The sequence below is a fragment of the Camarhynchus parvulus genome, chromosome 1, assembly GCF_901933205.1.
Source record: "Camarhynchus parvulus chromosome 1, STF_HiC, whole genome shotgun sequence".
NCBI classification, from domain to species: Eukaryota; Metazoa; Chordata; class Aves; order Passeriformes; family Thraupidae; genus Camarhynchus; species Camarhynchus parvulus.
The window spans coordinates 88,034,791-88,086,272 of record NC_044571.1 but is presented as its reverse complement, the minus strand read 5'-3'; the positions used below and the strand labels follow the sequence as shown (position 1 = coordinate 88,086,272).

At 43.3% G+C, this 51,482-nt stretch overlaps 2 protein-coding genes across 2 annotated transcripts; both read left to right on the top strand.

Annotated features, from left to right (window-relative positions):
• Nucleotides 1–13,428: 13,428 nt before the first annotated feature.
• Nucleotides 13,429–14,424, top strand: LOC115903198 (olfactory receptor 10AC1-like). Its single transcript, XM_030947484.1, has one exon. The coding sequence runs from the start codon at nt 13,429–13,431 to the stop codon at nt 14,422–14,424; it is 996 nt and encodes a 331-aa protein (XP_030803344.1).
• Nucleotides 14,425–31,350: 16,926 nt separating this feature from the next.
• Nucleotides 31,351–50,530, top strand: EPHA1 (EPH receptor A1). The gene is made up of 16 exons (XM_030971295.1): nt 31,351–31,621; nt 33,272–33,662; nt 38,418–38,573; nt 39,483–39,815; nt 41,014–41,138; nt 41,241–41,400; nt 43,888–43,984; nt 44,758–44,813; nt 45,086–45,208; nt 45,312–45,497; nt 45,944–46,005; nt 46,392–46,601; nt 47,184–47,333; nt 47,980–48,173; nt 48,491–48,646; nt 49,506–50,530. Exons 1-16 carry the CDS (start codon nt 31,364–31,366, stop codon nt 49,582–49,584), a joined length of 2,736 nt encoding a protein of 911 aa, XP_030827155.1. The 5' UTR covers nt 31,351–31,363; the 3' UTR covers nt 49,585–50,530.
• The last annotated feature ends 952 nt before the right edge of the window (nt 50,531–51,482 follow it).

Here is a 51,482-nt window from a genome sequence, read left to right as displayed (position 1 = left end):
TTTTGACTCATAGTCCTTGCAAGAGAAGTTAAAATGTAAACCAAACACATCAAGAATATAGTTATATGCATGGCTGATGTAATTAATCCTTAGCTGGACTATTACTTGCAGAATACAGTGGCCATTATGAGATGATTGTGGTCACTATAGCCTGAATATCTGTTTCCTAGAAAAATAAATTATAGCAATCACTAACATCATTATTTTGGTGGGGTTTTTTTGGTTTTTTTTTTTTTTACTGTGCTCCTGGATAGCCTAAAAAGAATAGGAACGAGAAGGAATGGTATGGCCTTTATCAGTTGGATTTTTTTTTATCCATCCTTGCAGTATTTGAAGAAAAACTCCTATACTTGCCTGGAATTTAATCAGAACACTCTATTGCACTGTCATTACAATTAACAAGTTGTCAGGGACTGAGACTAAGCAAAGATGACATGGTCTGAACTTCAATCTACCATTGGACAGGGCTCTCACCTGACAGTGAATGAATATGACAGGAATAGAAAGGATTTGTGATGGAAATAACTCCCAGTCAAACTGGGAAGGGAAGCACATTAAGATACCCTCTGTGTGAGAGCTGTAAACACAAGTGTTCATTCATTATTTTTCGGTTGTTCATGGATATCTATGTCATCAACATCCGCATTGCTCAGAAATTCTGCTTCAAGTGGAACTGTCTTCAACACCACATCAGGTCACTGTGACTTTATCTGGCCAAGTGCTGAAAATATTGATGTGGAAGTCACCATCTCACACCTGGTCTGATGCTGCACTGACTCCTAGTGAAAAAGTTCCTCTCAATGCCATGTCCAAACCTCCCAAATCACAGTTTGTGTCAGGACAGTTATGAAGATGGATGAAAATGTGCAAACACCAAAAGGGTGAGATTGCTGAGTGACGCTGAGTATTTACGGAGATTATGGTGAGCACATTGGTGGAAGCCTGTGTGTAAACACTGGCTTTGTGTCAGTGGATTATCCACATCCCAGTAATGCATTATTTTAGTTAAGGACTTCCTACAGTACTAATGACTAAGTAGATGTAGCTTTTTGGCTCCTCCTAAGAGAGGTACAAAGTGTAAAAAAGCTATCTCCTTCAGCAACTCAGGGAGACAGGAGTCCCCTGAGTTTTTTCATGTTCCTAACTGATGTAACTGTGCTCTAAACACAAGGGGATGAGATCAGGAAAGTCAAGGCCCAGCTGGAACTTAATTTAGAAAGAATAATAATAAGGACTTTCATAAGTATGTTGACCAGAAAAGGAAGATTAAACAAAATGTCATATCCCCCCCCCCCCAACCCCCAAATAAATTAGACGGGAGAAATCATGGCAACTGATATGGAGAAGGCTGAGGTACTCAACAATTTTTTTTTTTGCCTCAGTTCCCTCTTCCCACATCTCCAAAGCCTCTGAAAGTCAAGACAGGTACTGGGGGAATGAAGTCTTTCCCATCATCAGAAAAGATCAGGGTAAAGACCAACTGAGGGACCTGAAAGTGGCATGGATGAGAAAGAATTGGGAATACTGGTGGATGAAAGGCTGGTCATGAGTTGACAATGAGCACTTGCAGCCCAGAAAGCCAACTGTGTCCTGAGCTGCATCCAAAGCAGTGAGGCCAGCAGGTCATGGGGGTGACTCTGCCCCTTTACTTGGCTCAAGAGAGACTTCATGTGGAGTTCTGTGTCCAGCTCTGGAGTCCACACAGGAAAAATATGGACCTGTTGCAACAAGTCCAGAGGAGGGCCACAAAAATAGTCAGAGGTCTGGAACATTTCTGCTATGAAGAAAATCTGAGGGACTTGTGGTGGTTCTGCCTGGAGGAGCAAAGACTCTGGAGAGATTTTATTGGGACATTTCAATGTATAAAAAGGGTTTATAAGAAAGATAGAAAGAGACATTTTTACCATGACCGGTAGTGTCAGGATAAAGGGCAGTGGTTTTACACAGACAGAGAATACATTTAGATGGGATATACAGAAGATATACGATATCTTTTACAGTGGAGGTAGTGAAGCATGGGACCATGTTGCACAGAGAAGTTGTGGATGCCACATCCCTGGAAGTGCTCAAGCCCGTGTTGGACAGAGCTTTGAGCAACCTGCTCTAGTGGAAGATGTCCCTGCCTATGGCAGAGGGTTGGAACTAGATGCTTTTCAAACCTCTTGTTTTTTGCACCTTTAAACTGTGCAAAAGGTAAAAAATCATCTCATAGAAGACAAAGTAAGGAAAGAACTACTGTGTTTTTTGGGAAACACAAGATTGTGGCTGGGCTGGAAACGGGGGTTCTCATGGTCATCTTTTTGGCGGCAAGGGGTTTATTGTTTTAATTTGTTAGGTCTTTGTTTAATAAACAGCTTTTTCAAGTATTTTTGACTAGTTGTGGGGCGGTAGCTCAGGATTGAGCAAATTTTGCTCTAAACCAAACATCTTTAAACCTCCTTTCCAACCCAAACTAAAAGGTAAAAATATATCATAGAAGAAGAACAGAAAGTAAGAGGAAAGAACAGTAAAATTACACAAGCTCTTTTTTTTCTGTGGGAAAACACCTCACAGAGTTCTGTTTTGGCAAGTCACTTTTTGAGTGCCATGTGTAGGGATTGCCCAGGGTGAGCAGAGTTCAGCCCCAGGAGCTCCTCCTGCTCAGCTGCTGCAGCCCAGGCTGCAGGCTCTCTGTCCAGGGCTGCATTTCCCAGTGCCCACTGGCCAGGCTGCAGGGGCAGCCCGTGCTGGGCTTGGCTGTGTGACCCAGGGACAGGCACCTGGGCACGGAAAGGACACGGACACGGACATGGACACGGACACGGCAGCAGGCCGGCACACACCAGGGGCTGCCCTCAGCCACGCCACAGCTGACACCACCAGCACTCCCATAAAAAAGGAGAGACAGCCAAGTTCCTCATCTGAATGCAATGTCATTACAGCACTGCAGGGACATCAAGGACAATGTATATGTATTCTGCAGTGGTGGCTGAGATACTTTCCAGTTCTGTTGCCATCCTCAGTTAGTCTTTAAGTTTTACTGAGGATAAAAGTTGGTGTTTTCAGTTTTAAGTAAGATATTCTTTCAAAACCATTCCTGGACTGAAGGGAATCTGAAAAAACTTCAGCACAACAGAGGAGACTGTTAGTGGGTAGAGATGTAAATGCTGGCCTAATGTTGTCAGTACATCAAACGTCACAGATACAGTTGACTACAAGGAAGTAATTCTGGTTTTGTCTTATTATCTGAATTTTCAGACTTATGTTTTCTTCCTCAGTGTAGTGGAAAGTGCTTTTATCCCATTTATCTCTCTAGATATCAGCACACTCTCCAAACTACTGACCTTCCACTGCAACAGGGTTGTCAAAATTAATGTTTTTCCACAATTTTTCTCCTCTAAAGAAATACTCCATGAGACAAGTAGCAGGCTTGTTCTGCTCCCACTTTTGACTAGGGCCTAATGTTGTGGGACGATGAAAAATCTCTACTACCAGTGACTTCACTCTTTTCAGGGTAGCCTTGTGCCCTTTTTACTTTCCTGGCATGTGCAACTAATTGACAAGCAGAGCTATATTTTCCATCTTGCATTCCACCTGCCATACAGGCATTTCCATTGCTCCTCAGTCTTCAATTTCTGTGCACAAAAATTATATTATTATGTCTAATATGAATGCCTGAAAAGAAAAATCTGTAGGAAGGTTGTTGTCTGGGAAAGCAACTGTGCTTCTGGGAATAGTCTTAGGGCTTCCAAAATGAGATTTGTGGTTCTCCAAGCCATAGTAATGATTTCAGAAAATATGGATATTTTTTCTCCATCTTGTGTAAAAGCTGGGTAAAACCTTAGTTTGGAGCATCTTGCAAAAAAAGTTTAATTGTTAGACACAACAGTATGCATTACTTAATTCCAATTAAGTTGTTCTTCTTATTTTAGTGTCCAGTGGTATTGTTGAGAAACACATATCAAGATTCCTATCTCAGTGACCTACCTTATGCAACATTAATATTGTTCCAAATTTTGGGTGGCAAAAGGCTCCTCTTTGTGATCAATGTCTAGAACAAATAAAATCAGTTTTTCAGAACATGCAAATATTGAAGAGTTTCATCAGATTTTTCCAGCTGGCATTTAAAACATTGATGATTTTTATATCTGCAGCCCATTTGAACTGTCTGCTCTGGTACTCTGAAGATGTAACCTCTGTGAAGTTACATCTAGTAACCTCTGTGAAGCTAGTCTATCTTTATGCTGTGCTAAGAGGCTTTTTCCAACATTCTCTTGATGCACTGATCTTGTTTTTCCTCCTTTCAGTCCTGTTTCCCTTTGCCACCCTACTTCCAGTCCCAAATACAGGAGGTTTATTACAGCTCCATTAAACCAACAGTAATGGTCAGTAGCTGTAAATCACATCTCAGGGGATTCTGGTTGGAAATTCAGAAAATTTTTCACCAACAGGCAGCCCAGCAGTGGAACTGACATGCAGAGGGGTGAAGGAGTCTCCAGCCTTGGAGGCTCCCAGTAAGAAAAATCCATCATGATGGGATGCAGTGTTAGTGATACTCTGGCTCTGAGCAGGACGTTGGGTGTTCCAGGCTGGTTTCTTATGCTTCTGTGACGCAGTGAAGACCTTTTGTAGCACTGGAGAATGTTATGGAATCACATCCACTTGATGCAGTTTCATCATTACATTTCCCATTCATCAGCCTGAAAGAACTGCAGAGTACTTAGCTTGGTTTGTTGCTCAGGCTGTCACAGGGTCTTCAGCCTGTGTTCCCTAATCAGGGAAAATTAGGTTTTGCTAATAAAAGAAAGTTGCTAAAACTGAATATGGAGGAAGCTCTTCTCAGTGTCTGAATATAAAGGAAAAGGCATAAATATGCAGATCAGCTAGCATGTGCTTTAACAAGCAGCTTATTTCAGAATAAAAGCCTTTGCACCAAATAGATCCATGAGATTGGAAATCATTAGGGGCATCAGAGGTATCAGGCTTTAGATCCCCCATCCAAGACCTAGATCTGCTGCACTGGTCAAACAACATGTAAATACGAGTGTGGTCTCTTGATAACTCTTGGTGTGCCCACAGTTCCCCAGCCCAGGACAGGGTTCAGGACAGCTGAAGGGCATTTGCCAGCAGTAAAAGCAAGGTGCCTTACAACAGAATAGAATAGAATAGAATAGAATAGAATAGAATAGAATAGAATAGAATAGAATAGAATAGAATAGAATAGAATAGAACATCCTGAGCTGGAAGGGATCCCACAAGCATCAAGTGCAACTCATGGGATTTCCAGAGACCTCAGCCAAGTATGAGTCCTCTCTTACTGCCACATCTTCACTGAGAAGTAGATAAGGGCCTAAGCTTTTTGTCCTTTGTGACCTACTGTCCTCCTCCTTCTCCTGTTCCTCCAAGCAGCTCGTGATTCTGTTGTGCCATGTGATGTGTCCTTTCAGATAAGAGCTGTGGTCACCCAAGAAGCACAATGAAAAAATAAAATATATTACATATCTATGGACAGGGATCCCTGCAGGCTGTTAAGTCTCTCCCCTATCTCTAGCAGGTCCTCATGCAGAAAAGCTGTTTAAAGTCTTTCTCTCTTGCATCCACTTGTCTTGAAACTATTTCCTGTAATTCTGTGTTCCTGGACATCTGGACTAGTAACATTTTACTGCATCTCATCCTGTATTCTGCAGTGGTGATGCAATGCTGGGCTTTGTACCAAGAATAGTTGCTGAATTCCCACTGAGTTGTTTCAGCGTTTGCTTTTATGTTATGTAAGAATTTAGAGATGTTGTGAACACAAGGGAAAAAAAACAATAGAAGTAGATAATATGTGCATCATTGTGTGAGACAATAAGTGGAAATGATGCTAAAGAATGCTGAAGGCAACAGCTGGATGGCTCTTTGACTGAGCACCTGCTCCCCTGCCATCCAGTCCACAAGCTGCTGTATATATGTTTTCTAAAACATAGATTCTTTCCACGGTTAGGGACAGATTGCTTTTTTCTTTCACCTCCACTGACTTTCTTAAAACACAGCTTGAAACAAACTCGAGAGTTCAGTGCTAGAATGGGTCCTACATCCCATCTGCAGTCTCTGACCACACATATTGACTGTCTACCACAGTTCTTCTGTCTAAACAAGCTCCAGTTCACCTGGAGTTTGTATATTCAGTCTGGGATGCTGGTTTCCAGAGTTTATTTTCTGAAATAAGCTTCTTCAGAAAAGCATGTTGACCCAATAACTATTGACCTCACTATTCTGCAAATGAGCTATGGGCTTCTAAGTGACACAGATGAAAAACGTTATTCTAGATGACAAAACATGAGATGGGAGGAGGAAGATGAAATGAGTAGTAGCTGAGTACATTGGGGATGAAGTGTGTGCAGCATCGGCTTGGGATGGTGTCTCCTGTGGAGAACTTCATAAGAAAATGAGTTTTTCTGGCTTTTCTCCCAATGGCTGTAGTTGCATCAGAACAAATTAAGCAAAAACAAATGATGTCCCCAGGTGGAGTGTCTCAGTCACTGCCACCCCGAGGAAGAGCTCAGGTGAGACAATGCCTCATTTACCACTGCACAGGGAACAATAAAGACATGATTTTTGGAAGTCAACACCAGTGATTCTCAGCAAGGCCCCAGAGTGCTATCATCCCTGCCCCAAGAAGGGCTGAACACTGCTGAGCTCCTTCAGAGACCAAGGGAGATGCAGCTACTTTGTTTCTTTCCAGATGAGCCCTTCAGGCTGAAGGTAGTTAAAACCCAAACTTTTAATTGGATCCACAGAGACGTCCACAAAGTTGTCCAAATGAATCTGAAAATAACTTCAGATACAAGAAGAAAACTTAGACCTGTCTCCAGAATGTCAGTCTTTCTTACTACCTTCACCATCTTTCTTGTCTTAACTACTAGAGTTCTTGTTAATCATTTCCAGGGCCTGTAGCCCTCATTTTCAGTCTGTCTTTTTCATTTTCACTTGCTGTTCTCAGGTAAAATATTTTCATCCTTTTATTAATGAATTCCTATTTTAGATTTGTCCTTTCTCTCTCTAGTTCTAAATGAGCTTTCTTCTAGTAACTCCATTTTATTCCAAATGAGAAAAGCTTGCATGTTTATGATACTATCAACTGATCTGTACAAACTTTTTTTAGCAGAGACAAAGGACAATGCCTTTGGCTGGGTTAGACTATGAGTAAGTACAACCAGGTGAAAGAAATGCCCCACCCTTAACAAATCATGAGGAGCAGTTAGCTGCCAGGTTGCCTGCCCTTTTTTTGCAAAACTCTGTTTTGCTTGGTTTATGGTTCAGCATCTTTCCCAGACTGAGTTCCCAGGCACGGTTTATCAAGCCAAACAACAGAAACTCGAGGAGGGCAGTGTGATGATTTTCTCACCAAGGCAAACTGATGCCAGCCATCCTGCTGTTACCACCCCAGACAGTTTCAGTTCCTGGTTTCCAGAAAGCTCTGAACACAGAGCTCCTCCTAAAGGCTATGCCCAGTTGTTTCAGTGTCTTGCCGCTGTGGGAGACAACATTTCTTGACTCCTGTTTACTACAGAATAGGGATCCCATACCTGTTAGAAAGTCTCTGTCAAGATGCTGTAATTTTCAGCCCTTGGCCCTGCTATGTTATGATCATAATCAGCCATACTGGATCCAAAAATGCACTTTCTCAAAAGATATTGGCATTTATTTTTAATTGCCACTATTAACATTTTCATTTGAGTGAATCTTATATTTCATCAACCACCAAAACCAATTCAAGCAATCCACCTTAAAACTGCCTTAAGTTCTCTAATCAGATAAGTCACTGTTATGTTTTTGAATAACACAGTAGCTTCTGCTACTGAACATTCCTGCAGCAGAACATCAGTTGTGAAAAATCAGTGCAGCTATGACAGCCAAAATCTTTGCTTTCTACAGCACTAAAATTCCCCCAGAGGATCAATATCAGCATGCTTTTGCATGCAAAGATCTGCAATATTTCTTATCCTCTTTATTCTCCTTTACCACTGGCTAGGTAGTTCATGTTGCTTGAACATTGCTTTCAGCCTGCTGCAGAGCTTTGTGTCCTCAAGGCTGAGAACCCCATTTCCCTGGCCATTGCTGGGACTGGTTGTCCCTCTTCTCCAGGTTTCCTGGTACCTCTCTGAGTTGTTTCCATTTTGCCCAGATTGCTCCACGTTACACTGAGCTTCCCAGTTTCTCTTGCCTTCTTTGGAGAAGGCCAGCGATTCAGGGGTGTGGAGAGGCAAGCCCAGCACTGGCCCTTTTTCTGAAGACCAAGGGGAATATCCTCTGAAGTATGTTGCAATTGCTGATAGAAGCTGATACCATGTGATTCACTAACCGTAGCTGGATTCCAAGAAGCTCTTTATACAAATTCGGGCTAAGGCAGGCCAGTCCCAAAGCCTTGCAGGCACGTACTGAAAAAAAATCACACAGTCAAGAGTGCGGGGGAGGAGAGCAGGGCTGAACTCTGCAGCAAGGCAGAAAGTACAGCTCTGTAACATGCTGCAGACTCAAGACATGCAAACACTAATGCCAACGTGCAGCTTTTAATAATCTGTTATGAATTTGGCTGTATGCTGATGCAATGGAAGTGCTGGGAACCTGAAAGGTGTGGGCTAGAGGAGGAAGTACAGAGTCACTTTGACATGCATATTCTCATCCTCTGCTGCTTGTTGTTTGTCTGGTTGCTGTGTGTTCTGGCACTGGGCTGCACTGCTCACTCCAGCTAGCACTCCCCACTTGGGGAGCCGTGTTTTGGAGGTAAGGTGTGGGAGTGTGTTGAAACGTTGCGGGGAGGCGTAAGCTGCATGTTAATAAACGACGGCTTATCTGCACACACACAGACTGAAACAGTAATTTGCCTGATTTATTTCAGTGTAAGGCTGGGCACTATGGTGAAAAAAAATTAGTGCATATAACTGCTGACTATGTGGTATTGGTTACTGGGTACGTGCTGACTCACCTCAGTTCATCTCCAGTCCAGCAGGAGGAAAGGACCATCTGAAGATGAGAAAGCTGGAATAGACTTGTCAAAGTAGTTCCTGATAATTATTTTTGCATTGTTACTGAGGCAGCAGATTTTCTCCTGCAGTTTGGGTCACAGGAGAGGACAAAGTAAGAAATAGCACCAGAGCCCCTGAATTTTATTTTGTAACACAACGATAAACTCTACATGAGTTATTCAGCTGGCGTCCTGAAATTCTGACAGAGTTTACTAGAGGGAGCAGTCTTACTCTGCAAAGCATTTGACTAAAATAGACTTCACTGTAAAGATTTCCTTCCATTTATAATCCCCCCAACTTGCTAGGTGTAATTAGAAAATAACCAGCACCTCAATTCTGCTCCTGTTACAGCTGCACAGACAACGTGCCACCGAGAGAGGATTCAGCATTGTTGTTTTGTTCAGTATTGTACAGCAGTACCTAGAATTCAAGACAAATTCAGAATTCAGTTTTGTAAATGCTCTAAAAACATTCTGTGCCCTGGATTATTTGCAGAACCTTAAACAATAAGAAGTGTAAGGAAAAGAGTTGAAATGAAAAAAAAAAAAAGAAAGTTAAGGAAGTGACTCAAGAAACTAAAGAGGATAGACTTCACAGTCATAGCTGTAATTCCAAGAAGCTAAATGAAAGGTTTAAAATAGAGTAAAAATACTTAAATACAACTTTGCCAATGTTCCAGATGTGGCTACACGTGTGACAGATAAAGGGGCATAATCACTTTCCTTCACCTGTTGGACACATTCTAACTATTGCAGCCCAATAAGTGGTTGGTCTTTGTTGCCTTTTCCTGGCTCCTGTTTCTTGCTGTCCACTGGAAGCCCAGGTTCTTTTCCCAGCACAATTAGTCACAGACTGGACTGATGCATGAAGCAGTTTTGTTCCAAAATTATTATGCCACGTAGATAAAATATGAGACAAGAACATTTTGAAAGGATTCCTTCTAAACCATGTCCTGGGAAAAATCTTGAGGTACCATATTTACATGTTTCTGCCAAGCAGGTCAATTTTAGCAGTCAAAAATCTTGACTTTGCTTCTCTTTTCTACTCACATAAGGCTACAGATCTCTTTCATTATCTCAGTGTAAGTGGCCAGAAATGAATGTAACAATGGCAATAAAAATAAATTGGGCTCAAATAATCTCAGTCCTACCAACTGCTGAATGGTGATTTCATCTGAGCCAGTAAGAAATAATGGGTCACCTGAACTGGCGAAAACTCCACACACAGATGCGTTTAAAGTCTTTATATCTGTTTTGCTTTGCCTCTAAGTGTTAGTTTGGTTTAAACTTACTTAAAAACCCATAGCTTTATCTTTATTTAAGAAGAGCAGCAATGCATTTTTTTACTTAAAATGCTGCCATGCCAGGTACCAAGCAGCCCCATCAATAATCAGCTACTTTCAATGGCTTCAGTGAAGAGAACAAGAGAGGAGGGTGCTGCAGCTCTGCCATCCTCTGAAGACGCAATTACATCTTACTGCTCATTTACAGAAAACCTGCAACCCCCCCTTTCTCGGGAGGAATGGAATTGCCTGCCCTTGGTGCAGGAAGGAGGCAGCAGGGAACAGGACAGGGTTCTGTGTCATGTGTCATATAAAGAGCCGGGTCCTGCAGAGGAGGAGAGAGCATGGCCATGAGATGCTGAAAGAAAACGTTGGCTCTAGGGACACCCACAGCCAGAGGGAGCCCAGACTGGGCAAGAAACAGAATCTCAGCCCAGACTGAACAGCACACATCATCAAGAGAAAGAAGTCTCTATTTGCTTACCTTTTAACCCAGAGAAGGTATGTTGCCACTGAAGCAAACTGCTCCAAACTAAAGGAAGGGAATCCTCTGTTTCTTCCCCTCTTCTTAGCCCTGTTGTGTTTAGCAGAATCCTCTTAAAGTCTCAGCACTTGGAGTGAGGGGAGCCCCAGCTGGTCCTCAGTGACTCAGTCCACAACCATGTACCAGCCCATTACTTCTGTTTTTAGTGAAAACCTTCTACTTGCATAGAATGTGAAAGATTTACAGCCAGATTGCTTAGAACTGCTGTTGGGGAGGTCTTGCAGCAGCAAAACGTAGATGTAGGAGTTAGCCATGGCTTTATAACTGCTGGAAACTGTGTCCAGCAGTAGGATTTTTACTTGCTTTTGCAGGATTGCTGCTCTCTCTATGTTCTCTAATGAGCTTCTTCTTGGTCTTCACTGACTGTCCATTATGTTTTAGTCTTGGAGTTTATGGTAGTTTCTTCCTAGCTTGTTAATTTTGCTGACTTGTGCTCTGAGGCAGACTCATTAAATTCCTAGTTTTGCACCTGAGGTAATATAATTGTCGGTATTTTCATATTTACCTGATTCCCCAGATGTTTTGAATGCTGCTGAGATACTGAATCACAAGGAAACCTTGGGGCAAAAAAAATAAAAAGGCAAAGGTCTGTAGGCTTTAAGCAGACTCACCTCCTCAATTGTACTGATTATTTTTTCTGGAGTTTTTTTGAAACATCTTTTTCCAGGAAAATCCCCATCTCCACTAATAGCTTTTTCACCAAATTCACATTCCTTCTATTAGTCTTTGATGACATTTAATGTAATTTTCCAGTTTGTTTCACACCTAAATATTGCTGGGATTTTAATATAAGCAGAAGTCTTCAAGGAATCTCTGATTTTATTTCTGTTTTACGGCAAAGTGTAGAAAGAGTTGCAATTATTCCTTGTAGTTAATACTGTATTGATGAACATGTGAGCAATGAACTCTGTTCAACCATGACCAATATATATTATTTATTTTTGCATGTCTCTCTCCATTCTTATCTGTCCTAGATTTTCCAGCTTAAATAGCTTTGTATCACACCACTTTCCTAGGAAATTTCTGTTCCTCCTGGGAAAAGCAAGATCTCAGTCTCCAAGTCCAGGATATTAGCATTGTGTTTTCCTTAAAAAACTGTTACAGAGTATGTATGTTGCTATGGACATCTGTGGTTTGGAGAGTGGAAGTTTGTTTACTTTAACTCTGATGCCACAGGGCTGAGCCAGACATAAAGACGTGAGCAGCCAAAATGTCAGCCCTAACTTCGGAATCCTCATGTCTAATCATGAAACCCTCTTTCTGTATGAACCGTATGGCAGACCCACTGTGGAGAAGGGAAAAGCCAGTCAGAGAACACTTCAAATTCCCACTAATGGGAGTCAGGCTGTAGCACAGAAGCTCCAGCTCACTGTCTGGTTGTCCTTCCACATCTCTGACACAGACATAGGGGATGGCAGAAGTGCTGTGAATAGAGAATTAACAGGTCTGCCTGGGAGTAGAAGCACAAGGAACAGCAGCAGCTTCTGTGAGACCTAGGAGCTGATGGCTGTCAAGACTCAAACACCTTTGTCTGCAGCTTCTTAGGACAGGCAGATCAGGAGGGAGAGTCCAATGAAGACTCAAAAGCAGGACAGCTCAGTCAGACTAATCAGTGCCAACTCCTAAAGGGCACCTAATGCATGTTCAAAACCTGCACATGGTCACAAATCTCAGAACAACTCAGAAGAAGTGATGAAGACCCAACAATTGACAGTCTTTGTCACCAATGTCATGACAAAGAATCCTAGGCAGATTGTTTGAGTGCAAGAACCTTGGTGGTTGTGAGAATATGGGTCTGAGATTGTGCTGAATGTGGCTGAGTGAAATCAGGTTTGAAGTTTGGGGATTTTATTTTTAAATGAAATTGCCTTCCTCCCTACCCAATAAGCTTTACTATTGTGAAAAACGCCAATCACTTGTTTTTAAAATTTTAAAAGTTTAATAGTAATAAAATGGTTATAAAAATAGTAATACAATTAGAGTAATAATAATTTGGACAATTTTAATTAGAACAATATGAGACAATAGAAACAAAGAACTACAGACATCTGGGTACCTTTTTCTGGGCAGCATAAGCCCGAAAAAGGACCCCTGTTAACAGAGGATTAACCCTTAAAAACAACAGCCTCTTGAATATTCATACATCTCATACATGATGCATAAATTCCATTCAAATACAGGATTCTGTCTGGTCATCCTCAATTACTTTTTCATAATCCTAATGGTGCCTCCAAGCCTGAGTGAGGCAGGAAGAAGTTATTTTCTTCTGATAAGTGAGCAATAAATTCTTTTTGTCTGAAAGATTTAGGTGTCCTGTGGCTGCTATCTTGCTGTGAGTACTTTCTTTACAAAAAGTATCTTACATAGCATAGTTTCTATTTTAACATTTTGTTATAACCTAAAACTATATTTACTACACAACTTAATAAAATTAATACAGCATAACTTTCTAACACAGCACATATAATATTCATTTTAATATTTGCAAAAAGCCAATCATAAAATATGCATTTTTCACACTACACTGGTTCTACAGTAATGCAGCATTATTTCCTATCTGGAATTGATAGCCAGGCATCGAATTCAGCTGTTTCCCTTCTGTTTCTCTCCTGCAGATGCCATGTGAAGGCTGCATGGAGAGGGACAATGTGAGCACTGGCGCAACCATGGAGTTCATCCTGCTTGGCTTCTCCGAGCTTCTCCATCTGCGGGTCCTGCTCTTCTTTATCTTTCTCATTGTTCATTTGGTCACACTGGCAGGGAATACGATGATCTTCATGGCCGTGGTGATGGAGCCCTCACGTCCCCCCATGCTTTTCTTCCTCGGCCAACTCTCTGCCGTGGAGCTCTGCTACACTTTGGTCATTGTGCCCAAGGCACTGCTCAGCCTGGCAGTGGGCAGCAGCCCCATCTCCGTGATGGGCTGTGCCACCCAGATGCACTTCTTTGTGGCCCTTGGTGGCACCGAGTGCCTCCTGCTGGCAGCCATGGCCTACGACCGCTACGTGGCCGTCTGCCAGCCCCTGCGCTACGCGGCCCTCATGGGCGAGGGGCTGTGCCTCCGCCTGGCTCTGGCCTGTGCCCTGGGAGCCTTCGCTGTGGCCCTGGGCCTGACGGTGGCTGTGTTCCACCTGCCCTTCTGTCAGCCTCGCTGCATCGACCACTTCTTCTGCGACGTGCCCGCCGTGCTGCGCCTGGCCTGCACACAGGGCTATGCCGCAGAGCTGGCCCTGCTGGCGGCCTGCGTTCTCCTTCTGCTGCTCCCCTTCCTCCTAATCCTGGCCTCGTACCTCTGCATTGCTGTGGCTCTGTTAGGTGTCACCTCCCCTGCGGGAAGGGGCAAGGCTTTTTCCACCTGCATTTCGCACCTGGCCATCACCTTACTGCACTACGGCTGTGCCACCTTCATCTACATTCGTCCCAAGGGCAGTTACTTACCAGCTCAGGACAAGGTGGTGTCTCTGGTCTACACCAACATTACTCCTTTAATGTATCCCCTCATTTATAGCCTGAGGAACAAGGAAATCAGAGGGATCCTCAGAAAAATGCTGAGGAGGAAGAAAATAGGTGAACTGGGATACTATCAGAGTTGTGATGTGTGTGTGTGGTAAATTTTAGTAGAGCAAACACATGTTTGTTGGAAAACAGCCCCATAACCAGATCACCCTAGGCTTCACTAAGGCAAATATCCAGGCAGAATTCTACATGCATCACTATCTGCTAAAAAAAAAAAAAATCCCCAAAATAACACTTGAGCTAAAGGAAAATGCTTCAGGTGAGTTGTGAGGATGAAGAGCTTTGATCAATCACTGGTCTCGCTTTTCTGATCACATACATATTCAGGCTTACATTCATAGTCATCCCAGCACAATCAGAAGATCAGCACAAAAATTTTTAAAGCTAATAAACCAATATTAAAGTATTGGTTTTGTTATTTTTCTATCAAGATGACAGTAGAAATTGGATAGTCAGTAAAAATTTTAGACTGGTAAGTTTAGCAGCACAATAAATCTGTACAGACTTACTTAAAGGGAGGTTAGAAGAAGAAAGGCCATGGCTAGAAAGAAGGGTAAAATAGCTGTGGTTTTCTCCAAATTTAGTAGAAGGCTGCACTCTGGCATCCCATGACAAATGGAAAGATTGTTAGTGTAAACTCATCTAACCTTGAATTATTCTACATATTGAAAGTTCAAATGCCAACAGTCTAACAAGAGTATGACTTTGCTGTGCCTGTTTTGCAGGAAGCAAAACATGTTTCCTTTTATAGGGAGATGCTTTAGGTTTGGATTGTTCCTATGGCAACACAAAGGCTAAGATACTTGTTTTATCATGTGACTTTCACCAGCAAAGACTGCATCATATAAATATGAACGCCCAGCGGGTGTTGAGATCTGTAATTGTAAAAGTAATAATACTGCTGCCACTGTTACTGCAATTTCTTCAGCAAAACCAGTGAGAGTTACAGCACAGGCTGGATACTGCAGCAGACATAAGAATCTGAAGCTTGCAAAGCAGTGCTATTTTATGAGTTTCCTATGTGTAGGAGGAACAGGATGATTCAGACAAATTAGAGAAGATCAATTTTGGCCAGAAAGGGAGGGGGAAGAACCAACTTAATTATTTTATTTAATACTTCCCTCCCCCATGTCTCTTTAAAGGCCATAGAGACCCCATGATTCAGAACCCACCGCTTACGTAGAAAATAGTTGAGAAAAAATTAAAATCTTTTCTTCTGTTCCTCTGTCTAATCCAAAGGAATTTCAGCACCCCAGCTGCTCTCAACTCTCTCGCTGGGCAGATTGAGAGAGCAGAGTGGTATTTGTTTTCTCTGAGCTACAATCATTAAAAATTATGGTAAGTGGATTTGACAAATGTAAGAAATTGGCACTGTAACTAAGGAAGTTAACTTGGAGCCTTCTGACAAAAGAGAAATGTGGAATTTAAAACTGACATTAAAAGCTGTCTTCCAGTTCAAAGTCTAGCCTGCCTAAAACATTAACACAGAATATTGGGTCTCAAGTCAATGAATACCTAATTACTCTGTGGGCAAACACTTAGCTGCATTATTTAAAATTATCAAAGTTGCAGTGAACATTTTAATCACCTGCCAGCTCTTCCAAAAGTGAGAAGGGGAGGGTCTCAATGAGAGAACACTGTGTACTAATAGAGAAGTACTTCAGAATTACATTAGAGAAGTACTTTCAATCAAATACTATTAAGTAACTGTAATGAGCACAAGCAGAATAGGAAGCATCAATTCTAAATCCTGTCAAGTCAAATCAATCTTTGAAGTCAATTCTGCTGCAAGCAGTTGGCTGGACTTGAGGTGGCCAGAGGTCCTTCCTGAGATTAGCAGGACTTTGCATCAGAGGTTTCTAACCTGCCTTCTAGGAGGTATTGATATGTCCAAAAGCCGGCAATCAAACTGAAGGACAGAAAGACACTGAGGTTTATAACACTGTTCAAAGCCTTGGTAGAGGCCCTCACATATTTCTGGCAGCTGTGGATGTGGGATAGCAGAGAGGTAAATGTGACCTGCTGTGGGAAGATAGCAGGGCTGTCCCCTGAAGCAGGATGCTCCTCACGAACCATTGCAGAACAGAGGCACCTGGGCAGAGCTCTCCTCACCCCAAGGATACAGATGATGCCTTTGGAAGGGATAAAATGACCTAAACAGCAGCCAGGTTAGACTCCCAGCCTGAGATACACGTGGGAAGTGTGACAAGCAGTGGAGGCTTTCTGAGAAGACACATTCTCTACCCAATGCTCTTGCAGATGAACAGAGTGAGGAGATACCCCAGAGCCCAAGACCATCCTCACCAGTATTCCCACATCCACTAGTCCAAGACTAGCCCCATCAGTATTCCCACACCCATTCACAGCACCCTTTCCCCCCACCCCATGCCAGCCATGTTGGGCACTGTATAGATACATGGAGAGTATGAGGTAAGAGCAGCAGCAATGTATCAGAGATATCACACCCATTTCCTTTCTAAAATGTTATCTTTTAATTGACTGGACCTGCCTGATGTCCCTTTTCCACTCAACAAGTGGCTGTTTCAGTCCTGTTGACTCAGCACACTGTGTGCTGAGAGCTGGAGAGTGCTCAAGTGAAGTAAGGCAGCACCATCCCTGATATAGATATGAGCAGAGAATAATAATTTTAAAAAGGTAATTTCTAAGTTATTTTCAGAACTTCATAGGGAACAGCAGAATCCAGTCAGGCAGTGCAGATTTTGACAAATGCACATTCCACCTCCAACCAAAGATGGGTATGGAAAAGATTTTCCGTGGGTGTTGTAGTTTTTTGGGTTGGGTAGAGATTCAAGACTCTCCAGTGAATGAGTATAGCTGGGTACCTGCATTTCACAAATGGTCTTGTCCTTTCTTGGAAGAGGAATGCTTGCATTCCCAAATTTGCAGAGATCTGAGATCTGGCAAACATAGATGTCATGAAGTTTTCCAGCGAAACCAATTAGGACATCACTAAGAATCACTTCATGGTTTACACAGCCATACAAACAGAGTATTCACCCTTGCAATTAATTTCGTAAAGGCGGCCCTGAGCAAGCACTGTGTGAGAACACAGATCTTATCAATGGTGGACCAGAGCCCAGCCTGTAAGAGTTCAACCTGTAAGATCACATCAGTGATCAGCTGTCCACATTCTCAAAAATGAAGAGAATTTGGAGGATGATGGCCCAGATTTGGGCAGCATTCAGGATACTCAAGGTCCAGCACCTTGAATGGTATATGCCACTGAAAGTTCCTCCACATAAGGGGATACTTCAAGGTGGTTCCTTAAGAGCTACTACCAGTACCAGTGATACTGGGAGGATACAAGTGAAACCTCCCTTTCAGTATAGAGAGAAACCAGAGAAAAATGCTTTGGTGTGTTTGTTTGTTTGTTTTTGTTTGTTTTGTTTTTGTTTGATTGGGGTTTTTTTTGTTTTGTTTTGGGTTTTTTTGCACACCATTATGCTTTGCTGGCAAGCCAGGTAAGATATTTCCTAAAAGTTGTTCCTATAAATAATCAATCTCCTAAAAGAAATAAGTGCACTTGCATTAAGAGAAAATCCTTATTTTCCTAGGAGTATAAATACAAAAAGTTTATTTAGGGTATTTGTTTCTGTTATGGGTAAGGAGGGATTTGCTTCTATTAAGGGTAAGGAAAGTTGAAAAATTGGCAAAAGTCCAGTTTTAAGAGCTAGAAAGAACTTTCAGTGTATTTATCTTCCCTTGACAAAGTCATGTTTTCACATTCTGTCTGTTTTGCCTTACATGGAAAGTGTGTCCAACAGCCTTTCTTTCTTTCACATTCCTTAAAAGCTTAGAAAACTTGCAAATAATCCTATGTTTACCCAAATAGATGTTTTGTATCCTTTGATCTGAAGCAGGAAGGTGAAATTAATACAGCTATTTAAAATAATGGAGTTGTAAAATGAAATGGATGTGGGCTTAGTAGTAAATCTAGAAAATAGATGTTAATATCATGAGGGTGAAAAGTTGTCAGAGATTTTCTTTATCAAGAAAAGGCCTCTGTTTTTGATGTTTATTATGAACATGCCAAAGGAACAATATTTACTGTTATTACTTTACTATTTACATATTTTACTATTATAAAGGCTAGAATGCTATAGGAGTTTCTCTTGCAGATATTTATAGATAGAAGATTTACAAAAGAAGAGAGATGAGTCCTTCCTGAGATTGTTTTTTACTATTATATGAAATTATGTATTCAACATATAAAATCTGATAGGTTCCTATATGATATAAAACAAATATAGTCCACACCCCCATAAATAAGCTAATGGGAAAGAAATACACTTAAATAATCTGCCATTTCTCCACAGAATTAAACATTTCTACAAGCTTTTATTTATCATCTCGGCTGTTGCACGGGCCTTAAATTTCCTTTAATGGATTGTTTCAGGAAGCAACCAGGAACATAGGACAAAAACTAATCAGAAGACCAAAGTGGAGCTGAAGAATGAGGTGAAGCTCCTGCCAGCTGGTTGGTTTCAGAATTAGTTTCACCTTGCCCTACAAGTACCTCCACATCAAAAAGCTGACTGAAGGTGTTATTAATAATTCCAGCACTGTATCCCTAACCTAAAGCTCTTGGCTCTAAACATCCTATTGTGCTCAGTTGTCTTCCAAGCAAGTCCAGGAAAAAGTGAGAACGGGAAGGTCGATACCCACCCAGTGTGTACCTTTGGCTTTACCTGCATAAGTGCAAGAATCTGAGACAGTCTGGTTTTACAAATTGGTATGTAAAGATGTAAGACTGTCTGGTTCTACAAATTGGCATGTAAAGTTGAGGGAAGACCTGATGGCTCAGCAGCATATGGCCTCTAGCCTAGTCACTGCTGAAAATCAGGTCTCCTAAAATCTGTGTAGTGTTTCATTGTGGTTTTGCTGTACAGTTGCTCTCAGCATTCATTTCAGTTTTCATGTTTTGATTTAATTAATGAGTTCAAGTTTCAAAAAATCAAGTAGGAGGCTGAACTGAGAATAGAGTTGACAGTGAGTTGGGAAGATGTTAACACGTTCAATGCCCTCTTTCCACCTGCAAGGTGTCTGCCTCAAATGCCTTCTCCTGATGTCCACCTTGAAACCTCTCAGGGAGAATGCTGCTTGCTAATACAGTGAACAGTGGAAACTATTTCATTTCTGCACTGGATGGCAACTCTTCAACATCAGGATCGAGCTACAACAGCAACAAATATGGGCAAGCTTCTTAAGTTTAGATTGTGGAGGCAACTGTAATTTGTTAAGAAAAGAACCATAAAAATATATTGAAAAAACATATTATAAACAGACATAAAAGCTTTAAAATATTTGTTGTAAACCCCTAGAAAATAAAATATTAACTCACATATTCACCTGTAAGAGTAGAAAAAATAAATTTAAAATCACACTATCTAAGTGACTAGTGCTATGGCTTTTCATTGTATTTTAGTAAAGCCTTTTCAGCGTCAGTGAGATATTTCCATGCTTGAACACAATTAATCCAGGAGTGGGGAAGAACAGCTGGAAAATATGAAGAAATTACAAATTACAGAGAGGTATGTGTTTGCCATGCAGAGGTTACTATTGCTATATTTTCAGCTTTGATTCAATTACTAAAAATATTAGTATATAATCTTACTTTTCTATAATGTAGTGGAATATGTCATCAGCATTTCTCTACTAGAAATAAGTCATCAGTCATTTCTCTACTAGAAATCAAATTTATCTGGGTCAGATTTTATGTTTATCACACATATTCTGTTGTGTTAGTAATGCTCAAAGAGAAACTGAATCCTCTCGTGAAATCTTAATGCCACCAAGATGAATAAATATCTTTAAAGGTGCCCAAGAAGAATGTGCTCTCAAAGAGAAGTGTAGAACTGCACTTTTTGGATTTCTAGTTATATAATGTGCTGCAACAGTATAATAGAAAGTAACTAACTCTTGTGACCCAGATTCGTACCACTTAGGGAAGTTTTATGATTAGGAGAATGAATCAGATCCTATTATGACTTGGTTTTCATTGGATTCCTCTTGTCTATACAAAAAGTCACACCTCAGCATAGGCGAAGCCCTGTTCGGCCGCTCTCCCGGAGGCAGCCGGGACACATCTGGGGCTCCACAGCCGCTGGACCACGAGGGGGAGCAGAGCTGGGCTAACACGGCAAGAGAGTTATCTCAGGTGATTTCTGCGGAAAAGCAAGGTCCTCCCCCTCATTTGCAGGATGGTGTAATAATTTAACTGAGCCCTGTTTTGCAAGCCAAATAAGAGCATGGCAGACCATGGCAGGATAAGCTTACCCAGAGACAAAAGCCAGCAAGCCTGCAGTTCAGGCAGCAGTGCAAACACGCTTCCCTGCCTGATCAGGTGTCCAGCCAGGGCATCAGCAGGCAGAGAAACACCTATTTAGTGTGTTGCTGATGATCAAGTAAGGGGAGTTTTATTCAGGAATACTGGGCTTCTTCTAGTTCATGTACTGTATGACATCTTTGGCAGGTGGAAGATATATTTGGGAAGCTACCCTCCTGTTTTGACTGGAGCCCAAGTAAGGAACTGTCTACATTCCTGGTGCAAGAAGATGTGATTGCTCATCCACCAATGATGAACTGAACGAGCAAAAGATTGATGTGGGGAGGGATGACTGGAGGTCTTTAGCCCAAATACCTGCTCTGAAAATTGTGTTCTGAAACCAAAATCTGATAGAAAATAAAACCTTTATTACAGAACATCTGAGTGTTGCACAGGAAGTTCAGAGCAGTGTAAGGAGTTGGCAAATCCTTCTGCTTGTGCTACATTTGCTTTTTAAAATATGTATATTCACAATGTAATTGTAACTGAGAATTGAAAATTAAAGGGAACATGGCCTGAGAGAAACCAAAACAAACAGATCAGGATATGGATGACCGATAAAACAACAGAGGATGAAGAATAGATCCATTGACTTCTCATGAGCAAGTCTTTTGAGGAGATTTGTCTAATTACATAATTTCCCAATAACTGTTAGGTGGAAGTCTGACAAATTGCCACAAGGAAAAAGGGAACAATGGCTGATTCTCTTGTAGTGAGAACTTTGAACAGGTGTTTCTGAAACCATTCCTTCAAGATGAAGAATTAAGCATGTTCAAAAAAGAACGGAAATGAATTCAGAACATTTTTTGACAAAAAAGAGCCAAGATTAGTACTGAATAATCTGACTAGGTTGATTAGTAACAGGCTGGAAACGTCTGAGCTGTGTTGCACGCAGAGCTGAAGGGTGTACTTCATGTAACACTGCTACTTGTAGCTAACCTCAGATGCTGGAGATCTCCCATCAGTGAGCTGGATTTGTGTCAATATACTTATCGCACAGAGGAGAAATTTGCTGTGGGGAATTTTCATGCTTGATATGGACAAGGCCTCCGAGGCATAGCCCAGAAGAGGCTGGCTAAGTCTGTGGAGGCAGAACTACACCTTTGTTTTCTCCTCACTTGCAGCCAATGACAGAGGATGAAGTGGCTTGCCAGGTGTGGTTGTTTCATGGTCAGACCGTGGCTGTATCCAGGGCAGACAATGCTCCCATTAACACGTGGGCTCAGCCTGAGAACACCACTCAGTTTTGGGCTGTCCTTCCGTACTTCAGAACTTCTGCACCACATTAGCCAGCATCTTGCCTAAGCTTAAGAGTAGTCTTTGAGTGAAAGTCTCTACTTTAAGTAAAGTGTCTGTAGAGTTTTGTTTGCTAGAAGGTTTGTGCTAGCTTGCTTTGTAGTAGCTATTTAGAAAGGGTTTCCTTCACTTTAGGCTACTATTAGAAACTAGGCTTTTAAAGAGGCACACTGTAGTTCCTACAACCCCCTTTTATCTACCTTACCACCCACCACCCTCCTCCTCTAACATATTCCTTGATAATTCTTTTTTGGCTTTGAAGTTCTGCCACAGCAACACCAGGTGGGCATAGAGAGGTGTGGTACAGTACTAGTGGTAGATTTCCACCTTTTAACATACATTGGAGAGCCAATGATGGCCACTTTGAAGGTGGCAGGAGTACAGAATTTGCTTGCTCTCACATTTCTTTAAGACTCCTCATGCTGCACAAACAGCCTAGCTACCTGAACTGGTTTCAGATACCACTGAAACTTCAAAAAGGACCTCTCAAATCCAATCATGAACAAATTCACTTATCAGGCATAGTGGCATTGCTTCTTGGCAGTTTGCAAAATGACATTATAAAAAGTTATTAATCACTAATTTACTTTCAAAGATAATAGCATCAGCTGTGAACAGGTTGTGATAAGGAATTATGCTTTCCTCTTGCATTTTGCTTTTAATAGACAAGGTCCTAAGCCACCCCAGCCTGGCTTTGAAGTCAGCTTTGTTCTGAGCAGGGGATTGGAGTAGAGAACCAAAGGTCCTTTCCCACCTAAGTCTTTGCATTAGTGTGATAATTTAGAATTGTTTGTTCAGTAGAATCCTGAGCTTGAATTTTTTAGCCGAGGCACAAAAGGTCCTCATGACTTTATGTTTTGATTTTTTTTTCATGATTTTATGCAATATCTATTCCTATAGATGTTCTGTATCAGTTTATATACACCTACAATACAACACATTGAGCAATCCAATATTTGTCTTTAATGCTGTGATTATCTCTCTCCCATCTTATGGGCCTATCTTGAAATTTTCCTTTTACCCACAATTTCCAATTTTTGTGTATGTGAATAGTATTTGTATAATCCAGTCACACTCCCATGAGTATGTGTGACTACTTAAGTTCCAAGCTATTTGTGCTGGAGAATGCTGCACACTGGGCTTCTCAATATGATTGTTGAATGAATTATAAATTAAACACACTTCATTTTTTTTAGCTACTATATTTTCTTGGGAGATGTGCTTTCACCAGTCTTTGCTTGTAAAAGGGTCCTTTTTCATGGTGACTTCATTTTTAACTTGGATGTATGTTATTTCAGGAATCACATGAACTCCACTGCTGCCAAATTGTGCCGTATTTATTGCATATTAAAAGTTTGGCCAGGCTCAGTTCTCAGCTGGTAGCTGCTTTGTGGAGCCTATTTTTCCCAACTTATATTCCTGCTTGGATCATAGCATTATTAAAGCTTCCCAATGACTTTCTTAGTCTCCTTTCCAGGCTGCTATTGTTCTCATTCTTTTATTCACAGTGAGGAGGAGGACATAATTATTTTCCTGCCTATTCCATACTCTTGCTTGCTTCCACACATACTTCAAAGCATTGCTATCAGTTTCAAGCTTTCTACCAGTTTCCCAGTGTGCACAGCACTTGATCTGCTCAGCTTTCCCAAAGCCTACTTTCAAACAAGACTAAGGACAGGAATGCCAGTTGCCTAACTGGCATTAGTATCCCAAAGGCTATCAATGAATAGCCACTAACTACAACTATTGGGGCTCCAAAACCACTTGAAAACTTTGGAAATTATGTGATTCTTGTTCAGGAACAACAGTTCTGAGTTCTGCACCTCATGTTCCATGGAAAGTTTAATTATGACCACAGCAACTGCCAAAGCTATGTGAATACAATTTGATTAAGCCACAAAATCAGTTCTTTAGTTCTTTTTTTTTTTTTTTTTTTTTTTTGCTGTTGTTGTCCTATTGAAGTCCAGGCATAGTTCAAATTCTACACTGATAAATTTTTAGGTAAAAGACTAAATCAAGCACCTGTGACCTGTCAGCAACTTCTATATCACTGACCACACCATAACATTCGCATGCCTTCAGGTTCTAGCAAGGTGAGGTTGTGTTCCACCAGACTCAGCGGTCCCAGATTTCAGTATCAGCTGATGGCTGTTTTCTGTTCCACCACTTCTTGGTCAGACAGGTAGTCCTGGTCACGAAGGAAATGGTGCTATGGGGCACACAGCCTTCAACCTGCAAGCAATTCCAGCACAGCACTCCTATCTCGTTAAACCTGGGCAGTTCACTGAGTCAGACTCAATGATCACTTAGTCAGACTTGATGATCTCTTACTCAGATAGTCTTACTTGGAAGAGTCTCAGCCAGTCAGCTTTTTGTAGCATCCAAAGGTGGTGTGAAAAACAGCCATCAGAAAAGCTGTTCTGTGCACGTCTTCCCAAAACTGTTGTTCAAGCATGTCCTTTAGGAGCTAACTCAGAGGAGTGCCATCACCTCTGAAGCTGGAGTAGAGTAGCAGCGTACACCTCACTGCTCTCAGTTAAGTATCAGGCACAGGGGATTAGCTCCCCTGAGTGAACAGGATCTGTTTAGGAATAAGGGAAATATGCTTAGTAAAGTCAACAACTACCTGGAAATGGGAACAGCTCTGACTTCAGGATTGTATCCTGACATGACCTGCTGCTGTTGATCTGTGGACTGGTGGAGAGGTACTTGTTGATGATATCCTGTTAAATGAAGATTAATTATTTTGTGTCAATTTGGGAGAGGAGGAAAATAATTGTTATGCATATCTAGATATGATTTACTCAGAAGTGTGAGAAGAGGGAATACAAACCAGTGAGATGAGAACGAGTGAAGTGTAAATTAATAGCTGTAGGGAAGGCCAGTTGAGCCACCAACTAGGCAGCCTAGGAAGGAGTCACTGACAGAGACCCAAGTAACAGTCTTGGCCAGTGCACTCAGTGTTGTGACCTGAAGGGCAGAAAAGAACATGGTGAGCTGAAGATGCTGTACAGCCATGACATTCATCACCACAGCTGCTCGGGCACTGGGGTGGTGACAGCCCTGTTGCCTGGCAGCTTCAGAAAGCTGCTTCACTCTTTTATAGCTGTTGAATGAGTGGACAAGGTTCACTGAACTTCCTCGTGTCGACACAAAAGAAGCACAAGTCAGCTGGAGCTTGGAGATTAACCTGCCTATTGCATGGTCCTCCAAGAAGACTAACAGGCTATTTTAAATAATAATAATATTAAAACCCAACCAACCAAACAAACAGAAAACCCAAACAAAACAACTTCTATTATAATACCAACTAAAATACTGATGAGTTTGCAGGCAAGCAATTAGAAAGAAAAGGCTTTACATCTTTTGTTGCCTGTTGTGTCCTTGAAGGATGAACCTATGCTTTGAACTGTGACTCTCACTATCTCAGAGGCAGATCAGCAGAAAAATATTCCCATGATTTATTTCTCAAAAGGCTATTTCTGTTGTTCCCAAGGCCTAGTTTCTGGCTTCTCTTTGTTTGACCTGAGTATTGCCAGATCCTCACATGACTTTCAGGCTGCCATCTCCTGCAGCTTCTTTTCTCCAGGCAGGTTTGATCATCATCATCATCAAGGCATAATTACCTCATCCCTGTGTGGGATTCCACCTGATCCATCTTTAAAGGAACTTAGACAAACAGAGCAAGTATTGCCCATCACCATCAGACTAATTTCCAGCTTCTCTATAAACACTAGAAGTACACTTGACACACCATACAAAACCACAGCTCACAATATAAAGCCCTTTACCTTGAAAAAATGAAAAAAAAAACTCTCTTCCATTTACAATGGATCCTATGCAATATAATGCAAAAATAACATGAGAGCTAACATTTGCTTTATTGGTAATGTGGCTTTAGCCATGAATTCTGAACTCTTAAGATGCACAATCTGATTTTTCACTCCTGTCCTTTTTGTAGTTATTGGTACTGTTAATGAGTGGTAGTAAAACAAGTGTTCCAAACCAGCTAGGTGAAATATTGGACTAGAGTATCATTATCACTCATCTAGCACCATCTGTTATGACCAGAATTGTTTTCATGCAAGACCTTAATGTGGTCAAGCAGTTCAGAGAATGAGCAGACAGCAGAACCTGGGTTTGATAAACAGGTTCTGTAATCGATGCACTGGCGCTCGGTCTCCCACATGAACACCTTATCTTCCCTTAAGAGCATGAGTACCAGTTAAATTGAAAGGACATGGGTGGGATGGAGACCTATGTGCTAGTGCCCTAAAGAACGAGTAATTACATAATAGAGTTACTCCTCCCAGAAAATAACCAATGGATCATTGTGGGGAAAAATATATCATCCCACCCATAAAGATACTGTAGATAAGCAAACATCTCTCTGTGTTCAGTTGTGTCAAAGGCTCCATGATGATGTGATGAAATTAAAATTGCCTGACCGTAGCCAAATGATCAAAGAAATAAGAGCAGCCTTGGCTGTTCTCAGATTTAAAGTTACAGGACTCACGAAGTGTCTAGATGTCACCACGCTTCTTTCATCATCGTCATCTAAATTGTCTTCCATACCAGCAAAAGAACTTCAAAGAGTATTGAGGAACTTTCAGTAAAGGGTCATAGAAGCTTCAATTCTAGAATACACCACTGTGGTGATGTTATTTTTGGTTGGTTGGTCCGGCTTGCCTCCTGACAAATTTTTGTCAGATGTATTTCAACTGAAGAGAAGCTCTTCACTGTATTAAAACAGGTGCCAGCAAGGTGCCTCTCTTGTCACCTGCTTTCCTCTGAGGAAACTACACTATGATTGTAGCACAGCTGTAATTACCTTCAATGGTGAATCTGTTCCAGGAAGGCTTTTTTGGTCATGGTAGCATGCAAATGCTATACTATACAAAAGTCAAGACACTCCACAGGCAATACTGCAGCCAGGGAAAGGGGGTAAAAACTGTTCAGTGGCACATGTTTTCCTAGGTGGTTTCAGGCTTGGCACACCAGTGATGCATTGTTACTGCAAAAGGTTGCTGTTTTGGGGCCTTGCAATTTTTCTTCAGGAAGAGATTTAATGGCCTCTCGATTCTGTTGAAAATTAAACGGGATTGAGACACACTTACTATGCACAGATACACTGTAGCTGGCTTTATTAACTTTGCTGGTCTTTTTGTCTTAGTGAAATTTTCTAACCCAAAGTTAAACAAGTCATTCGATTTCAGCATATGAACTCTTAGACTTTTCCAGTAGGAATTCTTATTAACTTTTCCGGGGGAGACATGCATCTTAGTTTAGAAACTTCAAGCCTACTGGCTAGGCTTGCCTAGCTTTTGCTTCTGTAAGTCTCTTAAAAGTATCATAGTGCCTTTCCTTGGGGGGCTGCAGACCACAGATTGGAAGTCACTGTGCTGAGGTAATGTGAAAGCAAATGAGATAGAGGTCACAGTAGGCAGGCAGGCAGGCTCTTTTTTGAAAGGACTCAGGGCAAGTCCCTGGCAAGCTGGAGATGGAGACAGTATTCTTACTGCGAGTCACAAGCTCTTACAACCCCAGTCTCAGCCCACAATTTGCAATACTGTCACAGTCTGCTGCTTCTGTCACTGGTAGCCTACCTCTCCATTAGCAGGGATGAAATTTGTATTTGTCAACATTAAAAGCTTGTTTCCTTCCTTTTTTTTCCTATTAAAAAAGGCTAAAACAAAAAAACCCCACTTCATTGATGCCGGCAAAGCCTGAGACAATGGCTCCAAGGTGTGCAAACTGTCTCTTATACCTGATCGTAAATCCTAGGAAGAGTAGCCCACAGATGGATGAAGGAATCACATCTTGTCCTAGATAGGATCCTTGACACAAACCTAATCTAGAGAAGGCTTATGATACAGAAAAAGCAGAGTAAGTATTCTGTAGGCTCCAGAGCTTCAAACTGTAAAATCTTTCAGAGTCAACAAAGGCAGATATTAAAAGGCACATACCTTATCTTATCTTTGGATTTTTACTCACATGGCAGACCAAACCAATACTGTTTACTACAAATATCTATTGGTGCCCTTCCAGGTTGACATGGAAGTCATTCTGAACGGCCTTTATAAAGACAGTTTTCTTTATATGGAATCAAACAAATATGAGAAAAGTTGCTTCCCTTTTTTCCTTTTTTCTGAACTTGCAGTGTTTTGAGGTTATTGACACAGTACCTTTGGTTTGAGGTTGTTTTTCACTTGACTCTAATTGCTGTGCTGGAATAATTTTGCTCTGTATTTCACCACCACACCAAGATTTTCAAGAACAAACCTCTGGAACTAGGTGCCTGTGTTAGTATATGAGTTTCTGAGAAGCACAGGAAACCCGTTTGTTCTCAAATTCAATGGCTACGTACTTAGACTTTTCAGGAAGGCAAGCTACTAACCTATGGCACTCTCCTGAATGCACTGGCATTTGTTTTCTTAGTGACTTTTAAAGAATTCTAAAAGATTTTAAGAATTTGAAGACTAGTTTAAGGACAGTTTACACTCTAACTTAGAAAATAAGAGAGTTTAAAAGACATTTTAAAGAATAACATGCAAAGGCATCAAGAACTCTTTAGCTTGCTTGGAGCAGGGAATTGGACTAGATGATTTTCAAGGGTCCTTTCCAGCCTAAATCTTTCTATGATTCTGAATCTCATGAGAAAGTTTTCTCTCACATCAAAAAACCACAAATTCACTCACTGCTAAAATAAGGAAGTCTGACTAACACTGTTCTCCACTTCTAGAATAATGTTACCTATTCTATGGCCAACTGGAGTAAGGCAACAGTGTCTGGAATGAAGTCGGTAAAAAGTTATATTATCAAAGGAGGTTGATTCAATGTCATTGGCAGACAAACTGCAGAGGCAAGTAATTAATATTGATTGAGCCAGACTTTACCACACATGTTTATTAAGAACATTACATTAAAAGTCAGAGGCATACATTTTGATTTTGCAGCAGATTCTTTGAGGATGGGAGACAGTTGCCTGGCAACTTCTGGTCTCATCACCCTTTCATTAAATGTTGTATGTAACAGTTTTCCTCTCCTACTTTGAATTTAAAAGCTTCACTGAATAATGAAAAGAAGTCAGAAGCATATTTAACAATAGTTCTGTATTGTTAGCATAAATAATATCCTCATTTTACTTCCTTTACCCATCAGCAGTAGAGTCTAGAAAAAACATGTCTGACTCCCTTGTTATTTCTTTGCACCACACTGCATATGAAACCGTGCAATTGTCAGTGCCAAGCATCTTTGCCCTGAAGAACTGTGTCTGGAAGAAGCTGGGCTGAGATGAGCTAAGAAATACAGGAGTTAGCAGTTGGATTTTTTTCCAGCAGTATAGTTTAAAGGAAATTTTTTTTGTTGCTGCTGCTATAGTTGCCACCACTGAAAGTGAAACTTTGGTCCTGTATCATTTAAGTTTTGAAAATGTATTTTCTTGACGGGCACCACAACAGCTCATGTCTTTCAGTGAGACATGCAAAAACCACTTTCTGGTGACACTTGTCTGTGGTACTGCCTTGGGATAAACTGCTAATGGAAAGTAGTCTAACTCTCAGCCTCCAAATGCAATTATGCTTTTCCCAGGCAGACGCACATTGAAAAATGCTTCTAAAAGCCAGTCCTAACTTTGGCAATGTATGAAAGCCAGTTTGCTCTTATTCTTCTTCCTAACTTCTTTTCTTCTACTTCAGTCTATTTCAGGATGCATTGTAAATTCAGTTCTGTAACATTTTCTGGAAGGTTTTCAGTTAAAGACTGCAAGAGGTCATTAAGTGATTGTCCCTTCTGCTTGATCAATTGTGATTGATCCATTAATCTCTTTCTTTATTTTGCTATCATAAATCCTTTGACCTTCAGTGAGTGAAATAAGTGTAAATCCTGTGTGCTGCGGGTCTATGCCAGCTGGATCAGATTAAGAGGGTGGGGTAACACTGGGGATTAATTATGTGGAGAAAAAAGGGAACAAGAAGGGACACATAGATACCATCCCCAGAACTTCTTGGGAGGAGACTGCTAGTATGCACTTAGGTAAAAGGCTGAAATCATGCAGATAGGAGCTTGTGCTATCAGCAGGACTTGCTAGTTTGGAGAAGGCTCTCCAGTACTTTTCAGAGTGGGACTGTGTAGGAGGTATACTCTAAGTCATTTTATAAAAGCAGAGCTTCTTTGGCACTCTGTGGGTCCATCTCTTGCATTCCACTAGCAGAGTGACCTGGTCTGTGGGGAGAAAAGCTGTTGTGCTGTGAGCACAGGAGGTGGCGGTGCTGAAGAAATGTGTGAATCTCATGCTCAGCCCATGAGATTTGACAAGTCTGGAGTAACACAGAGACTGAGGCCTTGTTTAAATTGCATCTTAACCTGGGGTGTGATTTAAAACCAAGATGCTTAAACTTGTGCCAGTACTTATGTGGGCACTTGTTTCAATTTAATTTGATTAAACATTTAAGGTATAATGAGAAAGGCAGTCTTAGCATTGGAGGAAAAAGGATGTAAGTTATTTTCCCTGTGGACAAGACATTGCTTTCCAAATTTTCAGTTCTCATATGTGAATTACTCAAAAGAGAATGTTCTTTGCATTTTGTATCTGACCTGTGGTAAGGAAAGAAAAACTAGAGCCACCTAAAATCTGACAAAAGCAAATGTTAAAATCAGTATCAAACTTTATTAGATTAATGCAAATAGTATTCGTAAGGTCATATAACCAGCTAGGCCCGTGTCCTCCTCTCGCCATTATTTGCCTGGGGAAGATGCAGAACCTTAATGCAATATGAAGTCAGGAAAATCAACTGAGTTTTAATAGTTAAATTAGGTTTTGCAAAATATCCCACTTAAAGAAGCGTGAACTCCAAGTTAATGAGTGCTTGCTCTAGAACAGTCTTTCTGTAATTTACCTTCCCATTATGCCAGGCCACCTTTTCTCTTACTCCCAAATGCTGTGCATTATTTCCAGGGGCAGACAATAGTCCTGGTCTGGTAGGTCCTACTGTACACCCTGCATGTAAACTGTGGCAGAGAGAAGTGGCAAATACATGGGAGTAGTGGGTCTTTTTCTCAATCTCCAAGATACGCAGTGCATGAAAGAAGTAAATTGGAACCAAGGTAGGATGAATGGGATGTAAAAAGGTCTGTGTAAGTCAGATCCTAATTGCAGGATCCTCTTTGTTCCCTATGTACAGAGTTTAGGCAGCCAAGGGGCTCTAGACCAGATGCAGCTCTTGCAGAGTGCAAGAGACTTTTTAGCTGGTGAGGCTTTGAGCCCCGAACCCAGTGTAAGAACTGATTTTTAGGCAAGATTTTGTCATATTTGAAGTGAAACTCATTTCCCACACCTGTCTAACAGTATGTGTTTTCTTCTGCCCTGGGAGCAGTGGAGTGAAGTGCAGCAGATGATAAATGGTACCCCAATCTACATGTACCAGGACTGCAGTGTGCTTTCCGAGGGTGACACCGATCACTGGCTTCGCACCAACTGGATTTATCGGGGTGAGGCAGCCTCACGCGTTTATGTGGAGCTAAAGTTTACTGTGAGGGACTGCAAGAGCTTCAAAGGTGAAGTGGTGACCTGCAAAGAGACTTTCAATCTCTATTACATGGAGTCTGAACAAGATGTTGGGATCCAGTTTCGCCGCCCACTGTTCACCAAGGTCTGTATTGCTGGGGGTGAAGACTGAGTCATATCTTTCAGCTTAAACTTGTCATATCTTTCAGCTTAAGCTAGGTGTGTCTTGCTGGCTGGGACAGGCCAGGAGAACCAGCATGTGGGGAAGGGCATGGATAGTAAGTGTTGTCCTTAGAGTAAACTTTACCCCCGGTGCCCTCTGTGATGCTCAGAGCAGTCTTTGCCACAGGAGGCATAGGAGGTTTCAAATGAGATCAGACCTGTGTTCTGCATAACCTCTTATTTAACCAGACACCATGTAGGTAAGGACTCTAAAGGGTTGTGACAGGGCTGGATGGTTACATCAATTTTTAGAAATAGTGAAGCAGAGACCAAAGGAATTTTGCTTGCTTTAGGGAATAAAACAAGATTAGACCAAGCAGAGAACAGAATCCAGTTCAGGTCTCAGTGGTCCTGCTTATTTACTCTGATTGCCATGAGGTATAGGGTCTTGTTTCATCACTGGAGGTGATGGCTTGCTACAGTGAGGTTCTCCCTGGTGTGAAGGTATTTAGCACTGCTGTATTTTACCTGCTGTTTTCCTCAATCTTGCGCTCTCTTGCCATGGAAACACTGGAATTGCAGAATAGAGAACCTCTGCTTTTTTTCCAGAGGAAATTCTCTAAGCCAATTCTGTTCTAATAGAAGCCACAGACCTGAATTATTTGACTGCCTTTTCCTTTGCAGTTTAAATGGGATGTGATGGAAACAAAGAGTAGTAAAGGCCACCACAGGCAGAGAACTCTGGTAACTGATTCCCCTCCCTCCCCAGTGCTCCTCCACCTCCCCTGCAGCCTACAACATGAATTGGTGCAATACCTCCACAACTCCTAAACATGCCTTATGATCCCTGCCAAATGCAGCTGCTCTACAGAGCCTTTCATCTCCAATCCAACTACAAGGAGTGGGTGGTGTTGTACAATGGGAAGGGGCCTGCGGAGGAGAGGATCAGTTATCAGGCTCTCCCACCAAGAAGAAAGGCCACCCCACCTGCAGTCCAGCTCTTCCATGTCACAGGGTGTCACAGAGGCCTTTCCCATTTGCTCAAGCATGGAAAATATCCTCACTCACTCATTCACTCTTACCCTTTGCTTGCAGAGGCAGTGGGAATGCAAAAGTATGGGAGCATTTTTCACTCAAGTACCTACAGTGCTGAAATATGTTGAGTGCTGCACAAGGAGCACCTTACAGTAGATTATCTGAACTGCAGCAACTACAGCCTAAAAACAAGTGGCTGTAATTCCCTGGTTGGTTTCAAAGCACAGCTCTTGAGTGGTGTCGTGGACTTACTGCATGCAACTTGCAACAAAGAAAATTATGACAGGAAAGGGGCAGTTCCTGAAGGCCTCTGAAATCAGAGACTCAGAAGACAGGGTACTGTAGAAGACCAGTGAATGACTACAAAGCAGCTGAAGGAGATGATGGATGGAAAGTACAGAGGCAGGAAAATATGCCCACCCCATTTTTAACACATCTTCCAAGTACAAAGAAAGCATGCAGTGCAGTGGCATTAGAAGTAGTTGACTAGACAGCCCCTAAAAGGCCTTAGTATAAAAAAGGCCTGAGAGGAATGGGTATCTCAGCTGCTGTGGCCTGTTCAGATGGTAAAACTGTTGTCTTTCTCTTTTTCACGTAGCTCAACACTGTGGCAGCAGATCGGAGTTTCACAAGCAGAGACATCGAGTCAGGGGCCATGCAGCTGAACACAGAAGTGTGCCCCATTGGGAAGCTCTCTCGCCGGGGCTTCTACCTGGCTTTCCAGAACTCTGGGGCTTGTGTAGCCATGGTGTCTGTCCGAGTGTATTACAAGACTTGCCCAGAAGCGGTGCGGGGCCTGGCCCGCTTCCCAGAGACGCTGGCAGGGTCAGAGGGGCTGACAGAAGTGCCTGGGGTCTGCGTGGAGGACGCAGCTGAAGAAGTGGGCTCTCCCCCCAGGATGCACTGCAGCACTGACGGGGAGTGGCTGGTACCAGTGGGCCAATGCCTTTGTGCTGTGGGCTTTGAGGAAGTCGATGGGAGCTGCGTAGGTGAGTATGCAGACACTAGCTGTAGGCCATGGGAGAGGTTCCAGAGAGCTAGAGATCAGAGTATCTGTAAGCACTAACTCTCCTGTGGGATCAGGAGAGTTAGTGTGGTCTACCTCTCTCTTGCCTACCCTCTGTATCTTACATCTTTCCTTCTCCTTTCCTTCTCCTTAGCTTCTCTTTCTCAGTTGTGATTTTTATCCTCATGTGTCAGGTGTAAGACCTGCACACACCTCTCCACTCCCTCTTGGGCTTCATCCAGGACCTCTCAGGTCTGGAGCTAGTTTCTGCGAGCTGTAACTATGTGATTGACACTGACTCACTCAACAACTGGTTCTCAACCCTTGAACAGCAGCCTTGTTCTCTCAGGGCAGATGGGTCAGACACACAGAGCAGGGTATTAGTCCCGTGACTAGAAAGCTGAGAGGCAGAGGGGACAGGTCTCTCCTCCGTCCCTCGTTCTTCTTGGACTGGGATGGCTCTTCTGCCATGGGAAACCCTGTAAAGCATATTGCACAATAATGTGGTGCCTGCTCTTCTGAAGAAGAGCAATTAGCAAGCAAAAGAGTCACCAGGGTGCTGGAGTCACAGCAAGCAAGGGTTGTTGGAGTAAGAAGTGCTGGGCTCTCCCTTGGCTGCAGAGGAGACAAGATTCAGCTTCTTAAGGCAACTTAGTTTGACATGTGTGTTGTTTTGGCGGATATGTATTACTGCAGAGAGAGAGGTAAAAGACAGCAGATCTCTGCTCTTGTTGCCAAAGCTGTGTGGCACAAGGCTAAGGCCATAGGGATCCACACAGCGCTCTCAGATTCAGCAGGTGCCCCGTGTCTCTGCTTTGCTCTGCTACAGGGAGCTGCTGTCTCTATGATTCCCGACTGCTTGCTGCTCGTTTTGCTTGGGGAGCTGGAGAAGGTTGAAGCACAAGATCCTTGGCCTCCTCCAGCAATCCCCTCTCCTCGCACAGCCCAGCCAGTTTTTCCACTTAGGTGCTACAGAGCTCTCCCCGCCCTCCTGAGAGCACTCCTCTGGGAAGGGGCAGGGAAGCTGTCATGTCTGGACAAGCCTCGACTGCTATCGCAGCACAGGTTCATTCTACATCTGTGCTTTCATCCCACTCCGCCCAAGTACAGCTGCAGCCAGAACTATGTTTTGCAGGATTAGAAGGGACTGGGGAGGTCTCCCAGGAGAGGAAGGGAAGAGGGGAGAACCTAGCAGGAGTAGGGAGGGGTACTTCACAACCAGAATAGTGTCTTATTGGAGCATCGGGGGAGAAGGTGAATGCAGGGGGTGATATCTTAGGATCTGCTCCCTCAGCAGAAAAGACCAGAATGTGTAATGGACTGGGAGTAATCCAGTTCAGGATAAAGACTGAAATCACAGCTTTTATTTTGTCCTCAGAACGGAGGAGGACTTTTTCAGACATGTAAGGTGTGACAGGATGGAAGACCTGGCAGTGTCATTCTGATTCTGAGTTTTGCCTGGAGTAGGGAGCAAAAAAAAGGGGAAAGCTACACCTTTGCCTTTTAATAGGAAAAAGAACCTGAACTCTGTTACAGGAGACAACAGAAAGCCAGAGGATCAGGTCCTTACCTAGTTCCCTCAATCTCTCAGTGAATTCCCTGCTGTATAAAGCTCTGCTGGGCGCAGAATGGCTCAGCCACCTCACAGTCCCAGAAAAGCTGTGCCTGCCCCAGAGCATTCAGACTTTGCTGCCCATAAACGCAGAGCTCGTGATTAACTTCCTCAACTGTGTAATTTGCTGTGCCCCGGCCTGTGCTCCGGCTCCTTGCTGGGCTCTGCAGGGCGGCAGGTGAGCCGAGCTCCCCTGCACCCCGCTCTGGTGCCTGCAGCCTTCCCGGCCTGGCTGGCAGCTCACGAGGGGCACCTGCAGGAATAAGGAACGAAGGAATAAGGAATGAAGGAAGCGCCCCAGCCATCCTCTCTGCCCTCTGGTGCTTGGTGAACAGGCCCTTTCCCAGACTCGTTTTTCCCATCGTGCCGCCCGGAGCGGGTGCCCAAGGCCCGGGCAAACCGGGGGCCAGCGGGGCTGGGCGAGGGCCGAGGCTGCTGGCTGTCCGCCCGCCTCCCCCGCCCCCGGGCCGGCCGCGGGCAGCCGCCCCTCCACCTCCGCACCCCCGGGGCCAGCTGGGGGAGCCGGGAGCACCGGCAGGCCCCTCCGCACCGCCGGCCCCAGCGCCGGAGCGCCGGGCCGGGGCCGCTCCGCACCGCCCTGGGGCGGGGCCGCGGGCGCTCCGCGGGCCGCTCCCGCCCCCTGCCGGCCGCCGCCGCCTGCTCGTGTCGCCGCTGCTGCCCTCGCCTCCTGAATGTGTCCCTTCGAGCTGAGTACCCCGGTGTGCCCGCTGCTGCCCTCGCCTCCTGAATGTGTCCCTTCGAGCTGAGTACCCCGGTGTGCCCGCTGCTGCCCTCGCCTCCTGAATGTGTCCCTTCGAGCTGAGTACCCCGTGCAGCTCCCGCCCTGTGGCCTCACTGCCAGGCTGTGGGCTCCCTGAAAGGCACCTCCTGCTTGGAGGGGCTCGGCACCCCGGTGGCACAGCAGGTGTGGGCGGTGGGCTGGAGTGGCGCTCAGAGCTGGAGGAACAGAGGCGCTCCTGGGGTCGGAGTTACTTGTTCTGGAGCACAAGTCGAATGAGGAGTGGCTGGAGGAGCTGGGGATGTTGAGCACGGAGGCTCAGGGGACACCTTATCCCTCTCTACAAACACCTGAAAGGAGGGTGTAGCCAGGCGGGGATCAGTCTCCTCCCAGGCAAGTAGTGACAGGACAAGAGGACATAGTCTTTAGCTGGTTTAGGTTGGACATCAGGAAGAATTTCTTCACAGAAGGGGTGATTAGACATTGTAATGGGATACCCATGGAGGTGGTGGATTCACCATCCCCAGAGTTGTTTAAGAAAAGATTGAGTGTGGCACTTAGTGCTATAGTCTAGTTGACATGGTAGTGTTCAGTCACAGCTTGGACTCGATGATCTCAGAGATCTTTTCCAGCCTAATTGATTCCATGATTCTTGCAAAGGTTCCCAACCCCAAATTTCTATAATTTACTTGCAGACGGTCTCAGCCTGGTAAGAGTGTATGTGTATTTTGTCATATCTGTGGCAGGTAGTATTATACAGGCAACATCAGAACCTCTGTGTTACACAAGAATGTGGTAGCCATGCGCTTCCTTTGTTTTTCATGTCAAAGCTCTCCTGGCCCAAACTGATCCAATATCAGGGACTCTCAAATCTTATGCAGGAACAAAGTGGCTGGAGGCCTCAAAACTTTCATCTTCAGTCCAGCATGTAGAAGTGCTCTCAGTTGTGAGCAGCCTGAAGATCAAAGTAACTTTTACTGCCTGTTTCTCAAAGGGATGATTTGATCTGGAGTATAAATGGAATCTCTTTGGGCTGTGACAATCAATACTTGAGCCTTGTAATTATTTTCAATGGCCTTTGCTATCATTAAACACATAGTTGCATGATTGTATCTCAGAATGATAGATTTTCCTGAGTGGTTCTGTCATTTCCCGGAATCAGAAGGTGCTGGTTTCTCCTACTTGTGATTATTTCTTTTTTCTGGGCTCTTCGAGCATCCCTTCTGCAGATTAATGATGAGTAGTCTTGTTTGGCCTCTGTTAGTGGAAAGTTTTCAAGGTCCCTCAGGTGTTCATCTTTGTCACATAGTCGGAATGGCTGCGTTGGTTTTTTTTTGTAAGCCATTTATGTGAAGTTCCTGAGCAGATGGTTTTCTCCATTGGGATCTCCTGAGGATTACACAGGATGTTGTTGCTTTTATAGCGCAATATAAAAAGGGTCATTCCCTCAATGCGCGTGTTAAATGCAAAGTGGTAGCTCTGGCAGGAAATTAGTGTATGCACTTCTCAACCATCTGATTAGCAATAGGTTGGTTGTTTCTTTACCTACTAGAACTTTTGATTCATTTAGCACAGGCTGGCAAACCAATAAATTCACAGGTTGTCTTACGTTCTGTCACTGATTTTCTTCTCCCTGCTACAAAACTGTAGAGGTGAAGCATTGACCTTGAGACAGCTGGTAAGCTGACCAGTGCTTCTGTGCATTGAACTAATAGCAACACAGCAAAACCACGTGATCAGATGTTATACTGAGAGAGTGTGGCTCCTCCTTTTTGTAGGACTGGACGTAGAAAATATGTGACACCTATTCTCTTGCAGTCTGTGTTGGCTCCATAGCCAGTTCCACTTGATGCTGTGAGGTGAACTGATAGCTTCCTAGATATTCCCCAGGGCCCTGCTAGGTGATGCTCTGGTACAACACTTGAAATCAGCAAAGATGCTTCTGCCAAAAAGCCTACTGGCTACCTCGTATGGAATCAGCAAGAAGACTCTGAGGAGCACAAGGATTTGTAGCTACTATTTATGGTTCTTATTTATGGTATGGAAAGCTTGAAGGACAAGGTGGGGACCTCTCTGAGTTTATTTACATTGGAAGAAGTTTCTGAGGTTGACTAGATTCTGTATTCATACAGTCTCTGTGAGGAATTAGATCCTCCTGCTTCAATCTGCAAGTCCTGTCATAATACTGATGCTACCTTGAATTGCATCTTCTCTCTGTCTGCTCTGACATGATTGATCTAGGTGACTGCCAGATGTCCAGGTGTTCCTTCCAACCTAAATATTTCTGTGAACTAAAAAAATGGAGGCAGATAAAGGAGTGTTCAAGAAGCTTTGTTGATCTGGGTTTATTGATTATGTTATGTTGGCTTATGTTTGTCCTTCCACAGCCTGCCAGCGAGGGTTCTACCGCCACTCCCTGGATGCTAAACGCTGCCTGAAGTGTCCCCCAAACAGCTTGTCCAACGAGTCAGGGGCCACGTCTTGTCCCTGCAATGCAGGCTTCTACCGAGCTCCTTCGGAGGGCCAGAACATTGCTTGTACCCGTGAGTTGCACACAGAAAGAAAGAACAATATCCAAACAGCCTGGGGGATGAACTTACTGAGAGCATCACCACAGAGAGGAACTTGGGGGTACTGCTGGGTGAAAGATTGGGCATGAGCTGGCAGCATGAGCTTGCAGCCCAGAAAGCGAAGTGTATCTTGGACTGCACCAAAAGCATGTGGCCAGCAGGGCGAGGGAGGGGATTCTCTTCCTCCACTCTGCTCTTGAGAGACCTCGTCTGGAGGGCTACGTCCAGGTCTGGGGCACAAGAAAGACTGGGACCTATTGGGTCAGGTCCGGAGGAGGGCCCTAAAAATGATTGTAGGGATGGAACACCTCTCTTATGAGGAAAGGTTGAGAGAGTTGGGGTTGTTCAGCCTGAGAAGAGAAAGCTTTGGGGAGATCATCTTGTGGCCTTTCAATACTTAGTGAGGCCTGCAAGAAAGATGAAGAAAGGGTTTTTATACCGAGACCTGTAGTGAAAGAGGGTAAACTGAGGTTTTAAACTGAAAGAGGGTAGATTTAGATGAGACACATGGAAGAAATTTTTTATGAAGAGGGTGATGAGACACTGGAACAGGTTGTGGGTGCTCTATCCCTGGAAGAGTTCATGGCCAGGTTGGATGGGGCTTGGAGGAGCCTGATCTAGTGAAAGGTGTCCCTGCCTATGGTGGGAGGGTCGGAACTAGAAGGTCTTTAAGGTCTCATCCAACCCAAACCATTCTGTGATTCCATGAACAATGATATGGGGGAGAAAACAAAAGGTTGGAAAATGGGGATGAGAGATCAGAGAGGGAGAGGCTGGGGTGGAGAGAGGGCCCCATTTGAAATGCATCTGCAGATGGGAAGCTGTCGCAGAACTTTGGGCACCAACAGCTGGATCTAACACTTCCTTCTGTGCTCCCTGTAGGCCCACCCTCGGCTCCCCGCAATGTCAGCTTCTCCCTCCTCGGCACCCAGCTGAGTCTGTGGTGGCAGCCGCCCAGTGACCACGGCGGGAGGAAGGACCTGACTTACACAGTCTTCTGCCAGCGCTGCCATTTCCTGTCCTGTGAGCCCTGTGAGGCTGCCGTGGTGTTCTCCCCCAGTGCCTCTGGTCTCACGAAACCTGCAGTGGACGTGGATGGCCTAGAAGCTTACACCAATTACACATTCACTGTGGAATCCCATAATGGTGTCTCAGGAATGGGACCTGCTCCACAGAGAACTGCTCCAGCTGTCTGGGTCTCAGTTGGACATGCAGGTTAGCAGAAACAGAGAGAATTTCTTCCCGTTCATCATGAAAAGGAAGAGGAATCTCTGTGAATATTTAAGCTTTCTCCATCTTCTCCTTCTGCCTGACACATGTGTTGGTATGGTATGATAAGGGTTCTAAAGTACCTCTGCCTCTGACATGTAAAGTCCTTTAGTCATATTCCTTGCAAATCAGTGTAGCAGTAATCGTTATCCATCAAGAGCTATGAATCCACCAAGAACCTAACAGAGGTGAGGAAGATGAAGCCCTCCCTATCACACAGCCTAAGTATTATTACCTGTGTGACAGGAAGAATGAGGGCTGTGTCATGAAATATTTCCTGTGACTCAGATATTGCAAAACACCAAACACAACAGAAACCCTGGTGTAACTGGAAAATAAAAGGTTTTGAAAGCATGGAGGGATGAGGATGTTAAATCTTGACACATTTCTGTAGGCTAGCTTCAATCTGGCTAGTTTGGCTGTCCTGTAAATACTTTCCAGAGCACCATGAAATGTGATTATAGAAATGTGACATCACAGCGCTCAACAGACCTTGATGCATTCCCTGGGTTCTAATTTAGTAACAAAATATTACTTTTCTTCCTGATGCTATGCGGGGGCAGCACAACTCTGAGCTAGAAAAGCAGAGCTACTTTTGGCTTGCCTCATCACTTCCTGATGATGATGAAGGACAAGGAGAGAACCAGGCTTAACTCCTCAGTCCTTGCAGACTCTTGAAAATTATCTTTTTATTCATGAACAGCATGCATTTGCAGTCAGCTGAGAGATTTTGAGCATTGAGTTTCACTGTACCCTTATGCAATGCAGCTGCATTCATAAATCATTACGTAGGAGAGCTGTGCTACTGCTGCTGTAGGAGCATAAAATCCTAACTTTTTTTATTTCAAATTGGACATTTTCAGTGCAGTCCTGGAATAAATGTAATTTCTTGGAAGATGGATTTTGTTTTGAGGGCCAAACACAGTTATGCTTCCACTGTTTGGGCAGAAGCACACTATTCACAGAAAGCAATTAATTACAACCAGAGACCTCCTTTCCCTTTCACCACACAGGAGAAAAATGACAGTGGCAATGAGACTCAGTTCCAATTGCATGGTATGACCAGAGCTTCTGGTAGAGAGAGGACATAGTTTGCATTTTTTTTGTATTTCTCCCTCATGTTCTCTATTCTCTCCCACTGCAGCTCCAGTGACAGTATCACAGTTTATTCTGACACAGAGAGATGACAGCAGTCTTTCTGTTTCTTGGCTTGCCCCGCGGCAACGCAGCCGGACCTCAGTGGAGTATGAGGTCATGTTCTTTGAGAAGGTAAGGCCTGCCTGATTTGCTCTTCCCCCTTTCACCCAAAGGGCTGGAAGTGTCCTCTTGCTCAGCATGCATTTGTTACTTGATCCTGTTTGGTTCCTGCAGGGGGAGGAGGCACGTTACACGGTGAAGCACCTTCTTGAGCCAAATGTCACTCTGCGAGACCTGCAGCCAGACACAGCCTACCTGCTCCGTGTGAGATCCATCACACCCCTGGGGCCTGGGCCCTACTCCCCAGAGCAGGAATTTCGCACCCTTCCACCAGGTAAAGGGCAAGCACTGGTATCTCATCTGGGAGAAACTCACTTCCCCATCAGATGGTATATTCTCACGGTACATGGTTCTCCTTTTGTGTTCTGCTGGCTGTAAGGCAAGACACCACTGTCCTGAGTTCCTTGTCACCACAGCTAAGCATGTTGCTTTGTAAAGACAAAAGACATTTTTCTTGCTTCCTTGTCATCTTACAAAATTTGCTTGCACTTTCCTGTTTAGACATGATCAGTCTCAGTTTATTGTGTTGTACTGGCACAATACTTAACCAGATCTACATTTAGTTCTTGAAAGGCATTTTAATTTTGGCTAATGTTTCTGAGTTTGAGTGCTGGTAAAATAATTACCATATGCCTCCTTTTGTGTGCCAGTTACTAGTGAGAATGAGAACTCAGAGGACCTCAGCACTATTTTTTCCAGCTTTGTCACTTCCACTGTATGTAGTCCAGCTCCTGAGTCTCTGCCCAAAGAGATGGCATGTGCCACTGATAAAAGTTCTTCACCTAAGTACAATGTGTAGAAGGCCAAGCTGTCAGGGCCACAGGAAGACCTTTCTCCTGTGTCAAAGAACATCCTATATAGGCCTGACACCCAACCACCTCTTTCCCTGGGTCACCCAGAAGGTTCCCCTTAATCTAAAGTTTTCTGTAATGGAAATTGCTCTCTCTTCATTTCACAGACTCCTACTGACCCTATGGATAACTTTAGAAATACATGTATTGAAGTGCTGCGTTTGAAAGACTAATTTTATTGTAATGAAATAAGGACATGAGGAAGAAAGCTAAGGCATACTTTAATGTAACAAAATAGTTAAATTAACAGTGTAAAAGCTGATAAGGAGTTGGGATACCATTACTGGAATGTAAAGGTTGGACCCTTTTTGGCACCAGGGGCTTTTGGTAAAATCTTCATGAAGTCACAGTGACAAATGATGATAACACAAATGATGTTTAACTAATTAAATAATGTACTACACAGGCCCTGTGAAAAAGATGTAAATTATCATGCAAGATTGTTTTGATTAAGAAAGCATAAGTTAGAAAATACTTTCATCAATATTATGCTTTATTTCAAATGAAAGTTGATCACCTTATCATGTCAAGACAAAGGTATTTTGAATATGAAAGGGATAAAAAAGAAGTGCCAGCAAGGTTTCATTTGATGAGAATTCTTGTTTGATAATACATTTTTAGCTATTACAGTCTAGGAATATTAGTGTAGCAGGATTTGCAAGAAGTGGCAATTTTGTATTTAAATCTGAATTTGATAATTTAGATGCCTTACATTCCTGCAGAAGTCCTGTGTATCTAAATGCTTCTCCATTTTATTAATAAAGATATTATTTCACCTTCCAAATCTTAGCTTTTTGATTTTAACAAAACAAGGACATTAGCTCTGTCTCTTGATTTCTGCTTAAGTAAGCTGATGATTTTTAATAATTTTAGTGGGATGAGTCAGAGGAAGAATAACTAGTGTTAATTAGGCTTTATGGATGCTGGCCATTCGACTCGATGTTAGGAAACACTTCCCCACACAGATCTGTGTATCATTTGTTCCTTGCTTTAAAATTTTCTAATATATTAAAAAAAATTTATTTGACGATTTTCTTTCTTCTGGATGTTTTCCTAAATCTCTTTTGGGAAAATATTTAAAATATGTATATTCTCACTACTTCTCCATTAATGCATTTAAGTTCTTAATTTTGGTGGGTTTTTTTTAATTATGAGAAATAAGTTTTAAAAGACCAGCAGAGGCAATATAGCATTTTCTCTGATGAATTCAAATGTACTTTGTGGAAATGCCTAGCTTTGGCTTGAGAACCTAAATAGAAGGAGACAGCCTGTGTTATGTGAACACTCTCTCAAAGCTATCCAATCACAGAATGAAACCACCTGACGCTCAGTTTTGAGAAAATATGAATATGATAGACTGCAAGTTTGTAAGTCAGTACTTGTTTCAGGAGTCCTAAGCAGTGAGGGGCTTTTGTTAGGGTAATTAGGCAAGGGAGGACCAGCCCCAGATATTGATGGGAGGGGAGCGTATAATTAATTTCATAAACAAGAAGAGAGCCACTTTAGACTGTTGGGGAAAATCATGTCTTTGCTTTGCTGTAGTTTAAATCAGCTACTGAGCTGGAAGAAGGTCCTTATCTGAAAGGATTGTTGGAGAGGAGTGGGGGTGAAGGAACATCTGTTGTTCACTTTTGAAAGTGTCATGGAATTTAAGTTGGAAATCAGACACAGGGATAAATTACTCAACTGGAAGACCAAGATTGTAGATAAGAGTCAACCAGATAACCACCAGAAGGTACTCCATGCACATGAATAACAGTGTGACAGGACTCCCATCTGGTGGCTCTGCTGCCTGGAAGACAAGGGGCTGTAACTTGCCTAATGCCATTAGCTGGTAGAAGCTGGGTGGTATGTTGCAGACAAATGCATTGTGGTCTTTTAAGTGATATGGCCTCTCTTTGTTTCTGCAGACACTGGAGCTCTGTCTGGTGGAGTCATAGTCTCTATTATCTTTGGAGTTCTCCTATTTATTGGTCTAATTGTGGGATTTCTCATGTTTCGGCAAAAGTAAGTATTGAATTTTGGTGTTGAAAAAGGTACAGATGTAGGAATGGCTGAGCTATGGGAGCTTGAGAAAGGGAGGCCCGGATTTCTCACAGGATATTGTATAGGTAGAGGTTTGTTAGAGAAAAAAAACACCAGCATGCTGCAGCAAGATGGAAAGGGTCTCAGTAAATAATTTAGATTAGTAGGATTGGAGGGATTGATATTGTAAGATAATGTTTGCTGTTGGGAACAGAGGAATATGTCATGATTTCTCAGTTTTGTTATAGTCCAGCAGTATCATATTGTTATCATAGCAGAGGAATAAAAACATTGTTATGGTACAATCATTTCTATAGCTGCTGACCAGTTGAGTGATAATCCATGTACTCAATAATTTCAAACCATTTTCCATATATCATTACTGTTGGGGTCCTCTACCCATATAGAGAATTCTTCTTTCCTCCTCAATGTCTGTAAGGCTGCTCTTGCTTGGTTTTAAGAAGATCAGATATACTACTGAAAGCATACAGAAAATATGAAATAAACAGAAATTCATCTGTAACTCAGCACAAAACTCCCTCTATGAAAACAAAACTCTGTTTCTAAATGTTAATGAAGCATCACATTTTATTGGCAGCTGTACTGTTCCAAGTAGGTGCAGTGTCTGGTCCCACTTTGCTCTGTGCTACCCTGAATCTGATCCTAACCAGCTAGGGCAGACACCTTGGAAGTCTTGCTTTTCCCTTTGCTATTTGCTGACCATTTTATATTCATTACTCTTTTTGATGTTCCAGGAGGGCTCGTCGGAGACACGCACGGCCGGAATACAGTACTTCGGGCTTTGAGCGAGGTGAGGTTCAAAGGGGTAATAAAACCAGGGGGAAGCCTAGAATGTTTTGGAAGGAATGAAAAGAAACACTAGTTTGAAACCAGACACTGGCATGGCCTTTCTGATGTAATGTGCCTCTTCCTACAACAGTTACAATCTTCAACCTAGGTTTGGTAGATTTTTTTACTGCCATTGTCAGAAGCCCATGGATTCACTTCTCTCTTTGTATGCTTTAAAAAGGTTGTCCAAAGAGGTGACAGATTAATTTGCTCGTTTGTTTTCCTTTACCACAGAGAAGGTCTGGTTGAAGCCCTATGTAGACCTGCAACCATATGATGACCCCAGCAGAGGCGTGCTGGAATTCACGAAGGAACTGGATGTCTCTTGCGTCACTATGGAGAATGTGATTGGAGAGGGTGAGTTACTTACCGCTCTCCCTGTCTTTCAGTTTCCCCACACTGTTGTTTTGCTGTCTATCTTTGAGTTCATCTGTGACATTTTGCCTCTGGTTGTCTTCAGGGGAGTTTGGGGAGGTCTATCGTGGGTCCCTGCGCCTCCCAGGGAAAGAACGTATTGTGGTTGCCATCAAGACTCTGAAGTCAACATACTCAGACTCTCAGTGGTGGAACTTTCTGCGGGAAGCAACGATTATGGGGCAGTTCAATCACCCGAACATTGTGCGCCTGGAGGGAGTCATCACCAAAAGTAAGTAAGAGTGTGTGGGAGAGAGTCCTGGAATGAGAGCAGAAACTGGCACATTTCTCAGGCCTTAGAGAATTTGCTGTCAGAGAGGCTGTTCTGGGAGAAGACAGGCATTGTCATGTCAGAGAATGAGGAAAGGAGGAGAGGTATGCATTTCCAACAGAGTCCTGCGGCAGTGTTAGGAGAGGGAGAGAGGGAGAGTCCTTTCAGGGCCAGTGAGTAGATGAGAAGTCTGGATAGGGAGGGATGGTGCAGGGTCATATGTGCAATACAAGGAGGAGTACAAGATCATTGGGAGATGTGTAAGGAGAAGGGCAGCCAGCTGTTCCAGTGGAGTGGGGTGTTAGCTGGGGTTAGACATGGTTCTCTGTGTTGGGGAATATGAAGAGCATTGAAGCAATTGATGAGTAGAATTTGAAAATGGCTGAAACCCTCTTGTCTTCCTCAAGGGAGGCCAATGATGATCATCACTGAATATATGGAAAATGGAGCACTGGATACCTTCCTCCGGGTGAGAAAGTCCAATCTGTAATAGGCTTGTGTACTGCCAGAACTTGCACTTGACCTGGATTTAGGGCCCTAAAATAAGACTAGAAGTAAGATCCAGACATCCACTTACTTTCTGCTTACTGACATTTCCAATGTGCAGCAGAACCTTAATGCCATCCAGTTTGTTCAGTGATGAGACTGGTGTCTTTGGTAATTGAAATGCAACTGCTTAATGATAACTGGAGACCATCACCAGTCCCTTAGTGAGAGCCTGTTGGGGCCTTTGGGCTGCAGCATTGCCTTTTTGCTTGTTCACCACTGCCCACTTTTGTATGTTGATAACGCCAGTGACTAGAAACCAAGCGGATCGATGTCACTTCTCTCACATGTTCTTCTTCTTCCACGCAGGAGAATGAGGAAAAATTTAGCCCTGTGCAGCTTGTGAGCATGCTGCAGGGAATAGCCTCTGGCATGACCTACCTTTCAGAACACAATTACGTGCACCGGGATCTGGCTGCTCGCAACATCCTGGTAACACGCAGTCTCCAGTGCAAGGTGTCTGACTTTGGTCTCTCTCGAATTTTGGAGAATGATGCAGAGGGAACCTATGAAACCAAGGTAATGCAAACCCAATCTTTCAACCTTGTAAATTTACTGTAAGCTCTGAGGAAAATCTGTAGTAAAATTGCAAGTTGTGGTGTGGATGGTTCAGAAGGTGTTGCTTTTGTCTCTGGAGTCCAGGTTTATTTTGTTTGCTAAGAAATTCAGAGGGACTGTGGTGTTAAAATGAGAAGCGAAATAAGAGGTCTGATCTCTTTGACTCAGTTACTAAATCTAGCTTTGAAGATAGCCTTGCTGTGATCAGAGTTTTGGACTAGAGTCATCTCCATGTCTCTTTCAATGAAAGTTCCAGTAATTCTAATGCGTGGTGTCCTTCAAAGCAGGGCTGTGACTGGTGTCAGGCTCTTACTCCCACAGCAGAAATTTTGTGTAGCATTCAACTGAACAGAGGGCTTAAACTCTTATACTTTCAAAGAATATTTCTCTCCTTTTGAGAAATTTCCCTGGGGTGGTTACATGTCACTTCAAATGAAGTGGGCTCAATCTCTTAACCATTTTGTAAGGTCCTTGCATGAAAACACTGGAGAAATAAAACTCAATTATATATGCTGGATACACTATGTTTCTGCTGTTTTACAGGGTGGTAAGATTCCTATCCGATGGACAGCCCCAGAGGCCATTGCTCATCGCATTTTCACCTCAGCCAGCGATGTCTGGAGCTTTGGAATCGTCATGTGGGAGGTGCTGTCATTTGGTGACAAGCCATATGGGCACATGACCAATCAAGAGGTAACAGACATTGAGTTCAAGAGCTGATTTAAAAGATAAACGAGGCATGTGGGGAAAACGCTTGTAGAGCTACCTCAGCCTGCAGTCTTGAACACATAACTACTATGTTTCCCTCCCTGCTTAAAATCAGTGCAACCAAGTCAAGGGCAATAAGTATTGAGGTGTCAACAGCAAGAAGCCAAATTAAAGCGTGTTTAAATCAGCCATGGCATTTGGATCTGGGGACACTTTCTATTGGTTTTGTTTTGTCCTTCCTCTGGCTCTGGTGCATTATATCTGGTCTTATTCTAGGCTCAGCACATGCTGTTAAAATTATTCCTCAGAGCCTGGTTCCCCTTCTCTCACTGTGCCAGGACCATTTGGTCCTCACTTTTCCTCACTTCTCATGAACATGTCCTGAGTGGCAAATGGGAGCTAAACTAGTAAAGGACTGAAAACACATGCATATGCCACTTAAATTTTTGGTGTCCTTAAAGTGTTTTGATCCTATGCCGGGCTGCCCAAACCCTGTGTCATATGCGTGTAATCTACACCAGCCCCTCCCTGGCTGCACATTGTGAAGTGGAGAATGGCTGCTCCCAGAGGTCTCTGGCTCCTCTTCTGCACTCTCTGCTCTTGGCCAGATTTCTCTGTGTCCTCTGTGCAGGTGATGAAAAGCTTAGAGGATGGGTACCGGCTCCCCCCGCCTGTGGATTGCCCATCTATCCTCTACGAACTCATGAAGAGTTGCTGGTCACACGATCGGATGAGGCGGCCTCATTTTCAGGAAATCCGGGCACAGCTGCAACATTTCATCTCAAGTCCCCAGCTCCTCCGGCCCGTTGCAGACTTTGATCCCAGGTAAGCAAGCTGTCACCAGAGGAGGAGGGGTTAACTGGGACACTTCACCTCCCTGTCCCCAGCAGGAGGAGAGGCAGTGAGAGCCATGCAGACTGGAAAGATGCACCTTGAGTGCTCCGTGTGCAGAAGACAGTGGTCATCTCTGTCTCCTGGTGACAGAGGGCAGAGCCATTGGCCTGCTCTGACCTCACTGTGCAGAGAGCAGATTAGCTGGCTCAGCCCTGGTGGGGGGTGCTTGCTCCCCCTTTGGTTACTGTCTCGCAGCACTGTCCATTTCAGGGGGTTGCCTGGCTAACAAAGGGTTTCTGTGTCCCTAGGGTAACGCTGCGTCTCCCCAGCTGCAGTGGATCTGATGGGATCCCCTACCGGTCCATCCCTGAGTGGCTGGAATCCATTCGCATGAAGCGCTACATCTCCAACTTCCGCACGGCCGGCCTGGACACCATGGAGTCCATTCTGGAGCTCACTGCTGAGTAAGTGCACGCCAGGCTCCCACAGGGCACCTCAGGCTGCCTACAAGTTGCTGTGCTTAACCCTGTGCGATCTCAACAGGCACTCATATTTACTTGGAAGGCTTCTCTCCTTCACTCTCTGTGCAGTTAAATGGAAGTGGACTGGCTTCTTGACCTAAAGGGAAGAATCAGCCCAGAACTGGGAGCAGCCCAAACTGAGACAAATTCCCCAGTTATCCATGTCCATGCTTGAGGCTCTTCAGGGGTCTTCAGCTGCTCTGAACTCACGTGAGACACAAACAGCAAAGGGAAAGAATAGATGGCAAACAGATCTCTAACTTGACCATCTCCCCACTCTCACAGGACTTTGTAGGATAACTTCCTTGCCACAAACTCCATACAGACTAGTGATATCCCCCCCACTCCATCAGCCAGGCACTGTTGTGTCATAGAGCAAGTCTTTCTGGGCTCCTCAGAAGGACTCAGAACACAGCTGTGTTATTTTGTCAGGGATGTTCAGCCAACTCCAACCAGGGCAGTTACATGAAACAAATGAGCAGGCACAGACCTGCTGAATGGTTGAGACATGGCCCCTATCACAAAGCTGATGTAATCACAAGTCCTGATTTACTGGGAGCACAGGCCTAGCCACGAGGTAGAAGAGGTCAGTTGACTGGGTGGGCAGAGATAGTCAGGGGATGGCAGGAATATCTAGAAGTTTCTTCCCTCTAGAGAAAAGGTAGGTGCACTAGGAGGCACTGAGGAAAAGGAAGCTTTCCGAACTAATGCATGATAACTGTTTCTGCCCTTACCCAACCCTTGTCCCTAAGGAACAAGAATAGCAATTCATTTTTTTCCTTTCTTTTCCCATTTCCTTCAGGGACTTGAAACAGATGGGAGTGTCACTTCCAGGCCACCAGAAGAGGATCTTGTGCAGCATCCAAGGCTTTAAGGAGTGATCAGTCGATGCATTCTAAAGCTTGAAAAATGCCCATCCTTACCAGATATCACTTGGAATCATTCCTATGGCAATTGGTTCCAAATGAGTGACTGGACAAGCAAAGCAAAACAACCAGAACTGCAAAAGCTCGTGAGGCAGCACCACCTGCTCTCATTTCTGTTCCCCCTTGCTTTAGCTCTACAGCAGCCATCAGTATGTTTCAGAGCACTGGTCTTAGAAAATATTCTGTTTTCTGCAGTCCACTTTGTGCAGGACTAAGTAGGCCCTGCAGTCCTCATACTGGAGTTTCAGACCCTCAGTATATCACATGGAATACAAAATGGGTGGAGGGTGGTGGATAGTGTTTTAAGATTGGAGATGAGGGCTCAAGATAGACTGGGACATTCAGGGAGCAGGCACAAGAATACAGACAGGTAGAGACAGGGCTCATGCACTCCTTGGCATACATTCCTTCTCACTTCAGCACCCTTCTGTCTTTCTTATTTTGCATCAGGAACAAGCTACTCAGTCTTCACAAGGCTGCTGGTAAGGCATATATTTTTTAATGCAGCTGTTCTTGCCTGAACACCACCCTGTGGTGTACTTTTTTCTTTGGAGGAGAAACTGGGAGTAGAAGCACACCCTGCTGTAACTTGTGTGACCACATCACCTCAGCATGTTGCTGTTTTGCACATGCACACTTCAGTGGGGAGATTTACATCTCTCCAAACTGCTTAATACCTTTTCTTATGCCGTGGACAGAAAACCCTATACATATCCATTTTTCTCTGCCCCTTTTTAAAAGAGACACTAGTCTTGTTTGGCTGAAATAGGGTATTTGTAACAGAAAAATGTGTAGGTGGTCTGTCTTACTCCTTCTCTGTGGAGGAAATGTTATTATTTATCAGATCTCAAGACAGTTATAGTCTGTAAATAATATTTTGTAAATAAACCTGTGGCAGAGCAGGGTGTGTTGGAATTCTTTGGCTTATTTCAAATGTGATTGAGACCTTTAGCATACATATCATGAGTCCCAGCAGGGTCCTTACATACATCTTCAGTTGTTTCAGCCAATGGTCTTTGTTCATTTAACTGCAGATTTAACATGGAAGTGCAATTGCATTAGGATTAAAGGATACTTTTGCAGCTGATCACTTCAGATTTTTTTTTCAACCCATTTACAGGCATATCTATCTAACATCTGAGTCCATTATTTTACAGATCCTGTGATATTCCTAAATCATAAGTATTAGCAACTACTGCTGTGTTTGATGAAATACATGTGAGTAGTACTTCTTTCTCCTGCAGACTAGACTGTCCAGGAGAAAGTCTAAGGAACGTCAGTGAGAATTTTTCTTTCTCCCACTCGGGAAGAGTAGCTACCTCAAGATTTATTTTTCAAGTCTAGGTTGGTGAAGGTGAGTGCTACACATTCAGCAATGTGCCTTGCTAGAGATAACAGTGTTTCCATAACTGTATAACGCTCTAAATTCTTAAGGCTATAAATTAACACTGCTGCTTCTGGGAAGGCCTTCCTTAACCACAGATGACAGGAGGGCTGAGAAGCAGAGATCCAAAGAACTGCAACCTGGTGCAAGAAAGCTGGTTTCTATTCAACACAGACCATGGCTACTCAAGTCACTGTGACTATAGCAAGAGAGAGAGCTGAAAAGCAAAGCTCTGAGTTTTTCGTGTATCAGTCTTAGCAATAGATGTCTTTAACATGAAGTACAGGTAGCCAGTAAAGTTGCTACCTGGCAGATACCCAGGCTAGCAGATAAACCCTGATGAGGCTGACAGAAGATTATGAGCTTGTGTCACGCACATGTAAACTTTGGCTTGTCACTGCAGGTGATAGGGAAGTGGGAGTGGTTGATCCATCAGATATTGTGCTGCCATACAAAGACACCTTAACAG

Bases quoted from the DNA above. Each gene is read 5' to 3' on its own strand.
- LOC115903198 (XM_030947484.1), top strand. From the start codon at position 13,429: ATGCCATGTGAAGGCTGCATGGAGAGGGACAATGTGAGCACTGGCGCA.
- EPHA1 (XM_030971295.1), top strand. From the start codon at position 31,364: ATGATAAATGGTACCCCAATCTACATGTACCAGGACTGCAGTGTGCTT. The intron at 44,814-45,085 runs GTGAGGTTCAAA...CCTTTACCACAG, and splicing joins TACTTCGGGCTTTGAGCGAG to AGAAGGTCTGGTTGAAGCCC. The intron at 46,602-47,183 runs GTAATGCAAACC...GCTGTTTTACAG, and splicing joins AGGGAACCTATGAAACCAAG to GGTGGTAAGATTCCTATCCG.